The 70,248-nt window shown below is 42.7% G+C and overlaps 2 protein-coding genes across 7 annotated transcripts in view; both read right to left on the minus strand.

Annotated features, from left to right (window-relative positions):
• LOC119567167 (cystatin-A) overlaps window positions 1–9,233 on the minus strand; it is a 9,844-nt gene extending 611 nt beyond the window's left edge. The window contains exons 1-2 of the mRNA XM_037910361.2: window positions 9,080–9,233; window positions 1,501–1,602 (exon numbers count right to left, since the gene is read on the minus strand). Of these exons, the coding sequence (XP_037766289.1) occupies window positions 1,501–1,602; window positions 9,080–9,145 (168 nt within the window). The 5' untranslated portion in view covers window positions 9,146–9,233. The remainder of the gene's footprint in view (window positions 1–1,500; window positions 1,603–9,079) is intronic.
• A 16,195-nt stretch (window positions 9,234–25,428) lies between these two features.
• On the minus strand, window positions 25,429–60,722 carry MIX23 (mitochondrial matrix import factor 23). 6 transcript variants are annotated; one of them, XR_005227009.2, is made up of 6 exons: window positions 60,568–60,722; window positions 56,491–56,616; window positions 54,772–54,918; window positions 30,883–30,942; window positions 27,457–27,613; window positions 25,429–25,721 (listed from the first exon to the last, which is right to left on the minus strand). XR_005227009.2 is itself a non-coding variant. In XM_037910398.2 (5 exons), exons 1-5 carry the CDS (start codon window positions 60,616–60,618, stop codon window positions 25,671–25,673), a joined length of 435 nt encoding a protein of 144 aa, XP_037766326.1. In that variant the 5' UTR covers window positions 60,619–60,721; the 3' UTR covers window positions 25,429–25,670. The 6 variants fall into 6 exon arrangements, 3 of the variants coding, with proteins under 3 accessions (XP_037766326.1, XP_037766343.1, XP_037766335.1); XR_006292127.1 differs by lacking the exon at window positions 60,568–60,722 and adding an exon at window positions 60,200–60,518; XR_006292162.1 differs by lacking the exon at window positions 60,568–60,722 and adding an exon at window positions 60,071–60,190.
• Window positions 60,723–70,248: the final 9,526 nt, after the last annotated feature.

Below are 70,248 nucleotides of genomic sequence, written 5' to 3' on the forward strand. Positions count from 1 at the left end.
TATCCTTCCCACTCAACCCCTTCATCTTCTGCTTTTGCACATAACCTTAGGTATCTGAGTGAAGTAAATGAGAGTTTGCTCTACAAAAAATCTGATTGAAAACGTTTGGGTTTAACTATCAGTTTTTCCTAAGGCAAAGTCTCATTGACTTCACTCAGATCCCATGCCTAGGCCGGCAGTGAAAGAGTTAATCCTATTCACCCGAGGAAGGCCAGAGCTGTAGGCAAAGACACTGGGGGAGGGGGCAAAGAAAGCTGAATGCTGGGGTGAAGCAAGCCAACACCCTCACAGGGGCTGGGTGAAGATTTTTCAGACAAATATTTTATTCACCAAAAAAATGCAGTTTCAAATCTACCAAAACTATTTGTGAGTTTTTGTGAATTTTGACTGTCTCTCAAATCAAAAAATATTTGTTTGGAAATGCTGACAAACTGTTGCAATATTTCCAAATTGATTATTTTTGATTTTTGGGGGGAGAGAGATTTGCAAAATGGCCAGAGGAGGAGATGGTGGTGTCCCACCTTATAACTTTTAGTCCAAGTGGTTGGGGGTACTCAGGTGGGATATGGAAGACCTGGGTTCAATATCATCCTCATTTGAGGTGCAGAAGGGAGTTGATTGGGGTCTCCTGCCTCTCAGTAGAGTGCTCTAACCAGTAGGCTATGAGGTATTCAAGAGGAGGTTTCTCTGTCTCGCTTACTGAAGCTGTTCCACTGTTCCACTCCCAAACAAACACACATACTGTTTTTAAAATTGCTCAGAGGAGTTTGAGGTGTATACCACAGAATCCTCTCAGTAACACTCCCCAAAATCCCCAGGCTGGCCGTGTGCCTACTGGGCTGATCATGGGGAAGAGGATTCTATGTTCTCTCAGGGCCTGGAGATGGCAGGATGAAAAAGCCATTGTTTTGCCCGCCTGCCCAAACAACAGCTAAGGCCAGCTCTAAGGGTGAGAGCTGAGAAAGCAGTTGGAGAGTCTTGAATGGAGATCGCCCTCTTGGCAATCCTAAAATTTTACAATATACAGCTGAAAGAGTTCAGAGTAGCAGCCGTGTTAGTCTGTATCCGCAAAAAGAAAAGGAGGACTTGTGGCACCTTAGAGACTAACAAATTTATTTGAGCATAAGCTTTCGTGAGCTACAGCTCAGCTGTAGCTCACGAAAGCTTATGCTCAAATAAATTTGTTAGTCTCTAAGGTGCCACAAGTCCTCCTTTTCTTTTAGCTGAAAGAGTGGGACTCATGCTTTATAAATACTAAGATCAGATTTAAATGAGATTCACAAAACAAGCTGTTTATCTTTTCTATTTTTGTTGCGAAATCGCATCCAACAGGAGGTAATCCCTACCTTGATTAAAAGTCATATTGGAACCTTTTCCTGCAACGTTTGCTCACTATTTGAACATCTTGCTTTAAGGCACTCAAAATTATACCTATGTTCTTCTTCAATTAGAACACTTATGCAATGATGGAAGAAGTGGGGGATTTTGTTGAGTACTGACCTTAATGAAGTAGTTTGTTCCAGCAACCACCTGAGTTTTATATTTTATGGCTACAAAGACTGGATACGTCTTGTTCTCTTTCTCTTCCAGCTGTGGCTTCACCTGTAGAAAAAAGAAAGAGGGTTAGGTGGTGTAATGGGGTCAGCAAACCCCCTTCTCATTGTATGTCTACGGCCTCAGTTTCTTCTTCTCAGCTTCCCAAAGAATGCACATAGACTGATATGCAGCACCTAACATTTCCCTTCTTTGGGCCTTGCTTATTAACAAACAATTCAACTCAACTCAGATCTTGCAGCCTTATTCCCTAGGCTCCACAGTTCCTTGCAGCCAGGCTTCACACCCCTGTGAAAACTAGGATTGCTGCCTGGCTTTACCTGAAATACCTCTCACCTGAAGCTCCTGTTTTCTGCAAACATCTCCCCCAAAACACCTGTCCATCCACTGACCTCAGAGTCTGTCTGACCCAGCTCCCTCTTAAAGGAGGCACCACCTCCAGTATGCCATCACATGATACTTGGTCACTGTGATACAGAGGCCCATTGCTGCCAACTGGCAAAAGGTTCGCTGTTCTCTACAAGCAACTCCTGTCTAGACCTGACAAACTCACTACACCTAACACACTGCTTTCATGGTATTCACCCATGAAGGTTAGCATGTGAGGTCTCTGCTGAAAACTTGTAACTTATCAAACCCATAATCAGTGTGAGATGTGTGTACGGGTGATATTTAAAGAACAATGTAACTGTATTGAAACTTATGCCTTTATGGCGGTCTTGGAGGGAAAGTGGGTGACTAGGGAATAATATGTCTCGGTGACGGACAATTCAAGCGGGAGGGAGTTGTCACCCACCCTGGGCTAGCCAATTGTGTATTGCATTACTCATTGCCTGCCTTGGCATCAACCCAGAAAAATCAATTGAAAAAACCATCAAAGACAAACTAAGCATTGAAACCACTTGACTGTGAAAAGGAATAATAGGACATGGCATGTTTGCTGAATAAAGACAAAAGACTGATTTGGTATATCACAGGGTGGAGAAAGATGCTCTGTATACATGGACTAAGGAGGCACCTTGATGAGCAGGGGTGCTTCATGAAAGATTGGGTCTTGGCTCCTTGGGGCTAGTAAGTGCAGCAAAAGACTGAACTGTGGGCTAAGAATCTACATGATTAGATAGGAAAGGTAACTTAACTGTAGGCCCTAGTTTGCAGTTAATATGGAACCATCTGTTTCCATTACTCACACTTGTTTCCATTTAATCTTAAATACATTTTCTTTTGTTTTACTGGAAGTGAACTGAAGTGTTGGGTGTGCCACAGCAGCTGTGATCTAAGGTAAACCTGGGGTCCACTGTTCCTTTTGGAGTGGAGGGACTGGAATTTCTGTGGTGCCCAGGGATCAGGGGCTGAATACCACAGGGGGACACTTCAAAGGGACTCGGAGGCTGGGGTGCACCTATGTTCAATCTGCAGGGCAAAGGCAGGGCTCGCACAGCCCAGAGGACAGTGGCTGAGTGGTTGACAGGCTGGTTGTGTTAGGGAGCTAACACCCAGCTGGCAAAGGCAAGACTCCCTTGTGCTGGAGGCAGGTTTGGGTAGACGAGTTTATGCAGGGGAACAACTTTAAACGCCGTGGATTTTTCAAATTTATTCAGTGCCAGTACTTCAAAAATATGATGTAGAACAAGGAGTGTTTCCCCATGATAACATACATCTGAAGGGAAGGGAAGTTTGGGGCTCATCAGTGAATTGACAGTGACATTATCAATGACCTTTTCAAAGGCTAAGTACCCACTATCACAGTTCAGGGCAACTGCACCTGCAGTCCCCCCTTGTGTCCACCAAGCGGAGGCCCCCAGCTTTTCAGGCATCACCTCTCTTGGGCAAAGGTGCATGTCTCTCTCCCTCCTGGCCAGGGAGTTCAGGCTGCACAGCTTCCTAATCTACACGGTGATATCTCCATCAAGCCAGACTGCCTAAACAGGCCAGCGTCTGTGCCGCTTTCTCTCCACAGGCTCTGAACATGGAGTGCCAGCAGTGACAGGTTATCGCACAGATCTTTCCAAGCAAGCACATTTATTCTTAAGGTAAAAGCGTTACACAGGAAACATTAACTCAATAAAAACGTACACATGCTAAAAAATTTACCAGAGGTCACCCAAGCTCCAACCTAGGGCTCTGGTAGGTTAAGTCTTTCCAAGCTTTCCACAAGGATTGGACAGAAGGTGCTGACCATTTGCTGGATCAGAAAAAAGGCCCTAAGTCAGTTTAAACTATTTTTCTAAAAATCCTTTTAACCAGTAAATACAAGTATCTCTCCAGGTGGTGATAATCTGAATTAATTTGCCTCTCCTCCCCACACTCTTCTTAGTTCCTAGAGGGCTATGGTTCCCCTCCCCCATTGAATTATGTACAATCCCTCAATCATACATAAATGTTTGCATTTTTAATTCAACGAACTCCTATAATACTAAATTAATTCAATATGCTTTGTCCAGGATATTGCAGGTGAGTGTCATATCTGTCACAATCAAGTGACTTTTTAAAATTTTCCCTGAGACTATTGTGATTACACTCACTTGATGGGGTCATTGGAGCGAGATCTACAACCTATCCTGAAGGACGACCCATCACTCTCACAGATCTTGGGCGACAGGCCAGTCCTTGCTTACAGACAGCCCCCCGCAACCTGAAGCAAATACTCACCAGCAACCACACACCACACAACAAAACCACTAACCCAGGAACCTATCCTTGCAACAAAGCCTGTTGCCAACTGTGTCCACATATCTATTCAGGGGACACCATCATAGGGCCTAATCACATCAGCCACACTATCAGAGGCTCGTTCACCTGCACATCTACCAATGTGATATATGCCATCATGTGCCAGCAATGCCCCTCTGCCATGTACATTGGTCAAACTGGACAGTCTCTACATAAAAGAATAAATGGACACAAATCAGATGTCAAGAATTATAACATTCAAAAACCAGTTGGAGAACACTTCAGTCTCTCTGGTCACTCGATTACAGACCTAAAAGTGGCAATTCTTCAGCAAAAAAACTTCAAAAACAGCTTCCAACGAGAGACTGCTGAATTGGAATTAATTTGCAAACTGGATATAATTAATTTAGGCTTGAATAGAGACTGGGAGTGGATGGGTCATTACACAAAGTAAAACTATTTCCCCATGTTTCTTCCCTCCTCCACCCCCCACTGTTCCTCAGATGTTTTTGTCAACTACTGGAAATGGCCCACCTTGATTATCACTACAAAAGGTTTCCCCTTCCCCCGCTCCCCCCTGCTCTCCTGCTGGTAATAGCTCACCTTACCTGATCACTCTCGTTACAGTGTGTATGGTAACACTCATTGTTTCATGTTCTCTATGTATATAAATCTCCCCACTGTATTTTCCACTGAATGCATCTGATGAAGTGAGCTGTAGCTCACGAAAGCTTATGCTCAAATAAATTTGTTAGTCTCTAAGTTGCCACAAGTCCTCCTTTTCTTTTTGGAGTGCTCTGGTACATCAGCCCTTCTCAGATTCAGATGTTCTGTGTCTCAGAGGAAAGCATTCAAGAGACTTCAGCTGTGAGGCAGCATGGACTGCAACAGCTAGTGGGTCCCAAAAAGCTCTGACACCCAGCACAAAAGAAATACTAATTTACGAAGGCTGCCAGAAAAGGACAAATACCCTCGGCTCACTCAACAGCTCAGAGTCCTTCTCAGTTTATCCTTTGTGGGACAGTTCAAAAAAAAAAAAAAAAAGTTGGGGTCCTCAGGCCTCACTGTCTGAATATCTTACTCCATCCACGCAGCAGAAGTCATTGGTCAGAGTTCAGTTCTGTGGTACGACTCATTGGGGGCCCCCTTGCCTTGCTCTTTCACACTGATGCAGCATCTTCTGCTTGAGTGTCAACTCTGGAGCAGCTGTTCCAGTGCGTCACAGGCTGCCACTCTCAACCCAAATGCTGCAATCACGACACTCCTCCCAAAATCCCAATACACCCACTCTTGACGAACTATTCTCCCAGCTCCCAGGGAGCCTTTCCTTTCTGCTGCTCTCCGCAGATTCACCACACTACACCCAGGCTTCCCACTTCTTTGGAAGTGTTGAGTTAAGTGTCCCCTCAGCACCAGCTGTCCTTGTCTCAGAAAATAAACTGTCATCCTCCACTCCCACCATTCATGACCTTCCCAACCTCCAAGCACTATTTACCCATCAGTTATTTATTGAAAGGGCCCACCCCTTCAAGGGAGGTCAAGCAGCCAGCTGCCTAGTTCCCAAATGGACAGTTTGAAGCCCTTGGCTCATGCCTATTTAATAAGTAATACATTCCTGAACAAATGTATGGTTGGTTGTTGTTTCTGGACTCAGCTAGGATTAGGGCAGAAATGAAGGTATCACTCAGGGGTCAACAATGCTACAAGAAAACCTCTCCAAAATTGATAGGGCTAGGGCTTCTGGGGCTAGGTTTCACCAGGGATCTTAGGCACCCTGCTGACTAGTGCAATTCTTAGCCCTGAGTTAGGCACCCAGGTTCCCCCTGTATTGTATGGGGAGACTTAATTGCTTAAGAAAGGGATTCCCAGCAGGCAGAGTGGGGAGCCATCTAAGCTGGCCAAAAGTAAAATGGAGAGAAGAGGGGCAAGGCATAGGGCCCAGATCTACAAAGGTACTTATGCACCTGACTGACAGGCCGGAGAGAGGTGCCCATCTCTGCTTGGGATTTGTGCTTTCAGATTGCCAGATGAAAAGTGCCTTGTACCTGCTGAGGAAATCAGGGCTAAAATCCTTTCCTCTCAGAAGAGCTTTTGGCAGAGCATCGTTTCCCTTTGCTGTGATTTTAATGGTCTGCTTTGGAGCCTCTTTTAGGAGCATTTGGACACTACAATGAAATCCAACATAATGACAGCATTGTAGGTGGGGAAACTGAGGCAGAGAGCACTGAAGTGACTTCCCCAAAGTCAGGCCACACAATGAGTCTGTGGCTGACACAGGAATCACATCTGTCTCATGACTACCAGTCCCAGGGCACCAACCACAATCCGTTGTGCTTCATTCATTAGCTAACTGGGAACTTTGACCATTTCTTTAAAAGCATCTAGTCAAAGGCAATTCATGTATTTAAGCCAATCGGCAATGCCATTTTTCTGCTGGCAGCCACTTTCCCTTTCCATAAAAGGATGCATGAAGGGTGGGGTGAGAGCCACCACGAGTCTTCTCGTCAGCAGTCTGGTAGTCAGATGCTTTCTGTTGCTAAGAAATACCGTGGAGTTCCCAGGTGACGCACAAATGCCAAGTACTCTTCAAAATCTACCTCTTCAAGGCACACACAGATCTAAGCACAAGTTAAAAGTTTCACCTTTTAGAAAATAAAGAGCAATGAATAATTGTATTTACATGTTTAAAAGATCACTGAACAGACGAGTGCTTTAAATGAGGGGTTCTCAACCTTTTCCTTTCTCAGGCCCCCCCAGCATGCTATAAAAATTCCACAGCCCACGTTGTGTCACAACTGTTTGTCTGCATATCCAGTAGATTAAGAGCCAGGGCCAGCGGTAGGGGGTGGCAACCAGGCCAATTGCTTGGGACCCCAGGCCGCAGGGGGCCCTGCAAAGCTAAGTTGCCCAGGCTTCGGCTTCAGCCCCGGGTGGCAGGGCTTGGGCTTTGGCTTTCTGCCCTGGGCCCCAGCAAGTCTAATGCCAGCCCTGTCTCTGGTTTATTTAGGCAGACCCCCTGAAGCCTGCTTGCAGCCCCCCAGGTTGAGAACTGCTGCTTTAAATCATTCCAAGTACATGACACTTTCCTGAAAGTAGTTCAGAAATCATACATATCTGCCCTCCAGAGGCGATACTCTGCTCTCACTTAACAGGGGAGTCAATTTAAGAACCTCAATTGACCCGTGTGAATGAAAGCAGAATCTGACTTGAAGATTCACCTTTTGCGCCATATTTGTGTCCACTGAAAACTAAGAATTGTGGCCTCATTTCTGACACATGCTGGGAGCACATTTAAACGTGGATTCTAAGATTTTTTTGGACAGAGACCATCTGTTACGTTTCTACAGTGAGCATACACACAACAGCAGTAGTATTTTGTAGTTCTATAGTGCCTTTCGAGGAAGAATCTCAACGTGCCTTACAAATAGGAATTAACAGTCCCCATGTGAGGAAGGGAAGTGTTATCCTCCGCTGCCCCCCTCCATTTTACAGCTGAGGAAATTGAAGCACAAAGAGGCCAAGTGATTTGACCAGGGTGTCACAGTGAGTCCACAGCAGAGCCAGGCAGGCCCAGGACATTTCCCCCTCACCCCCCAGCCCAAATAACCTTCAAGGGGCTCTAAATCATTGTCAGAAAGGCCAAAGTTATAAATCACAGGAAAATACTGACTTAAACTCTTAAAATCCACGATTTTCCAGGGATCCAACTAGCTTCTGGACTTCTAGAAGGTTATTTGTTTACAGGGCCCCCGAAATACCCACTCTCCTCCTCTGCCCCCCTAGTAATGGGACCCTAGAGCTAGCCCTGGCAATAGGAACAAAAGCCTGACTCCCTGGCCTGCTCTGCATTAGCACATGGGACCTCCGATTCACCGCCGGTGCAGCTCCACGAGCCCAAGTACACAAGAACCACCGTAGGCAGAACAATGATATTTTTACTGCCCTGTCAGCCTGTTCTGTACAGATCAGGGTTTGATGACACAGTTGTAAGGACACTTAAAACCCGTCTACACAGGTGCTTCTACCGCTGCTACTATCCGTGGAACTCTACTGGTGGTTAATTAGGCAGCGTAGGCTCAGCTTCAGGTGCCCGTACTGACCACTAGAGCTTGCTGTCTTTCATATAGTTCTATCTGCAACACAGCCGTCAATGTCTCTAGAGCTCCCAGAAGACTGAAAAGCAGAACAGCAGAAGACTGGAAGAAAGCTAATGTGCTACTATTTAAAAAGGATAAATGGGGTAACCCAGGTAATTATAGGCCTGCCAGTCTGACACTGATCTCGGGTAAGAAATTGGAGCAGCTGATTCAGGTCTTGATTAATAATGAATTAAAGGAAATCACTATACTTAATGCCAGCCAATCAATGGGGATGTATGGAAAATAGATCCTTTCAAACAGATTTGAAATCTTTTTTGATGAGATTATAAATGTGGTTGATAAAAGGCAACACCGTTGATGTAATAGAGTACTGTACGGCATTATACTTGGTGCCGCATGACATTTTGATTAAAAAGCTAGAACAATACAAAAATTAACACAGCCACCTTAAATGGATTAAAAGAATGAAAAAAGTTCTATGCCTATGCTATACAGGAGGTCAGACTACATGGTCCCTTCTGGCATTGGCAGATACGAATCGAAGAATTTCCTGGACTGGAGTCAGTGCAGTCACTTCTTTAGCAATTTTTCCATGCCACATACTACATGCTTCTAATCAATCAAGAGGGCTTCCATTTACAATGCTTCTTGTTAGATTTTAAAGTAAATTTTAGCTTCATTCCATAATCTCTCTGGAATTTGCTTTTGTGCTACTAGTTTCTGTTTTGCATCTTTCATGGGATGCAACTCACCTGGTCAGCAATCTCTTGGATTTCTGGAGTCGCAGGTTTGGCCTCGGTTAAGCCTCCAGGCATCATAGTGGCAAATAACTTCTTAGGATGTTTGGAAACTCTGACAAGCAAAATCTAGAGCAAATGTGACCAAGAATAGTCAGACATCTGATATTATATAGTCACACAGTCATGTGGTTTGTATAGGTGGAGTTTACCATTGTCAGGCTTGTGAGGGGAGAGGAGAGAAGAAAGGAACAAAACAGAATTTAAAAAAATGTAATATTGTCAATAGTAAGAGAGAGAGTACTTTAAATATCATTATGTGTATAGTGGTCCGTGGACACCAGAAAAGCAGAAAACAAATAACTCCCCGACCCCTATTAATTATGGTAGTTGGTGCAGGCTGGTCTGGCAATTTCTTGACTCATCACCAGTTTCAACACCTCTAATTGGGGTGTGACTCTTTGTGCTTCGGGAAGTGATTGTGAACACTGAGCTACACCCAAATATTTCCCAATATTTCCCTTAAAATTACCACACATTCTCCTCTGGTTTCATTGCAGCAATTCTGGTTTATCCCTAAGAGTGCAAAGCTAGCACTCTTTAATTCTTTTATTTCTCTATTGTTTATTAGAAAACTGAAAGGTTTTCTAACTGTTGAAAGGACAGAGATAAGAATGCTGGCACATGCTGCCACCTTAACCCCTTCTTTTCCTTGTGTTTTACCTTTTATTTGAAGAAATATGACCCACCCTCCAAAATGAGCATGCATGTAGATTCTTTATCAAACTTTTTACAAAACCTACGTACATTTAGCAATTAGTCTTGTTTCTAATTTTGCACCAGGAATAAAATTTCCTTTTTCTACATTATTCCTTTAGCATTTGTCTTTAAAAACTGGCAGATAGACCCCAATGAAAGATATGCCTAATCTTTAGAACAATTTCCCTTATTCCTACTTAAAGTAATGTAGTTCTTCACAGCCTTTTGTATTTATTGAAAATTAGCACCTCTTGGCTTAAATTGTATTAGAGACTCTTAATTTTAGTACAGTTTTTGAAGGACAAATAAATTAAAAAGTTTTTAGCAAAACATACAACACACAAAGCACCACTCATGCCTCCACACCCCACCCTGCTCTATTTCCCAAAGCAATTAAGCATACATTCAAGCCAACTTGTAGACTATTTTATAGATAAACCATTGTAAGGATACATTCAAAATAATTCTATATTATTATATAGATAAGTCACTGACACACACGCACGTGTTAATGTTTTTCAGCATTATTTTATACCAAACATGCACGTATACACAGCCTAACTTAAAAGAAATCTAACAATGTAAAATTGGTTAATACACCTGACCGTAGACAAAATGAAGATTTCGTTTGAACTATTTACGTAAAACAGATGATTACTTTTGAGATAAGGATGCTGCTAATCCCCTTCAACACACAACACCAACATCCACCCATCTCTCCTCCTTCCCAAAACAATTAAGCATACATTCAAGCCATCTTGTATAGATAAACTGCTATAAGCATACACTCAAGCTAGTTTTATAGAAAAGGCGCGCACACATTTATACTTGTTTTTCAGCATTCACAGACACACACACACCCCTGTAACTTACAGTGTATGAGTACCTACATGGGGAAGAAAGAGTTGACAATTGGCTCTTCAGCCTACCAGAGAAAAGGATAAAATGATCCAATGGCTGGAAATTGAAACTAGATAAATTCAGACTGGAAATAAGGCATACATTTTTAACAATGAGTAATTTACCGTTACAACAGTTTACCAAGGATCTTGGTGGATTCTCCATCACTGGCAATTTTTAAAATCAAGATTGGATATTTTCCTAAGAGATCTGCTCTAGGAATTATTTTGAGGAAGTTTATGGCCTGTGTTACACAGGAGGCCAGACTAGATTATCACAGTGGTCCCTTCTAGCCTTGGAATTTATGAATTCAAAGGAAATCTAACAGTGTAAACTTGGTTAATGCACCCATTGTAGCTGATCTATAGATTATGTATTAATTAGGCTGTTAAGTGATTTAAAAAAGTCACAATTAATCGCACTGTGAAACAATAGAATACCACTTATTTAAATAGTTTTGGATATTTTCTACATTTTCAGATATACTGATTTCAATTACCACACAGAATACAAAGTGTACAGAGCTCACTTTATATTTAATTTTATTACAAATATTTGCACTGTAAAAAACAAAAGAAATAGTATTTTTCAGTTCAACTAAGTACTGTAGTGCAATCTCTTTATCATGAAAGTTGAACTTACAAGTGTTGAATTATGTACAAAAAAATAACTGCATTCAAAAATAAAACAATGTAAAACTTTAGAGCCTACAAGTCCACTCGGTCCTAGTTCTTGTTCAGCCAATTGCTCAGACAAACAAGTTTGTTTACATTTGCAGGAGATAATGCTGCCCGCTTCTTGTTTACAGTTTCGCCTGAAATTCGCATGGCACTGTTGTGGCCGGCAACGCAAGATATTTATGTGCCAGATGCGCTAGAGATTCATATGCCCCTTCATGCTTCCACCACCATTCCAGAGGACATGTATCCCTGCTGATAACAAGTTCTGGTGGATAACCATCCAAAGCAGTGCGGACCAACACATATTCATTTTCATGCATGCATGTCAAAAGGCTGTAGCTGCAAAAGCCCAGTCACTGATCTCCTCACTTGGCTCCCTAGGACTTTCAGAGGGCATCTCTAGTTCAACCCACGCAGTTGGTCACATGCTGGACCTAATCTTCAGTCGTAAGAACATAAGAACTGCCATACTGGGTCTGACGGTCCATTTAGCCCAGTATCCTGTCTTCCAACAGTGGCCAATGCCAGGTGCCCCAGAGGGAATGAACAGAAAAGTTAATCATCAAGTGATCCATCCCCTGTTGTCCATTCCCAGCTTCTGGCAAACAGAGGCTAGGGACACCATCCCTGCCCATCCTGGCTGATAGCCATTGATGGACCTATCCTCCATGAATTTATCTAGTTCTTTTTTGAACGCTGTTATAGTTTTCACCTTCACGACATCCTCTGGCAAAGAGTTCCACAGGTTGACTGTGCGCTGTGTGAAGAAATACTTCCTTTTGTTTGTTTTAAATCTGCTGCCTATTAATTTCATTTGGTGAACCTAGTTCTTGTGTTATGAGGAGTAAATAACACGTCCTTATTTACTTTCTCCATACCACTCATGATTTTATAGACCTCTATCATATCCCCCCCTTAGTCGGCTCTTTTCTAAGCTGAAAAGTCCCAGTCTTTTTAATCTCTCCTCATAGGGAAGCTGTTCCATCTCCCTAATCATTTCTGTTGCCCTTTTCTGAACCTTTTCCAATTCTAATATAAATTTTTTGAGATGGGGCCACATCTGCATGCAGTATTCAAGATGTGGGCGTACCATGGATTTATATAGAGGCAATATGATATTTTCTGTCTTATTATCTATCCCTTTCTTGATGATTCCCAACATTCTGTTCCCTTTTTTGACTGCCGCTGCACATTGAGTGGATGTTTTCAGAGAACTACCCACAATGACTCCAACATCTCTTTCTTGAGTGGTAACAGCTAATTTAGACCCCATCATTTTATATGTATAGTTGGGTTTATGTTTTTCAATTACTTTGCATTTATCAACATTGAATTTCATCTGCCATTTTGTTGTGCAGTCACCCAGTTTTGTGAGATCCCTTTGTAGCTCTTCACAGTCTGCTTTGGACTTAACTCTCTTGAGTAGTTTTGTATCATCTGCAAATTTGCCACCTCACTGTTTACCCCTTTTTCCTGATCATTTATGAATATGCTGAATAGGACTGGGCCCAGTACAGACCCCTGGTGGACACCACTATTTACCTCTCTCCAGTCGGAAAACTGACCATTTATTCCTACCTTTTGTTTCCTACCTTTTAATCAGTTACTGATCTATGAGAGCACTTTCCCTCTTATTCCATGACAGCTTACTTTGCTTAAGATCCTTTGATGAGGGACCTTGTCAAAGGCTTTCTAAAAGTCCAAGGACACTATATCCAGTGGATTCCCCCTTGTCCACATGCTTCTTGACCACCTCAAAGAATTCTGATAGATTCGTGAGGCATGATTTCCCTTTACAAAAATCATGTTGACTCTTCCCCAACAAATTATGTTCATCTCTGTGTCTTACCATTCTGTTCTTTAGTATATTTTCAACCAGTTTGCCCGATACTGAAGTCAGACTTACTTAGGGTGACCAGATAGCAACTGTGAAAAAATGGGACAGGGGGTGGTGGGTAATAGGCACCTATATAAGAAAATGTCCCAAAAAATGTGACTGTCCCTATAAAAACGGGACATCTGGTCACCCTAGGCTTACTGGCCTGTAATTGCCGGGATCACCTCTGGTGCCCTTTTTAAAAATTGGCATCACATTAGCTATCCTCCAGTCATTTGGTACATCCTGTCCTGAGGTGACATGTACCCAGTCAATATGGGTGTGACATTATGCCCCATATTCTTCAGAGACATATTGTTATGATATGAATATGGCATAACTAAGATATGTTTTATGCAAGTTGGGTCACGTGAGGTATCATTGGGAAGGTTATGATTTACTAGATGTGATTATTCTATTTGAATGTATGTATGTATCATTTCTTGCATCTGAAGAAGTGGTTTTTTACCCATGAAAGCTTATGCCCAAATAAATCTGTTAGTCTTTAAGGTGCCACCGGACTCCTTGTTGTTTTTGTATCATTTCTGTATCCGAAGTTAGGAATATGGACTATGTATCAATTACAAAAGTGCTTGCATCTGGGGAACGTCCACCAGACAATAGGCAATCAGCCTGGATGGACCATTAGGAAGGACAATAGGACTTTGAAGATAGTAATCTCCCACCTTCCTGAGAATCTTCCTGGGATGCTGCTTTAACACTGCAAGGTCATGTGATCATGTCACCTGGTACAGGATACCATCCTGAGCTGCTGGTATTTTTCCACTGGAAGGGGGTGGGCATCAGACTAGGAAACAAAAGGCTCCCAACATATGTAAATCCTATTTAAGGCTGCGGAGTGAGTTAATCTTGGTTCTTCTCCAGTGCCTCCCCACCCAAGAAGGAACACTGCTGAAAACACCTGAAGAAACAAAGGAACTAAGCTGGGGGAGCATTAGGGGGGTAGGGACTGAACCCAGGTGAGAAAGATCTTGCCTGTGAAAGGAATACCTGGAGGTTTAATGATTTAATGATCATTAATGATCTGGAGGATGGCATGGATTACACCCTCAGCAAGTTTGCAGATGATACTAAACTGGGAGGAGTGGTAGATAGGCTGAAGGGTAGCGATAGAATACAGAGGGACCTAGACAAATTAGAGGATTAGGCCAAAAGAAATCTGATGAGGTTCAACAAGGATAAGCGCAGAGTCCTGCACTTAGGACGGAAGAATGCCATGCACTGCTACAGACTAGGGACCAAGTAGTAAGGCAGCAGTTCTGCAGAAAAGGACCTAGGGGTTACAGTGGACGAGAAGCTGGATATGAGTCAACAGTGTGCCCTTGTTGCCAAGAAGGCTAACAGCATTTTGGGCTGTATAGGTAGGAGCACTGCCAGCAGATAGAGGGACGTGATCGTTCCCTCTATTCGACATTGGTGAAGCCTCATCTGGAGTACTGTGTCCAGTTTTGGGCCCCACACTGCAAGAAGGATGTGGAAAAATTGGAAAACGTCCAGCGGAGGGCAACAAAAATGATTAGGGGACTGGAACACATGACTTATGAGGAGAAGCTGAGGGAACTGGGATTGTTTAGTCTGCAGAAGAGAAGAATGAGGGGGGATTTGATAGCTGCTTTCAACTACCTGAAAGGGGGTTCCAAAGAGGATGGATCTAGACTGCTGTCAGTGGTAGCAGATGACAGAACAAGGAGTAATGGTCTCAAATTTTAGTGGGGGAGGTTTAGGTTGGATATTAGGAAAAACTTTTTCACTAGGAGGGTGGTGAAGCACTGGAATGGGTTACCTAGGGAGGTGGTGGAATCTCCTTCCTTAGAAGTTTTTAAGGTTAGGCTTGACAAAGCCCTGGCTGGGATGATTTAGTTGGGGATTGGTCCTGCTTTGAGCAGCGGGTTGGACTAGATGACCTCCTGAGGTCCCTTCCAAACCTGATAGTCTATGATTTAAGCTGCAAGCCATGCAGTTCACCTTCAAGAAACTCTGCAACCTGCTTAAAACAACATTCAGGGTGAAAGTTATTATTTTCAGTCAGTACTCTTTAGTATATTAAGCTTTGTTTGCGTGTTTTGTTTTATTTGCTCAGTAATCTGCTTTGTTCTGTTTGTTGTCCCTTATAATCACTTAAAATCTACCTTTTGTAGTTAATAAACTTGTTTTTTGCTTATTCTAAAACCCAGTTTGGGCTATTCATAACTGGGGGTTGGGGAAGCTGCGCATATCTTCCTCCACATTGAGGGTGGGGGGAGCGAATGTCATGAGCTTACACTGTATAGATCTCTGTACAGCACAAGACAATATAATTTTGGGTTTACACTCCAGAGGGTGTGTGCACCTGAGTGCTGGGAAATCTCCAAGGTGATTCTTCCCACACAGAGCTGATTGCAGATTGTAATTCTACAGCTGGGTGTGTCCCTACCTCTGTGTGCAGCAGGACAGGGTGAGGGAGCCCAGGCTAGTGGAATGGGTGGGCTTAGTGGGACCCCAGTACATCAGGTGGCACCCCAGAAGGGGGGGTCCAACCCATCACAATGGGGATAGTTAAAATTCCCCATTATTACTGAGTTTTTTTATTTTTATACCCCCTCTAATCTCCCTGAGCATTTCACAGTCACCATCCTGGTCAGGTGGTCGGTAGGATATCCCTACTACTATATTCGTATTATTCAAGCATGGAATTACTATCCCTACAGATGCTATGGTACAGTTTGGTTCATTTAAGATTTTTACTTCATTTGACTCTACACTTTCTTTCACATATAGTGCTACTCCCCCACCAGCATGACCTGTTCTGTCCTTCCAATATCATAGAAGATCAGAGTTGGAAGGGACCTCAGGAGGTCATCTAGTCCAACCCCCTGCTCAAAGCAGGACCAATCCCCAATTTTTGCCCCAGATCCCTAAATAGCCCCTTCAAGGATTGAACTCACAACCCTGGGTTTAGCAGGCCAATGCTCAAACCCCTGAGCTATCCCTCCCCCGTTTTGTATCCTGGTGTCACTGTGTCCCATTGATTATCCTCATTCCACCAAGTTTCTGTGATGCCTATTATATCAATGTCCTCATTTAATATGAGTCACTCTAGGGTGGGGTTTTTTTTGTTTTGTTTTGTTTTGATGCTTTAAAATTTGTTTTAATTTTTAGGTATTTTTCCACAGATAATGTTACAATTTCAAGGTCTCATATCATTCAGTCTACCAGAGGTAAAAAACAGTGCTTTATATCTTAGTAAAGGTGGTGGTTGTGATGTTGGCAGGCTTAGGCACAAGCTCATGCCAAGGCTCCAGGCGCCACTGAACACTTACAAGTGTATAGCTGGAAACCAGTCATACTTACCTGTGATTTTACAGACCTTTATCATATCCCCCCTTAGTCATCTCTTTCCTAAGATGAACAGTTCTAATCTTTTTAGTCTCTCCTCATATGTAAGTCACTCCATATCCTTGAGATCTTTGTTGTCCTCCTCTGAATCTTTGCCCGTTCCACCATATCCTTTTTGAGATGGGGCAATCAGAACTGGACACAGTATGCAAGGTATAGGTACAGCATGGATTTTATATAGTGACATTGTGATATTTTCTGTCTATCCCTTTCCTAATAATTCCTAACATTCAGTTAGCCATTTTGTCCACAGCTGGCACACTGAGGTGAAGTTTTCAGAGAACTATCCATGGTGACGCCAAGACCTCTCTTGAGTTGAAATAGCTAATTTAGACTCCATCATTATATATGTGTAGTTCAGATTATGTTTTCCAATGGGCACTACTTTGCACTTATCAATGCTGAATTTCATCTGCCATTTTGTTGCCCAGTCACCCAGTTTTGTGAGATCCCTTTGTAGCTCTTCGCAGTCAGTTTTGGGCTTAGCTATCTTGAACATTTTTGTATTATCTGCAAACTTTGCCACTTCTCTGTTTACTCCCTTTTCCAGATCATTAATAAATACGTTGAACAGCACAGACAAGGATGTCTTCTTGCCATGGGGATTTTCAGCAGTCTGGTGGCCTACATGACAGTGGTCTCCAGGGCTTAGGGATGGTAAGGGAAGGCACCATCACAGAAGGAATCTTCAGCGCAAGGGTGAAGGAGTAGTGATATTTAGCAAGTCTGGGCTGTTTCTGTGGCGTATACTCAGTGTTTTGAGTGTAGGCCAGGTGTAGGTAGCTCCTGTTTGTTATTCCCGACCTAAACTCAGTTTTTGCCCTAGCAAAGAGAAGGTGTTAACATTTGCAAACAGCACATGAGCACTGTGGGCAGAAAGAGTTCTGCAGCATGACATCCCTGACCGGGGCGGTGAACCAGAATCTGGCGCAACAGATGTTGTAACCAACCTGCCAATGCAAAGCATCTGTCTGAGACTGACTAGCTGCCCTGTATCCCAACAATGTCAATAAAAGCTGCATTTCCCCCATCTTTTACTATCCAATCTTTTTTCCCACATTATGGGTCTGTTTTGTCAAAAGCAGGAAAGTGACTGTGATTCCCAACTCAAGCTGAAACACAGAACTAATCCTTTCTTCCCCACCAAGGAAAGCTGTTTGGCACAATAAGATACTAATAGTCAACCTTTCTAAAAAGACTTTGATGGGTTTTGACTAAGTTTGTGTTGCATAACTCAATTTCAGTGGGTTTTGCCTTGCTTTGATTCCTTTCCTTTTTTGTGTTTCAATTAATAAATTGTCATGAGTTTCCTAATGTGTTTGCCATGGTACTAAGAAGGCTGAAATCTCTATATATAACAAACCCTGAGCCTTGTTTAAAACTGTTTAATGCTGGACAGGTTTAGGGTCATGTTAACACCTTTGACTCTTTGGGCTTATTTATTCCACCTAAATGAATACAACAGTCTCTACCTTCCCTGGGGCTGGGGTCACTGCTGTTACATTCCATCCTCCTGCCCCCCAAGTGAGTGGTGCCCCCTCCAGCTCCCAGCAAGACTGATAACAGTCTTCAAATATGTTAAGGGCTGTTATAAAGAGGACGGTGATCAATTGTTCTCCATGTCCACTGAAGGCAGAACAGGAAGTAATGAATTTAATCTGCAGCAGGGGAGATTGAGGTTAGATATATGAAAAAAACTTTCTAAATAGAAAGGTAGTTAAACTCTGGAATAGGCTTCCAAGGGAAGCTGTGGAATCCCCAATCATTGGAGGTTTTCAAAAACAGATCAGACAAGCATTTGTCAGGGATGGTCTAGATTTACTTGGTCTTGCCTCAATGCGGGACTGGACTTGATGACTTCTCGAGATCTCTTCCACCCCTACAAGTCTGTGATTCCACGTAGATTAATCCTACCCTTATATTTGTTTGTAGTACACCATCTGTATTCATGACTTATACACGTGTTACTCAAGCACTCATCACACTTACTCCACAAGAGCTTCCAATCAGCCCTTTTAGAATTCCCAGTAGGAGTTCCTCTAGTCGTGTCTTCAATGTCATCCTTTCCTTGGTTCATACTAAGTACAAGGAAACAACCACTTCCCATTCCCTCTTCCTTGTAAATTTCCCAGCTACATTTACTAGCTATACTTGTTGCAATTCCCAGCTCCAAACAGGAAAAGGAAACAGCAACTGAGTTAAACCTAACTGGTGTTCCATTACTTAGTATTATCAGATGGTGCTCATCAATAAACTTTTCCAAACATTTGCCATTGTGATCAGATTTCCCACTTCCCCATAATTCATTATGGCTATTCAAATCTCCACATATAATACATGGACCCTTTACATCTCTAATTAGCTCTTTTAATTCCAAGATCTCCAAATCTTTACAGGGGTTGTAAACATTATAGATCCTTAAAGAGGTACTTTTATTCTGCTTTGGAATTTCAATAGCACTATACTCAAAACTCAGTTTCTTTACATTCATTTCAATATAACACAGATTTTCCCATATAAATGTACACACTCCCCATTCATATTTCTCTATCATATCTGACTGTACCATATCCTGGAACTTTAAGAGACAGCTATTCCATTAACCATGTTTCATGTATACAGATAACATCAGGTTTGTCCTCCGTTTCAAAAATAGTCTTTTTTAGTTCCTGACCATGGTTTACTGGGCTTTGCACATTCCAACAACAACAACAACAACAAGTTAGTACCATATTAGTTAAACCACAGTACTGTCCTCACTCAAAAATGCATGAATGTGCTCTGTTGCAAAATTACTAGCATGCACATAATTTTCTGCTGCTTTTATTACAATTAGGACTGTCGATTAATCCCAGTTAACTCACACATTAACTCAAAAAAGTTAATCACGATTTAAAAAGTTAATCACACTTTTAATCGCACTGTTAAACAAAAGAATACCAATTGAAATTTCTTAAATATTTGTGGATGTTTTTCTACATTTTCAAATATATGGATTTCAATTACAACACAGAACATATTGTGTGTACAGAAGTGTGCGGTGCTCACATTATTTTTATTACAAATATTTGCAGTGTAAAATGGTAACAAAAGAAATAGTATTTTTCAATTCACCTTATACAAGTACGGTAGTGCAATTTCTTTATCATGAAAGTGCAACTTACAAATGTAGATTTTGTTTGTTTGTTACATAACTGCACTCAAAAACAAAACAATGCACAACTTTAGAGCCAACAAGTCCACTAAGTCCTACTTCTTATTCAGCCAATTGCTCAGACAAACAAGTTTGTTTACATTTATGGGAAATAATACCACCTGCTTATTATTTACAATGTCACCTGAAAGTGAGAACAGGTGTTCACATGGCATTTTTGTAGCTGGCATTGCAAGGTATTTACGTGCCAGATATGCTAAACATTTATATGCCCCTTCATGCTTCGACCACCATTCCAGAGGACATGCTTCCATGCTGATGATGCTCGTTTAAAAAATATATGCACTAATTAAATTTGTGACTGAACTTCTTGGAGGAGAATTGCATGTCTCCTTCTGTTTTACCCACATTCTGCCATATATTTCATGTTATAGCAGTCTTGGATGATGACCCAACACATGTTGTTCATTTTAAGAACACTTTCAGTGCAGATTTGACAAAACACAAAGAAGGTATCAATGTGAGATTTCTAAAGATAGCTACAGCACTCGACCAAAGAATCTGAAGTGTCTTCCAAAATTTGAGGGGGACGAGGTGCAGAACACAGTTTCAGAAGAGTTAAAAGAGCAACACTCCGATGTGGAAACTACAGAATCCGAACCACCAAAAAAGAAAATAAACCTTCTGCTGGTGACATCTGACTCAGATAATGAAAATGAACATGCATTGGTCCACACCGCTTTGGATCGTTATTGAACGGAACCCGTCATCAGCATGGAAACATGTCCTCTGGAATGGTGGTTGAAACATCAAGGGACATATGAATCTTTAGTGCATCTGGCACATAAATATCTTGCGACATCGGCTACAACAGTGCCATGCAAATGCCTGTTTTTACTTTCAGGTGACATTGTAAACAAGAAGTGGGCAGCATTATCTCCTGCAAACGTAAACAAACTTGTTTGAGCGATTGGCTGAACAAGAAGCAGGACTGAGTGGATTTGTAGGCTCTAAAGTTTTACACTGTTTTATTTTTGAGGGCAGTTGGTTTTTGTACATAATTCAACATTTGTAAGTTCAATTTTCATGATAAAGAATTGCACTACAATACTTGTATTAGGTGAATTGAAAAATACTATTTCTTTTGTTTTTACAGTGCAAATATTTGTAATAAAAATAATATAAAGTGAGCACTGTACATATTCTGTGTTGTAACTGAAATCAATATATTTGAAAATGTAGAAAATATCCAAAACTATTGCCTCTGTCTTCACGAACAAGGTCAGCTCCCAGACTACTGCACTGGGCAGCACAGCATGGGGAGGAGGTGACCAGCCCTCTGTGGAGAAAGAAGTGGTTTGGGACTATTTAGAAAAGCTGGACAAGCACAAGTCCATGGGGCCGGATGCGCTGCATCTGAGAGTGCTAAAGGAGTTGGTGGATGTGATTGCAGAGCCATTGGCCATTATCTTTGAAAACTCATGGAGATCCGGGGAAGTCCCGGACGACTGGAAAAAGGCTAATGTAGTGCCCATCTTTAAAAAAGGGAAGAAGGAGGATCCTGGGAACTACAGGCCAGTCAGCCTCACCTCAGTCCCTGGAAAAATCATGGAGCAGGTCCTCAAGGAATCAATTCTGAAGCACTTAGAGGAGAGGAAAGTGATCAGGAACAGTCAGCATGGATTCACCAAGGGCAAGTCATGCCTGACTAATCTAATTGCCTTCTATGACGAGATAACTGGCTCTGTGGATGAGGGGAAAGCGGTGTATGTGTTGTTCCTTGACTTTAGCAAAGGTTTTGACACGGTCTCCCACAGTATTCTTGTCAGCAAGTTAAAGAAGTATGGGCTGGATGAATGGACTATAAGGTGATAGAAAGTTGGCTAGATTGTCATATTCATGATGACGACAGCACTTCCTTTGTCAGCCTTTTTGATTATGATGTCAGAGTTGTTTCTGAGGCTGTTGATGGCATTGTGTTCTGCACGGCTGAGGTTATGGGGCAAGTGATGCTGCTTTTCCACAAACTTCAGCCCGTGCACTCTATGTAGAAGTCCAGTCTGTTGTTTCGCCCTTCAGGAAGAGTCCACCCAGAATCCTTCTTTTTGTAGTCTTGGTAGGAAGGTCTCTGTGGGTTAGTATGTTGTTCAGAGGTGTGCTGGAAATATTCCTTGAGTCAGAGATGTTGAAAATAGGATTCTAGGTCACCACAGAACTGTATCATGTTCGTGGGGGTGGAGGGGCAGAAGGAGAGGCCCCAAGATAGCCCAGCAGAAGAATCTGTCCTAAGAGTATTGTTTGTTTTCTCCTTCCTCACTTGTCTCTTTAAATACTTTTTAGCAGCTTTTAGCTTCTGTGTAAGTCTAGATATCTTGTTGATAATTCTTGTTCTTCGTAGATCTCTAGCCTGTTTAGGTACCATGTATCCTTCATACACTGTACTGTGTTATCATCACAGTCAATACATTTTAGGTCTGCTTTTTCTGCAGTTTTCATATGAATGCTCCCCTCCACATTTACCACATTTTGTTTTACCTCTTCACACATTTGTCACATATCCAAACTTTTGACACTCCTAAAATCTCAAAGGGGGTGGAATACATGGTTTAGACCAAAACAACTGATATCCTAGCTTTATCCTGACATGTAAAGTCCTTGCTTTACATGTTATTTTCACAGCTGTGGATGGTTTGCGCCCCCGCCCCATCTTTACTTCCTTATTCACCTCTCTTTACTTCCTTATTCAGCGATTTGGCACTGGCAATATTGTGGTTTCCCACCCTACTCTTTGTTCCCTTTGTTCCTGCTGCTTCTTCAGATGTGTCTGTTCTTGTCGTCTAATGTGCATCCATTCTTCATTCCTAGCTTCTTCTCCCTCACATTCTACAGTGACTTCTGTGAGATTCATCCTGCTTTTGCCATCTCCAGGGCACAGCCACTCTCCACCCACCTGCCAGCCCAGCCCAGCCCAGCCCAGGGTAAGTCTGCCTGGAAGACCCTCAAGGAGGCAACCAGATAACTTCCTGCGCCCTCCTTTGGGCTTAAAGAGTGATTCAAGCCAATCAGAGAGGCTGAACATCTCGTCCCATCAGGAGTGTGGCAGGGCCCACTCACTCCTGCCTCTGCTTGAGTCCACAAACAGCTCAGAGACCTTTATGCTGGTAAAACACCCAGTGGAATTTGTTTACAATGTTGGTTCCCACCACCCTTGTACACTATACAGCTATACTCCTACAGTCATAGGGAGCCCTCAGCTCCTGAGGCAAGGAAGGAAGAGCAATCCCTCTCACTGTCTGCTTCTCTTCTCCTATTTCCTTCTGTGCCCTTTTGTATCCTCTGCCTAATGGCTTAATTAGCCTTCCAGCTCCCCTCCACCTACCGATTAGGCACAGCTCTTCTTAAAGAGGTCTATTCTGCAGTCTTTAATTGGAGCTGCAGTGACCAGCAGGCTGCTGGCTCAGAGGGTGTTGCCCAGCACTCTGCCACAAAGACCTTCATGGGCCGTGCCTCCGGTAAGCTAGGCTCCACCAGCCCATGCTCTCTGCTGGTCACAGTGAGCTACTTGGGTGGTGGTCCAGTCTGAGGACTGCCTAGGGACCTGGGGACCAAACTTCAATACCCAGATTCAAATCTCCACTACCCTGACTTGTAGCAGGGATTTGAACCCAAGTCTCCCCCAACCGGTGAGTGCTATAGAATCATAGAATATTAGGGTTGGAAGAGACCTCAGGAGGTCATCTAGTCCAATCCCCTGCTCAAAGTAGGACCAACACCAACTAAATCATCCCAGCCAAGGCTCTGTCAAGCCAGGCCTTAAAAACCTTTAAGGAAGGAGATTCCACCACCTCCCTAGGTAACCCATTCCAGTGCTTCACCACCCTCCTAGTGAAATAGTGTTTCCTATATCCAACCTAGACCTCCCCTACTGCAACTTGAGACCATTGCTTCTTGCCACCACTGAGAACAGCCTCGATCCATCCTCTAGGGAACACCCCTTCAGGTAGCTGAATGCTGCTATCAAATCCCCCCCTCACTCTTCTCTTCTGCAGAAAAAATAACCCCAGTTCCCTCAACCTCTTCTTATAAGTCCATATGTGCCCCAGCCCCCTAATCATTTTCTTTGCCCTCCGCTGGACTCTCTCAAATTTGTCCACATCCCTTCTGTAGAGGGGGGACCAAAACTGGACACAATTACTCCAGGTGTGGCCTCACCAGTGTCGAACAGAGGGGATTAATCACTTCCCTTGATCTGCTGGCAATGCTCCTACTAGTGCAGCCCAATAACGAGGGCACACTGCTGACTCATATCCAGTTTCTCGTCCACTGTAATCCCCAGGTTCTTTTCTGCAGAACTGCCACTTAGCCAGTCGGTGCCCAGCCTGTAGCGGTGCATGGGATTCTTCCTTCCTAAGTGTAGGACTCTGCACTTGTCCTTGTTGAACCTCATCAGATTTCTTTTGGCCCAATCCTCCAATTTGTCTAGGTCACTCTGGACCCTATCCCTACCCTCCAGCATATCTACCTCTCCCCCCAGCTTAGTGTCATCTGCGAACTTGCTGAGGGTGAAATTAATCCCATCATCCAGATCATTAATAAAGACATTGAACAAAACCAGCCCCAGGACCAACCCCTGGGGCACTACGCTTGATACCAGCTGCCAACTAGACATTGAACCGTTGATCACTACCCGTTGAGCCACCAGGTTAGAAAGTCACTCTCGCTTTCAATGAATATTTAATTTATAAAAAGTGGAACAGCTCCACCAGGGAAGACGGACACCCACCCCAGAATACCTAATAGCCTCGCTTGTGGGAGTTACATTGTGTGTGAGTTAATGAAAGCCACTCAACGCCCCCTATTCTGAGCTGCTTATATAGGATGCTCATCTTCCAAGAAAAGTTTAGGTACTCAACACTATGTCCAGTTTCACTGATATCACAAATAAGCACATTTAAAGTCTAGAGATGCAGTTCTTCTCTCACCAACTCCTACCGCACTGGTATGCTCATCAAACTGGTTTCAAAGATGCTTCAGAAAGCGAGTTTGGCATTAATACTTTCATCAGTTGTTAAAATTCGTAACACAGTCATCACTGTTAAAATGTCATAGGTGAAAAAGGATTTGGGTGTCTCATTCCTGTCTCCATCACAAAGCCATCATGCAGTCTATGCCAGTTAGCAATGTCTGCTCAAAAAGAAACCCAGAACTGCATTAGGAGATATTATAGATCCATGTTGGAGAGGAGAGGAATGGTATATAGGGGGTCTGCAGGTCAGGACTGAAGTGTACTGGCAAAGCTGTGTCTGTGTATAACCTTACTGAACTATCACCTGTGGTAAATGGTTCAAGACAAAGCCTTTAGCCTCCTACTTTGAGCACTGCTTGAGCACTAAACTCATTCAAACTATAAAAGTTATATTTTTTTGACCATGTCAGGTCACACTTAAAGGTAGACTAGATTTATCCACCATGCTAAAGGTGAAAGCAGTAATACAGGAAGACCTCCCTGGTGCAACAACAGAGGGAGCAATTCTCTATTATCTCTTCCCCTTCTAGGGCTGCTGTGGGTTGGGGAATTCAAGAAAGTGGTAGTATCCCATTCCATCTGAAATTTTTTTTAATAGTTATAAAATGTATTAGTTTTTCACATTTTGTACAAAACAGGAGTTGGTTTCTCTTAATTAGGAGAATCAGCTGAATGTGAGATTTTAACTAGATGAGTCTGAAAACAAAATGAGGCGGGGTTCTCCTGGTTCTGGAACGGTCTCTCACAGCTTGCCCCATGTCTCTTCAGCTTTGCTCTCATGATTGTAGAACAACTTCATGGGAAGCACTCTTGCATCACTGGCTCTTTGGAGGCTTGTAGTGAATTCTGCAGCGCTCATTAAATACCTAGGAGACCAAAATAAAAAGGGAGTCGTACCTTGTAATAAGCATCCTCAACACAACAGAAGCTGGGGCCAGAACTGGCAATTCTCCCTTTCTACAGTGCACATGTCAAAACTATGACTGATGACTGACCTTGCAGCATTAATTATCATTACCACTCTCGCAGATCCCTGGGCCTATTCACCTTCCATGCAGGTCAGTGTTCCAACACTTGCAGCCTGGTGCTAAGAGATGGCATAGCACTAGAGGTGCTCACTTTCAGATGAGACAAAATTTAGATCGTAACCATTTGTGGTCACTCACCTGTGGCACATTTCACAAGAGGAAAAGCACTGGCGTACTACATTCTGTCAGTCTAAATTCACTGTGGCATTTTAACTGGATACAGCTGTTCTTTACTTTCTGGGCTAATCTGTTGTGTTGTATCACTGTGCTGTTCAACAGATGCCATGTTGCACACCAGGGGTGTGGCATTACAGTGGAGGGTGAAATGCAAATGACATTTATGGGTCACACCAGTCTGTAAAAGCTTTGTAGAGTTATTGTATACTGTTTGCAATCAAATCAATGTTTTTGGATCAAAATAATTTTGACTACTTGATAGCAGTCTGCCCCTTCAGCTGCACATACTAGCACTTGCAACACTCACCTTCAGCACCATGCTTGGCTAAAATCTGGTAAATAGAACTAGTAAGCTCAGGTGACCTTCTCCCATTTCTCCTAATTGGAGGACTCAAACCCCATACAACTGGCTCATACAAGAAATTAACCATTGGAGTTCACTAGGAGAAGCAACTATAGAAATCAATTTAAGTTAACTTGAAATAAAACACTCAACTGAAATAACGCTTATGCACCAAAATAACTAGAGAGACAACTTACAACTGGGTTAGTTATTTCGTTACCAGTCTGTGTGCTGACAAGCCCTGAAAAATGGCAAGAGCACCACCTAGAATCAAATTGGGGTGCTGACTCAGTATTGATTCAGACTCAATACCTTTTCCTGCAATAAGATGGTTTATCATGGAGATTTCTTAAGTCATAACCAGACCTGACTCTTACCTTTTAAGATCTAAGGCTGTGTCTACACTGCCACTTTCAGCGCTAAAACTTTAGTCGTTCAGGGGTGTGAAAAAACACCCCCAAGTGACAAAAGGTTTAGCGCTGAAAAGCACCAGTATAGAGAGTGCTTTACTGCCAGGAGCACAAAGCTACCACCCCTCATTCGCGGTGGTTATGTTTTATCGCTGGGAGAGCTGTGCCCTGGCGATACAGCGTGACGACGCTGCCCACGTCACAGCGCTGCCGCTGTGTTGTAACGTGGGCTGTGTAGACATACCCTAAAATAGCGTGAGCTGTAATGCGTGCGTCACACACATTCTTACCACCAACTAGAAGGGTAGGGTATTTAGTGTTCAGCCAATTATGGCTCATTTCATAGAAGTACTTAAACCTGTTTCAGAGTTGTCCCTTTCCACAGTCCCATGCTCTCTGGATTGAGAAGGGAAGGGAAGGGAAAGGAAGGGAAGGAGAGGATCTTTAGGGCCTGCCACCAACCTCAGCAAAAAATTCTAAGTTTGCGAAGTGCACAGCTTCAGATTCTACTTTCAAAGATCTGTTCAATACCCCCTCTGCCTGATAAGAGATTTGAACATGCATCTCCCACCTCTCAGGTGAGTGCTCGCCTCTCCTCCCCTCCCAGTTTGTGTGCAGTTCAGCGTGCTCTGAAAACACCTACCAGATTGGGCCATGCAGGCAAGACAGGCAGGGTAATGCCTAGTTTCACCTGGTTTGAGGATCCTGCTGGGGCTTCAGCATGAGCTAGGCACCTGGGCACCAAGACTGAGGCAGCCGTATACATGCCCAGAGGAAGAAACTTCAAGTCCCTGATGTACCTAACGGCAGAAATGTAGGCTCTGAGTGATTTTTAGGTGACTCCAGGGTTAGGTGGCAGCTTAGCAGGGGTTTTCAGTGGGACCTAAGTTTCTTTGTGAATGTAGCCCTTGATGGCTAGATGGGTGGTATAAACCAGATTCACCTCTACTAGTAGACAATCCCATAAAACAGCACCCTTTTTCTGCTAAGCCACACCTACTTTCCAAGCTCCCCAGAGACACAGTATTCATTTCTTAGTAACTGCCAATTTGAGGTGAATGAGGTAAAGATAATTAGTCCAAAAAGCAGATTTCACTCAATTAAAAATAATCACACTTCTGTGAAAATGCTGTGCCTGCTATTGGTTTCATTACACAAAGTAAAACTATTTCCCCATGTTTATTCCCCCACCCCCACCGTTCCTCAGACGTTCCTTTTAACTCCTGGAAATGGCCCACCTTGATTATCACTACAAAAGGTTTCCCCTTCCCCCGCCCTCCAGCTCTCCTGCTGGTAATAGCTCACCTTACCTGATCACTCTCCTTACAGTGTGTATGGTAACACCCATTGTTTCATGTTCTCTGTGTATATAAATCTCCCCACTGTATTTTCCACTGAATGCATCCGATGAAGTAAGCTGTAGCTCACGTGAGCTTATGCTCAAATAAATTGGTTAGTCTCTAAGGTGCCACAAGTACTCCTTTTCTTTTTGCGAATACAGACTAACATGGCTGCTACTCTGAAACTATTGGTTTCAGAGTTAGCTTCCCACTGATATGGATGGGAGCAATTCATACCTCCCTCAAAGATACTATTTCAGGCTGTCACCTAACTGAGGCACAGATCAATGTATTGGGTAGAACTGTTTGAAATACTTTGAATGCAGTTTGTCAAATGCAATTTAAAAAAAAAAAATTAAAGTGGTCAATAAAAAAAAAGTTATCCAAATGGCTTACTTACCAAGAGCCTGCTTTGCAGGAAACAAAAATTCAATGACCATTTTGGTAATGTTTTTTGGACAAAACATGAAACACTTCTGAAAAAATATTTTGAAGTGAAAACAATTTCACTTTTAACAAAACAAACAAACCCTATTTTGCAGCCAGCTCTGGTACTGGTTAGCGTTAATTTGCATTTTGAAGTTTATTTTTCTGCCATAAGGGCTACATACTTTTTAAAAAAATGACAGTTTCAGTTCTGGTACACAATTTAACAGCCACTTACAAAACTGGGCAATTAGGCAGCCATTTGTAATGCTGCATAACTGCATAATAGATTAACAGTCTCTAATTCAACCAATGGGTTCAAAGCATTTTACAAGACTATAGTATTCTGATGTTCCAGAGAGACTAAAGAAGAAGGAAATTAGATTTACTTGGGGCTTGGCTACACTTGCGAGTTACCGTGCAATAAAGGAGCCCCGGGCGCACTAGCTCACTATCCGTCCACACTGGCAAGTCACGCAGAGAGCTCTGACTCCGTGGCTACAGCGCTGCTGGTACTCCACCTCAGCGAGTGGAAAAACGTTTGCTGTGCCCTCGCTGGAGCGCCGCGGCGCCAGTGTGAATGAGGTGTTGCATTACTGCGCTCTGATCAGCCTCCGGAAACATCCCATAATCCCCTTAAGTCAAGTGGCCACTCTTGTCATTGTTTTTGAATCGCTGCAGGAATGCGGATATGCCCTTTGAAAGCTCCATTTCTAACAGCTGGCTGCTTACCTGCTCCGAGACAAAGCAAGCCATTAGTGTGGAGTGCTGTGTGTGAAGGGGGGTCTGCTGCTGTCTCATCTTACAAGACAGCATGCTGACATGCTCTCAGTCCCCGAAAAACCCATCTCTCTCCCCCCACATACACACAACACACTCCCTGTCACACTCCACCCCCCCCATTTGAAAAGCACACTGCAATCACTTGCATGCTGGGATAGCTGCCCATAATGCACCGCTCCCAATGCCGCTGCAAGTGCCGCAAATGTGGCCATGCCAGTGTGCTTGAAGCTGTCAGTGTGGACAGACTGCAGCGCTTTCCCTACTGCGCTCTCTGAAGGCTGGCTTAACTCAAAGTGCTCTACATCTGCAAGTGTAGCCATGCCCTCAGTCATACAGCAAGACACTGGCAGAAGTGGGGATAAAATCCCAGAGTCCCAGTTTCTTATTCCCTACTCTCATCTGCACCAAACAAGAGAAAAATCCATATATTTTTTTTTTTTGGTATCTTGTGCTGTGCATCCCTCTTTTTTACCTCTTGGGAGTTTCAGAATTTAAAAATGAGATACAACTCTTACTGGTCAGAGCTTACTTAGACAGGATGCGTGGGACTTGACTCCACAGTACCAGAACAGACAGCATAATACAGCCTGGCCTGATATCAGTATTAGTGTCTCGAGAATCAATCCCCTTTCTGTAGGGAATACTGGAATGAGATATGGATTACTGGACAAAGAAAGCTTTCTACCCTATTTGAAACTAGAAGAGGATCTTAGGAGTCATATTTCAGAGTAACAGCCGTGTTAGTCTGTATTCGCAAAAAGAAAAGGAGTACTTGTGGCACCTTAGAGACTAACCAATTTATTTGAGCATAAGCTTTCGCGAGCTACAGCTCACTTCATAGAAGTGAGATGCCCAGAAGTTCTAGTACTTGGCTTTAAAATGATCTTGGTGCTAGATTACCCACCCCAGAAATTGAAGGACTATTTTCCACAAAACTGGTATAGTACGGGCAGCAGAACTTCCCTCCTACACAGTGCCTCACCGCACAAGGGTGCCTCCATCCTGACACGCACAAGCTCCTTCCAGAGGTAGAAGGGAGTTCAGTCTTCCTGGCCCACTCAGTCCTAGGTATCTCCAACTGAGACGGCTCACAAGAACGCCAAATAATGCCAGATGTGATGGTGTTTGTGAAACAGATACTTATCCCCCAAGAGCTACACTGAGGTACACTAACTCACCTCACAGAAACCACTAAACATAGGGAAACAACTTTTAGTCACTACAAACCTGAATCAGACTAGAATAGGTGACCTGCAGGTGAAATACTTCAAAGCCCATCTCTCTCACGCACACCTTTCAGCCTGTTTTTATCTTTCCTTCGCAGTTTCGTTGAAGGGTTCTTTATCTGTAAACTAATGACTTCAGAGGGGGGAGGTGAAAGTGGGGATTTGGAGCCAGTTCCCTAGAACTGCCTACTTTTTTCCTCCCCTCACCCCCTCCATAACACTCCGATGCACTATGGTCATGCATCAGTTTAAACAGATAACATCACAAACTTAATAAAACAACGACTTCTGTACCTTCCAGCTTCTGTCGTTTACTACTTCTTCCACATTCAACTCAGACTGCATCAACTTCAACTGCAAGAAGTATGAGAGAAGACAGACAGCATTCAGAGTCAGATATTAAGAACAGGCCCCCACAGTCTTGGCAATTCACATAATGTGATCCTAAAAACCCCTCAATGCCAACTGGTAAAGGGTTCACTGCTCTGTAACAGTAACTCCTGACAAACTCAGTACACCTAGCACACTGCTTTCTATCTATAAAAAATGTCACATGAGGTCTTCAATAAAAGCTGGGGTCATGCTGGTCATGAGTATCAGCATGAGATGTATGTACAAATACTGTGTGTGTACGTACCCACATCCACAAACCTACCTATAAATACACACAACGAGACATTTTAAGTGTCTTCCTAAACATGTCAGAATCAAGGCAAGGTTGACGAACAGGTTTCTACCAGACAAGGGATGCATATTTAACTGTCTGCCTCTCGGTACAAGCGTACAGGAAGCCAACACAATGGAAGCCCTGTTTTCATATGAAGTCCACACCAAGGAATACCCTGGGGGTCATCCTGACTCTGGGGACAAAATATGCATTTTGAGGGATACAAAGAGAAGGCAAAAAGACAGCTCTTTATCCTGTATCTGAAGCACTGCAAAGGACATTCAGGCAAGATAAGATGCCTTTTAGGCAGATGGTTATGCTGTTTAAGTTTAGTCACTAGAAAGTACGTACAGATTTTTTTTATACGTAACCTTCCTCTTTCCATTATCTCTTAATCCTTGACAATAAATTTGATTGTTTTCACAATAAATATCTCAGTGCTGTGATGTGATATATGGGAACTGATCCTCAGATGACTCGAACAAACTGGTATTGTGATAAATGAAAGGGGGAGGGGGGTAGCTCCCTTTTATGGACGCTCAGCCAGCCAGTAGCAGTTCTCTAATTGCTCTACCTGTAAAGGGTTAAAAAGTCTCACTGCTCTGCATAGGTAAAAGGAAGTGAGTGGGCACCTGGCCAAAAGCGCCAATGGGAAGGCTAGAACTTTTTAAAATGGAAACAAGACTCCCCTTTTGTCTGTCAGTTGTTGTTCTTGGGGAAAGGCAGACAGGGAACAGTTATGCTATGAGACGCTTGGACCAGGTATGAAAAATCATCCATATCATACCTAGAAACTAATCATTTAAACCCGCAGGTATGTAAGTAGATCAGGAAATGTCTAAGACGACGCAATTAGGATTCTCTCTTTTATTTCTTTATGGCTTGTGGATTCCTCTGTGCTAACCCCAGGTGCTTTTATTTTGCTTGTAACCTTTAAGCTGGACCTCAAAAGAGCTATTCTTGATGCTTAATCCTTGTAGTTGTTTGTTTTTTTAAATCTAGCAAAAGCCTCAGTTCCCAGATGTATTTTTTTTTAAAAAAAAGAAAAAAATGTTTACCTTTTTTAAGAACAGAATTAGATTTGTGTGTCTTAAGAGGTTTGTGCACATGTTGTTTAATTAGCTGCTGGAAACAACCGACTTCCCTTTCTCCTCTCCTCCCCCTCCCTCCCCCCGTTCTTCCCCAGAGGAGGGATGAAAGGGTTTGAGGGTACCCCACAGGAAGGAATTCCCAAGTGCATCTTCCTGGGTTCTCAAAGGGGTTTTGCACGTGGGTGATGGAAGCATCTACCAATCCAAGGTCAGAGAAAAGCTGTAACCTTGGAAGTTTAATACACGCCTGGAGTGGCAAGTATTAACTTTTAGAATCCTTGTGGGCCCCCACCTTCTGCACTCGAAGTGCCAGAGTGGGGAATCAGCCTTGACATGGTGTGTACACTGTCCCTTGGGGAAAGCAAACCTGGTATTCCTGTAAGTAGCCAGAGACAGGGGCTGGATATCACAGGGGAATGCTTCAGAGGAGCTCAGGGACTGAGATGCACCCATTGTTAGCCTGCAAAGCAATGAGGGCTAGCATTGCCCTGAGGAGATTGTTTGGGTGGCTACTAGGCTGGTGTTCTCAGGGACCTGACACCGAGTTAAGCACCAGCATCTCTCTGTCTGTCTCTCTCTCTCTCTGGATGCAGTGAGGTAACAAGGTGACTCTCAGTCCTGGGCACCCCAAGTCACACATACCAGCACTGAAGAAGAGCAGCTCCGTGTAGCTCGAAACAGAAGTTGATCCAATAAAACATATTAGTGCACCCACCTTGTCTCCAATAGATTCTAGTAAATTCAAACCTCAAATTCTACTTTTTTTTTTTTAAATCAGTTTTTACCACCCTGGAGCAAAGTAAAGTTGCACAGGCCATGTTAATTCTGGCGTTTCCTAACTTTACAAGATCAAGCACTCCAACCGTAATATTCTTTAATTGTGTGTAATTTCTAGACAGTTTAGAAGGATTTTCTTTTTTCTAGTGTGTGGCACCATACTGACTCCTCCACATGTCAACCTAGGTCCTATAGAGCCATAGCACAGAGCATAGCCACTCAAGCTAAAGGAGTGACTCTAACAGCATTAATATTAGTAGGCCAGCCACAAGAGGCAGAGGAAAACACTTTGCCACTGGCTTATACATCTGTTTTCTACACAGTGGAATCTTGGGGATCAGGATACCTGGCTCTGGAAAGGAGTTTGCTCTTGCAGTTAGACCGCACAGATTTGGTGCACTTACTCTGAAAGGCAGTGTGACTAAATTAATGTGTCTTGGGTCTGCGCAATTAGAGATGCTGTTCTACCCCCAGCTCTGCCAGAAGTGACCTTGGGCAACAACTCGGTTGCTTCCCTTGTAAAACGGGAGGGAAGACTCCCTTACAGGACAGAGGTATGATGCCTTACTCAATAAAAAGGGTCAAAGAATACACAATTAATACCACTTAGAGTTGGGACTAGAACACATGCTTTACCCCAGTGATCAAAGGCAGAATTCAAAACTTAAGTGTTACAAAGAAAAATGACATTGAAATGAGCGTGGGGCCTTGCTTCACTCAGCCAACAAGCTCAGCACAGTTAAAGGCATGCACAAACTTGGATTTTCGAAAGCTTATGACTTGGCCCTACCAGGTTTTATTTTCATGGGGACAGTAAAAGACCCTCTCTGACCCCAACAATGGGATTCCCTGCTAAATTTTGAGTCCCTGTCTCAAAATTATAGAGGGCACTCTAGCTCTTTGAGGAAATGGTAGAAAAAATTAGCAGCAAAGCTCTTTATTCTTCCCTAACCTTATCTGTAGAAGTAGCTAAGTAATTTTGCTGAAACTTTCTGAAAGAAAATTCAGCCCCATACATTTCAAAGTTTGGCAAAATTATATGCTACTAAAACTTCTAGAATAAAGAGGTATAACTACATGTATTATCAGCTCTACCTATAACAGAGATTAGAGGACTGCTTTCTGAATTGGACACTGGCTTTAGGAGTCAGACCCAAAGAGTAATGCTGTGTAAATGGTGAAATGGAGCTGCAAGTAGCAGCATTCCAAAGACACACTTAAAAGACATGCAGTTGAAACTGCCTTATATCAAGTGAAAAGTAGTATCTTGGCAGTGAACATTTATTCTCTAGATTTGAACTACATGCTACAAACACTCCAGGCAGCTTGAGCCAAGATTTGTCCTGGCGAGATAATAACCAAGTGTCCTCAACATCCAGACTACATACATTTGTTTCTTTTGATAATGAATGTGATTTGAGGAAAACCCATAGGTGAATGAATAGACTGGCTGAAATGCAAATCACAGATCTCTGTAAAAAAATTAGCATGCCAGTGTAAAAACCTGTTAACGTTATGAAAAATTTATGTGCGGGTCAGCCATACGGTTTTGGATCTCAAACACTTCAAGCTGATGTTGTAGCTACTGGTCAACATTTTCAAAAATGGGTCCCTGAAGCTGGGCTTTACATCTTAATTTAGATACCAAGAGACCTGCCTTTTTAAACTGCTAAGCATTTCAGTGGGAGATACAACTCAGCAATTTTAAAAATCAGATCTCTTGCTTGAGTCTAAGGATTTAAAGGTAGAGATTTTCTAAGGCACAAATGGCAGTTAAAGTGCCAAACTCCCACTGAAAAGTCACTGGTAGGGGACTTTGGCACCAAGCTGCCATTTGTGCCTTAGAAAAAGCTCTCCTGAAGAGCCTAAACTTAAACTCTGGTTTTTCACGAATCTTACCCATAATCTTTAAGGAGAGATGATATTACAACCATTATGTCCAAGGATCAAACAGATTCCCTTTTTAAGTACTTAACTCAAATCCCAAGGTGGCTGTTCATGAACACATGAACATATTTAATACAGTAGAACCTCAGAGTTATGAACACCAGAGTTACAAACTGACCGTTCAATCCCACACGTCATTTGGAACCGGAAGTACGCACCCAGGCAGCAGCAAAGACCAAAAGAAGCAAATACAGCACAGTACGGTGTTAGACATACACTACTACAGAAATAAAGAAAAAGTTTAAAAAAAGATTTCACAAGATAAAGGAAACTGTTTCTGTGCTTGTTTCATTTAAATTAAGATGGTTAAAAGCAGCATTTTTCTTCTGCATAGTAAAGTTTCAAAGTTGTATTAAGTCAATGTTCAGTTGTAAACTTTTGAAAGAACCACCATATCATTTTGTTCAGAGTTATGAACAACCTCCATTCCCCAGGTGCTCATATTGGATGTTCTTCTAAAAGGTACACACTAGGAATTATGTTGGGGAGGTTCTGTGGCCTGTATCATACGGGAGGGAGTGGGTCAAACTAGATGATCTGACCTCAATCTGTGAAAAGCCTTTGGAAGTAGGATGTACAAATACAGGTATTCTTGAATGCTGGTGTGACTGCCAGCTGAACAGGAGGTTTAGGTTGGATATTAGGAAAAACTTTTTCACTAGGAGGGTGGTGAAGCACTCGAATGGGTTACTAGGCAGGTGGTGGAATCTCCATCCTTAGAGGTTTTTAAGGTCAGGCTTGACAAAGCCCTGGCTGGGATAATTTAGTTGGGGATTGGTCCTGCTTTGAGCAGGGGGTTGGACTAGATGACCTCCTGAGTCCCTTCCAACCCTGATATTCTATGATTATATTCTATGATTCTATGAACTTTCACATTACTCAAAAAAATTCCAGACTGTTCAAGATATAACAAATTATCTAGAATTAACAGCATGGCGGACTGATAAGGATTAAAGTCTTCACAAAACACCCATTCAGAAAATTTTTACCATTTCAAAAGTTCAAAGTATAAATCTTCTATGTAAGGAGGATTAAGTTGCACTTCCAGGGAATAACTGCTGTCCAAGCTGCTTTAACAAGTCAACATCCATGCTGACAGGCTCAATGATTTCAGATCTAGATGGAAAACTTCTCCTTGATCTTGGATAGTAGATCACGAAGGACATTTAACAGAGATTCCAATACTAGAGCCAAAACTTAAAATTGAGATGCCCAAGTTGGCATAAATCAGTAAGACTGGAGCTCTGTTGGTCTAGTCTTACTGAGGATCTCGGGAATAAGAGCCACTAGGGGAAAAGCACATTGACTGACCCCACGCCAGAGAAGTGCCACCCACCAGAATCCAGATCCCTGCTTCCTCTGGAACACAATTTCAGATACTCTGAGACAGATACAGCAATTTCCTGCAATATCCTGTAAAAACCATACTGAATTAAGTTTAAGCATCTTAGTTCATTGTATTTAAAATGCAAATGTTTGTGTATTATTACGGAATTGTACATAACGTCTCTAAAGAGGAGACCTCACTAATGGAAATCTTGGGAAGTGTTAAGAGCTACAAAAGACTATTTGAAACAACGTGCTAGACAAAGTTAAGTGGGATTCCTAGGAAATACCTGGGAGGTGGGGAAGGCAACTTCTCACCTCTGGACCCATCCTTTTGAAGCTGCATCCTGAGGGGAAAGCTGGTCTGCTGATCACCTACAGACCAGAGGCCCAAACTGGATAAAAGAGTGACCCTCAGATTCAGTGGGTGCTTGTTCTGAGCCAAGGTGATAATGAACTTGTAACCATAGGAAAACCCCTTTGGTTTGAAGTACTGTTCACCAGCCAGAGCCCTTGTTGGAGTCAAAGGGTGGTCTCTGGTAAGCTTATAAACAAGCATGTAGGTTTTGTTTTGTTGGTTTTAATTGTTTTCTCTGTAATAATTTTACCTTAAGAATAAATGTACTTGCTTAGAAGGAGCTGTGTGATATCTATGGCAAGTTGATTACCTTTCAAATGCTATGAAAAGCTAAGCACAGATGTAGACCTGGAGAGGCAGTCTGTCTATGCTGGGGAATTCACTGTGTAGGCAGGGAGCCATACAGCCTGGAAATACTCTGGTTGGGAGGGAGAGAGACATATCTTTGCCCAAAAGAGGTGAAGGCTGGGGAGATGGAACCCTAAGAGTGGGTGCCCTTGCTAGATCACAGAAAGGGAACAGAGGTGCACAGTTGCCTAGAACTGACACACTGCATTCTTGTTTGTGATAAAAAGGTAAGCGTTCCTCACACCTCTTGCAGAAGGGATAAATCACAAACCTTGTCGAGACAAGATGTAATACTAGAGTAACCTAATTTGATCTCATTAACACACCTTCTGATACTTGGCAAGATAAAACAATTGCACTTTTGAATGTGCTAAAAGGGTAGAGTTAAAACTTGGGCTCTCCCTTATAAGATGTTTGTGAGATCAAGTTATCTAGCTCCATCTAACATCACACTTTTAAATTAAGGCTATTGATTAATCGCAGGGAACTCAGGCGATTAACTCAAAAAAAATTAATCACAATTAATCGCAGTTTTAATCGCAGTGTTAAACAATAGAATACCAATTGAAATGTATTAAATATTTTTGGATGTTTTTCTACATTTTCAAATATATTGATTTTAATTTAACACAGAATACAAAGGTTTCAGAGTAGCAGCCGTGTTAGTCTGTATTCGCAAAAAAAAAGGAGTACTTGTGGCACTTTAGAGACTAACCAATTTATTTGAGCATAAGCTTTCGTGAGCTACAGCTCACTTCATCGGATGCATTCAGCGGAAAATACAGTGGGGAGATTTATACACATAGAGAACGTGAAACAATGGGTGTTACCATACACACTGTAACGAGAGTGATCACTTAAGGTGAGCTATTACCAGCAGGAGAGCGGGGGTGGGGGGGCCTTTTGTAGTGATAATCAAGGTGGGCCATTTTCAGCAGTTGACAAGAACGTCTGAGGAACGGTGGGGGTGGGGGAATAAACATGGGGAAATAGTTTTACTTTGTGTAATGAAACCAATAGCAGGCACAGCATTTTCACTGAAGTGTGATTATTTTTAATTGAGTGAAAGCTGCTTTTTGGACAAATTATCTTTACCTCTGTAATGGAGTGACCAAAGATATTGAAGTATTCTCCTACGGGTTTATGAATGTTATAATTCTTGACATCTGATTTGTGTCCATTTATTCTTTTACGTAGAGACTGTCCAGTTTGATCAATGTACATGGCAGAGGGGCATTGCTGGCACATGATGGCATATATCACATTGGTAGATGTGCAGGTGAACGAGCCTCCGATAGGGTGGCCGATGTGATTAGGCCCTATGATCATGTCCCCTGAATAGATATGTGGACACAGTTGGCAACGGGCTTTGTTGCAAGGATAGGTTCCTGGGTTAGTGGTTCTGTTGTGTGGTGTGTGGATCCTGGTGAGTATTTGCTTCAGGTTGGGGGGCTGTCTGTAAGCAAGGACTGGCCTGTCTCCCAAGATCTGTGAGAGTGATGGGTCGTCCTTCAGGATGGCTTGTAGATCCTTGATGACGCGTTGGAGAGGTTTTAGTTGTGGGCTGAAGGTGACGGCTAGTGGCGTTCTGTTATTTTCTTTGTTGGGCCTGTCCTGTAGCAGGTGACTTCTCGGTACTCTTCTGACTCAGTCAATCTGTTTCTTCACTTCAGCAGGTGGGTATTGTAATTGTAAGAATGCTTGATAGAGATCTTGTAGGTGTTTGTCTCTGTCTGAGGGATTGGAGCAAATGCAGTTGTACCTTAGAACTTGGCTGCAGACAATGGATCGTGTGGTATGGTCTGGATGAAAGCTGGAGGCATGTAGGTAAGTATAGTGGTCAGTAGGTTTCCAGTATAGGGTGGTGTTTATGTGACCATTGCTTATTAGCACTGTAGTGTCCAGCAGGTGGATCTCTTGTGTGGACCGGTCCAGGCTGAGGTTGATGGTGGGATGGAAATTGTTGAAATCATGGTGGAATTCCTTAAGGGCTTTTTTTCCATGGGTCCAGATGATGAAGATGTCATCAATGTAGTGCAAGTAGAGTAGCGGAATTAGGGGACGAGAGCTGAGGAAGCGTTGTTCTAAGTCAGCCATAAAAATGTTGGCATACTGTGGGGCCATGCGGGTACCCATAGCAGTGCCGCTGATCTGAAGGTATACATTGTCCCCAAATGTGTAATAGTTATGGGTGAGGACAAAGTCACAAAGTTCAGCCACCAGGTTTGCCGTGACATTATCGGGGATAGTGTTCCTGACAGCTTGTAGTCCATCTTTGTGTGGAATGTTGGTGTAGAGGGCTTCTACATCCATAGTAGCCACGATGGTGTTTTCAGGAAGATCACCGATGGATTGTAGTTTCCTCAGGAAGTCAATGGTGTCTCAAAGATAGCTGGCAGTGCTGGTAGCGTAGGGCCTGCGGAGGGAGTCTACATAGCCAGACAATCCTGCTGTCAGGGTGCCAATGCCTGAGATGATGGGGTGCCCAGGATTTCCAGGTTTATGGATCTTGGGTAGCAGATAGAATACCCCAAGTCGGAGTTCCAGGGGTGCGTCTGTGCAGATTTGTTCTTGTGCTTTTTCAGGGAGTTTCTTGAGCAAATTCTGTAGTTTCTTTTGGTAACCCGCAGTGGGATCAGAGGGTAATGGCTTGTAGAAAGTGGTGTTGGAGAGCTGCCTAGCAGCCTCTTGTTCATATTCCGACCTATTCATGATGACAACAGCACCTCCTTTGTCAGCCTTTTTGATTATGATGTCAGAGTTGTTTCTGAGGCTGTGGATGGCATTGTGTTCTGCACGGCTGAGGTTATGGGGCAAGTGACGCTGCTTTTCCACAACTTCAGCCCGTGCACTCTAGGTAGAAGTCCAGTCTGTTGTTTCGCCCTTCAGGAAGAGTCCATCCAGAATCCTTCTTTTTGCAGTCTTGGTAGGAAGGTCTCTGTGGGTTAGTATGTTGTTCAGAGGTGTGCTGGAAATATTCCTTGAGTCAGAGACGTCGAAAATAGGATTTTAGGTCACCACAGAACTGTATCATGTTCGTGGGGGTGGAGGGGCAGAAGGAGAGGCGCCGAGATAGCCCAGCAGAAGAATCTGTCCTAAGAGTATAGCTGGATAGATTAACAATATTGTTGGGTGGGTTAAGGGAACCACTGTTGTGGCCCCTTGTGGCATTTAGTAGTTTAGATAGTTTAGTCTCTCCAACGAGAGACTGCTGAATTGGAATGAATTTGCAAACTGGATATAATTAACTTAGGCTTGAATAGAGACTGGGAGTGGATGGGTCATTACACAAAGTAAAACTATTCCCCCCCCCACCGCGTTCCTCAGACGTTCTTGTCAACTGCTGGAAATATCTCACCTTGATTATCACTACAAAAGGTTTCCCCCCACCCCCGCTCTCCTGCTGGTAATAGCTCACCTTAAGTGATCACTCTCGTTACAGTGTATATGGTAACACCCATTGTTTCATATTCTCTATGTATATGAATCTCCCCACTGTATTTTCCACTGAATGCCTCCGATGAAGTGAGCTGTAGCTCACGAAAACTTATGCTCAAATAAATTTGTTAGTCTCTAAGGTGCCACAAGTCCTCCTTTTCTTTTTACAGAACACAAAGTGTACAGTACTCACTTTACATTAGTTTATTACAAGTATTTGCACTGTGAAAATGACAAGAAAGAGTATTTTGCAATTCACTTCATACAAGTACTGTAGTGCAATATCTTTATCATGAAAGAGCAACTTACAAATGTAGATTTTTTTCTGTTAAATAACTGCACTGCAAAACAAAACTATGTAAAACTTTGGAGCCTACAATTCCACTCAGACCTAAGACAAACAAGTTTGTTTACATTTACAGGAGATCATGCTGCCTGCTTCTTGTTTACAATGTCACCTGAAAGTGACATATATTTCATGTTATAGTAGTCTTGGATGATGACCCACCCATGTGGTTTGTTTTAAGAACACTTTTGCTGCAGATTTGACAAAATGCAAAGAAGGCACCAATGTGAGATTTCTCAAGATAGATACAGCACTCAACCCAAGGTTTAAGAATCTGAAGTGCCTTCCAAAATCTGATCAGGATGGGGTGTGGAAGAATGCTTTCAGAAGTCTTAAAAAATCAACGCTCCGATGCAGAAACTACAGAATCCAAACCACCAAACAAACAAAAAACAACCTTCTGCTGGTGGCATATGACTCGGATGATGAAAATGAACATGCGTCGGTCGGGATTGCTCTGGATTGTTATCGAGCAGAACCCTTCATCAGCATGGGTGCATATCCTCTGGAATGGTGGTTGAAGCATGAAGGGGCATATGAACCTTTAGCGCATCTGGCACGTAAATATCTTGCGATGCCAGATACAACAGTGCCATGCGAACACCTGTTCTTACTTTCAGGTAACATTGTAAACAAGAAGCAGGCAGCATTATCTCCCGTAAATGTAAACAAACTTGTTTGTCTTAGTTCTGAGTGGAATTGTAGGCTCCAAAGTTTTACATTGTTTTGTTTTTGAATGCAGGGGTTTTTTGTACATAGTATTTTTCTGTAGAATTCTCTTGTTTTTTAAAGTGCAAATATTTGTAATAAAAAATAAAAATAAAGCGAGCACTGTACACTTTGTATTCTGTTTGCAATTGAAATCAATATATTTGAAAATGTAGAAAAACATCCAAAATATTTAATAAATTTCAATTGGTATTCTATTGTTTAACTGAGATTAATCACGCAATTAATTTTTTTAATCGCTTGACAGCCCTATTTGAAATACTAACCTAGGCAAGGCCACAGAGTTTTTGAGGGACTATTCAGGCTGTGCATTGTATTTTTCAGAAGGAAATGAGTGACAAATTTGCACTTTCATTCCCTTTGATACCATTGGGCTCAAACTTAAGGCTGTGAGTACAAATGTACAGCCACAAATGACAATGCTAACTCGAAAATTGAGGGAATTTTCTAAAGTATGAATTCATACAGGCAATCATCTCAAGGAACTACGGTTAAGAGAGTTAAGACAGTTAAACATTTTATTCAATGAGGTACACACCTGTAGTCTTTATCAGTAAAGAGTTTCCAGGTTTGTGTTTACAGTTTGAGTACCTATAACTATCTATTACTATCCTCTATCTACACCATACTGTACACCTGCAAAGCTTGATAAACTACTGAGTAACCTTATCTGTGAAACAGGACTTGTCTATGTGATTTAGTTTACAGCAAGCCAGGCTGTAAATCTACAGTGCACTAGCCTGTCGTGCACTAAATCACCAACCATATAGACCAGAGGACACATTCAGTTGAAAGAAAATTCCAAGGGACGCACCTCAAAAAGAGTTATACTTTTAAGGTGTCCTTATACTGGAGAATAAATGCTACTCATAATGATACAGCCCAGTTATACCCGTATATCTGGACATCATAGATAACAACAGATTTCTTCACTAAATGGTCACTGAACCAACAAAAAGTCATTCAATTTTAGACTTGGTTTTGTTAAGTAGTGAGGATATTATATAGGAGCTGGTCATAGGAAATAACCTTGGATTGAGTGATCACAAACTGGTTCAGTTTAAATTAAGTGGAATGATAATCTAAACAAGGTTGGCTACTAGGATTTTTGGTTTCAAAAGGGTAATTAAGGGAATTAATTCAAGAAGTCAATGGGACTGAAGTGCTCACGGACTAGCACTCAGAACACTTGGAATTTCTTTAAGTCAAAGGTACAAAATCTATCTGGGAATTTACAAACCCATGTAAGGGAATACACTTGTAGGAAAGAGCTCCACACCTAATTTGAATTACCACCGCAGAAAGAATATTAGGAATAAACACAGAACATACAGGGAAAGGAAAAAGGGAGCAATCAAAGACAACTATATGCCTTGGAGGTCAGAAAAATGTAGGAATAAATTTAGAATTGTTAAAATCAAGCTGAGCTAGACCTTGCAAAGGAAATTAACAGTAAGAGGTTTGTAGTAGGGATGTAAACAGGGTTTATAAATAGTAACTGTGTAACCTATTAAAATTCTATCCATTAAATGGTTAACCATTAAGGAGTTCACGTAAGAGGGGAACTACGGGTGCGGGGGGTGCTGCACATTTTACGTGGGGTTCCGCTGCCCTATGCGGCAGTGGAGTTTAATCGTTAACCAAAACTAGTAAGACCGATGCTTATTGGTTAACCGGTTAAACATTTATATCTCTAGTTTGTAGTTATATAATAAAAAGAGAAAATGAAGGATGAGGAAGGGCCACTATGCAGTGTGGCTGGGGTAGAGATAAAAGATAATCTAAGTATTGCCCTAAAACTAAATGAATACTTTGCCTCAATTTTCAATAAAGGTGAAAGTACAGAACACAGACATGAAGGCAGGATGGCTGATGGAAATGCGTAGAGAAGCAAAGATTACCACATGGCAGGCGAAAGACTTAGATCTTAATTTGCTCAAATTGGGAGGGTGAATAATTTCCATCCCTGAATACTGAAAGAACTGGCAGATGAGACTGCTGGTCCAATACCCAGGATTTTTAATAAATCTGTCAATTTAGGTTCAGTACTGTATAAGCAGAGAATTGCCAACCTATATTTCAGAAAGGGGAAAAAAGTTATCCAGGCAACTACAGACCTCTTAGCCTGACCTTAATAGTATGTACGGTTTCAGAATAAATTCCGAAGGAAAGGATTACTAAATGCATCACAGTATATGGAAAAAGGGCTGTAATGCAACATGGAATTACTGAAGGTAGCACATGGCAGACTATCCCAGTATCTTACTTTGAGAAGATTACTGATGTTTTAGATAAGGGAAATGTAGTAGATCTAAGATAGTTGGACTTTAAGAAAGTATTTGATGTTGTGTCATATGGGAAATAAATTAAAATAAAGATGAGCAAGAGCACAATAAGAAACTTGCAAAAGGGCAAAAGACAGCAGGCTGTGCTGACAAGCAAACTATCAAGGCTGGAGGGAGATTATTAGTGGAGTTCTGCAAGAATTAGTTTTGGGAGCAAACTCATTTAATATTTTTATTAATGTTGTTGGAACAAAAAGTAGGAGTGTCCTAATGACCTCTGCCGATAACACCAAATGAAGGCAGTGTCAATACAGTGGGGAATTGGAATATTATACAAGAATCGGATGACCCTGAGGTCTGAAGTAATCGAATTGGGATGAAATTCAATAGTGGAAAGTGTAGAGCCACTCACTTAGGAACTAACAATAAGAATTTCTGCTACAGGCTGTGAGCTCATCAGCTGAAAGCAACAGAGGATACAAGAAAGCTAAGTGTGTTACTGATACAGGATGACTGAGTCACCAAGTTGATGCAACTGTGAAAAAGGCAAATATGATCTTAGGATGTATGAGGTAATGTATTTCCAGAGAGAAGTATTGGTCCCACTGTACAAGGCACTGTTAAGACTCCATTTGGAATACTGTGTACAGTTCTGCTCATGCACTTTCAAGGAGGGGGAATTCAAAATAGCACAGCTCCAGTGCAGAGTTTACCCCTGGGGGAATTCTGCACCAAAAAATTAAAAATTCTGCACACAAGATTTTTAAATTCTGCATATTTTGTGTCAAAAATGTGGGTTTTTTTAAAAATGCAGAATGATCCACAATTACAGACCATCAGTCATAATTGAGAACAACATTGCAGGATGTGCAAAATAATTTGTCCCCATCCGCATGCAGTTTTTTGTAGGGAATTCTCGAGCGTGAGAAACTGGTGTAACCATTTTTGATGCAGGATGTGAAGGCCATTCACATCCCTTTGCCTTTGGTAACTTCATCTGGACCTGGCTGGGTACTTTGGGAAGTACTTGGTTCTGATTGTCTTGACATGTTTTATTTGCCCTCAAAGTCTTTTTTTTAAATGGGTAAGTAAAATAAATCCTGAGCTGTAATCTAAATCACATTGTGCCACTTTGGCACAGGAAAAAAAAAAAGTGAGAAAGCACATATATCTTCCTAGCTGAGGATTCCCTATCATTTATAATAAGGCTCCTTTACATTCTGGCAACGTAAAGGAGCCTTAAAACATTTACAGGTTTCACACTCCTCGGGACTGAGTGAGAATGGGGACAGTTAACTAACAATAGGAACATTAACAATGTTACTAGCAGGCAGGCTGCTACATTTCTGCCTCAGAGAATGAGATTAACTATCAATAGCAACATTAACAATGGTGTTTGGGGTTTTTTGTTTTTTTTTTACATCAAGCACAGTGTTTTATTTCAAACATTGAAACAGTTTTGTAGGAATGCACAGAGCAGACTCTTAGGCCCTATCTAAACTGGAAAGTTTCTGTGCACTAAACTCCTGAGGTGTACACACTACCAAGCCACTTAGTGAGCAGTTTCAGCGCACTTGCAGCGCTATTAAAAAAAACCAAAGACCTCGACGAGAGGCGTAGAGCTTTCTGCGCTGGGGCTACAGCACTGTGGTGCCAGTGTACACACCATGGCAATTACAGAGCTCTCTGGCCATCAGTTTGAACTCTACTGCCCTGCTCTTGGCTTACCAACCGTCAGCCCCACCCCATACGTTCCTTTGCAAATTTGAAAGTGCCCTTCTTCTTTGCTCGGTGATGTGTGCAGTGGTCTCAGTGCATCTTTCTAGGTGGACATGCCTGCTCCACGCACCAGGCGATCCCCCGCTTGGAGCAATGCCAAGCTGCTGGACCTCATCGGCATTTGAGGAGAGGAAGCTGTGCAGTCCAGCTGTGCTCCAGCCATAGGAATTATGTTACCTATGGACAGATTAGATGATGCATGATAGAAAGGGGCCATGACCAGGACACCATTGCTGCACACGGGCTAGCCGCATAGGTGCCAGGGCGGAAGCCACAGGCTTGGAGAAGACCCTCCCTTGATTCCCTGCTCACCCTCAGCTATGAGATATCTTCCAGAATGATCACCTCCTGTGGAAAGTATGGAGACAGAAATTATGAAGGACTAAGGAGGACTTTCTGCATGAGGTTATAATGTACTTGGCCACCAAGAAACAGGAATTGAAGGAGTGGTAGGACAGCGAGAAAAGGACTGAAAGGAGAATGCGGCAAACAAGAAAGAAGCCACAGAGCGGCTCCTAACAGTTATGGAGTGCCAAGTGGACACGCTCCAGGCGATACTAGCTCTTTCAAACTGAGCAGCTCCGCACTCGCCCTCCCCTGCAGCCGCTGTCACAAAACTCTTTCCCATGCACCCCCCCCCCCCACACACACACACACTGTCCCCCTGGCTCCACTCTCTACCCACAGCATTCCACTCCTCCCTCCTCACAGTCCAGCAGTGTGGGCTCCTACTACCCACTGCACTCAACACCCATCCATCTGCAGTTTGGCCCTGCTGAAGTACAGCACTGGGTGCATTGTACTCCAAAGGAGAAGATTGGGTATGATCCCTGGACATACACAAATCTGTAGCTGTCCTGGGACCCCTCCTCCTCTTGAGAGCTTCTCTTCCCCCATACCTCCTTCCCCTCCCTGCTGACTTTTTTGTTTGACTCCTCCTCCAGTTGTTGTCTTTTAATAAAAGAATTGTTTGTTTGAAAGCAATCTTTATTCTATTAAGTGAAAGCAAAAATAGCACTGCAAAGCAACATACAATAATGTTAAGGCCCCTTCTTGCATCACATGCACCAAGCACCTCCTAGTATTACAAGCACTGCAATCCTGAGCATAGCAACAAATATTAGAGACTTTCAGCTTCAAATTGCTGCCTCAAGGCATCCCTGATCCTTATGGCCCCGTACTGTGCCCCTCTAATAGCCCTGGTCTCTGGCTGTTCACACTCAGCCTCTAGGCACTGAGGCTCTGTGGTCCAGCCCTGAGTGAAGCTTTCACCCTTCCCTTCACAAACATTATGGAGCGTACAGTACGCGGCTATAAGCATAGAAATATTGTCATCAGCCATGTCCAGCTTCCCATAGAAGCAGCGCCAGTGAGCATTTAAACGGCCAAATGCACACTCCACAGTCATTTTGCACTTGCTCAGCCCGTTATTGAACTGCTCCTTGCTGCTGTCAAGTTGCCCCATGTATGGCTTCATGAGCCATGGCATTAAGAAGTAGACAGGGTCTCCCAGGATCACAATGGGCATTTTGAGTTCCCCTACAGTGATCTTCTGGTCCGGGAAGAAAGTCCCTGCTTGCAGCTTCTTCAACAGGCCAGTGTTCTGAAAGATGCATGCGTCATGCACCTTTCCGGACCAGCCTGCGTTAATGTCCGTGAAATGCCCACAGTGATCCACAAGCGCCTGGAGAAACATTGAGAAATACCCCTTGCGATTAATGTACTTGGTGGCTAGGTGGTCTGGTGGCAAAATTGGAATGTGCATGCCATCTATCACCCCTCCGCAGTTAGGGAAGCCCATTTGTGCAAAGCCATCTACAATCTCATGCACGTTGCCCAGAGTCACGGTCTTTGGAAACAGGATGCGATTAATGGCCCTGCACACTTCCATCAACACGACTCCAACAGTCGACTTTCCCACTCTGAACTGGTTAGCAACCGATCAGTTGCACTGTGGAAGCTGGCTACTCCAGACTGCTATAGCCATGCGCTTCTCCAGTGACAGGGTGGCTCTCATTCTTGTGTCCTTGTGCTGCAGGGCTGGGGTGAGCTCATCACACAGTCCCATGAATGTGGCTTTCTTCATGCGAAAATTCTGCAGCCACTGCTCGTCATCCCAGACATGCATCACGATTCGATCCCACCACTCAGTGCTTGTTTCCCAAGCCCAAAAGCGGCATTCCACTGTGGTCAGCAGGCAGATTGACTTAGATGATTGAGGGGGTGAGGGGAATGAAGGGCCTATTTTATGAGAGGAGACTGGAAGAGCTTGGCTTGCTCAACCTAGACAAACAAAAGCTGAGAGGGGCTACGATTGCTCTGTATAAATATACCAAGGAGGATGAAGAGCTATTAAAGCTAAAGGACAAAGTTGGCACAAGAACAAATGGGTATAAATTGGTCATACAAAAATTTAGGCTGGAAATTAGATTGTTTCTAACCATCAGAGGAGTGAGGTTCTGGAACAGCCTCCCAGTGGATGTTGTGGGGGAAAACAACTTAATTAGTTTTAAGATAGGGCTTGATAAATTTGAGTGAGATTAGATAATAGATTTGCGTGTGGTGGTGTGGAACTGGGCTCAGCAGCCCTGGATGTCTCTTCAGGTTCATGTCTTATGTTTCTAAGATCTCATGCTTCAGGGCTTCATCCAGTCCACTGAAGGGATCTGGAAGGGAATTTTTTCTCCCCAATGTATTCTGGGAGATTTGGGTGTTCTTCCTATAAAGCATCAGAGATGACCATGTCTGATAATACTGGAAGGGGTAAGCCAGGGAATCCTCTCTCTCAGGTACTTGGCCAGTGGGTCTTGCTCACATGCTCAGGGTTCTAATTGATTACCATATTCAGGGCCAGGACGAGTGAGCTTGTTTTTTTTCCCCCACCTTCCTCTGCAGCATGGGACATGGATCATGTGCTAGGATCATCTGGTATTTCTCACTTAATTACTTTGCACTGCAGAGGCCTTGGGCATTGGTGCACCTTGGTCCTTCATGTTCTCTGCCTGTGGCACACAATAGTTTAGTCTTCTGAGGCTCGTACTACACTTTGATCTATTCTGGTTGTTGGGCTTAATATGGAGGTTGCTGGATGATGTTTAGTGGACTGTGACATACAGGCAATCAGACTAGATGATCTGGTGGTTCCTTCTGGCCTTAAACTCTGACGGTATGCTGGAGTTAAGGCTGCATGGCAGTTTATCAAGCCTTGCATGTTAATGTGGAAGGAGGATAGTAGTAAGTAAAAGATGGTTGTAGAAAGCAACAGCGGGATTGTAGACCCTGACTGTGTATATGCTAGATTTTCAGAATTTGAGGAAATGCTACTCAAGTAAAACAGAACATTAACTTTAAATGAAGTTTTTCCTATATGAATTCCCTTATGTTACTCAAAAACTACGTAAACTGGAGATAAGTAAAAAGCAAACAGTGCCTTACATTTTTTGCAGTAGTGAACATAGCCGCTATACTGAGCATTTGACAATGGAAAAGCATCAACATTAAATACAACCATTGTAATCTGGCAGAGTTGCTCTTTTGAACAAAGTGCTACCTAGCAAAGAAAGTCATTATAGTTAATTCTGTGTTTTCAAAATTGATGACACTCAAATCAGCTATTGATTAAAATCTTTTCATAGAAATTCCAAAATGAAAAATATAGGAAAGTGATATTTGTATACCCCACAGATACACAATAATCAACACTGGAAATACAGTGTACAGTCTGTATGTACTCTTTGCAAAAGGTGTTTAAGAAACAGTGAAAAATCAGGGACCCAACTTCAAACCCATCTGTTTTTATTCCCAAAATATTTTAAGATGCTTATTTCCCTACAAATTCTAACTGCAAACAAAATGGAAGGGACTCTCCTACACTCTCCCTCCCGGCCCCCGCGAGTAAATCATTTACCATTCTTTTTTCTTGTTAAACACAATTCTCTCACACAACCTTAACTATGGCTTCACTACAACTCCACCATAATAATAACCAGACATTCGGTGAAACAAAGGCAACCATTATAAAAGGAAAAATCTTTAAATAATGTATTATTAACTGTGGACCTCATTGCCATGAGATATCAAAAGCTAACTAAAGATAATGTTAAACAGTAACTACTAAAGCTAGACTTGTTTAAAGTCAACAAGTTTGGAGGAAGTGCATCCAAGTGTCTTAGAAGAGCTATCCAATGAGTTCTTTGGACTACTAATTATTGAAAATCAACATTTTTGAAACACTGGGGAAGTTCCATAAAACTGAAAGAAAGCTAATGTGTTAATATTTTAAAAGAGTACTTGGGATGACCTGGGTAATTTTAATCCTGACAGCTTGACATCGACCCCAGGCAAAATAATGGAATGTCTGACGTGGGACTCAGTTTATAATTAATGCCAATCAATATGGGTTTATGGAAAAGTGACTATTAATCTAATTTGATATCTTTTTATTATAAGATTACAAGTATGGATGATAATGGTGTTGATGTAATAGACTTCTGTAAGGCATTTGACTTGGTGCTACAAGACAGTTTGATTAAGAAACTAGAAAGCTACAAAATCAACATAATATACATTAAATGGATTAAAACCTGAATAATTGATAAGTTTCAAAACATAATTATAAACAGATTCATGCACATACATTTTGAGTGGGGTCCCGCAGGGACTGGTTCTTGGTCCTAAACTTTTAACATTTTTAGCAAATGACCAGGAAGAAAACAAAATCTATATGATGATGTGCAGAGGACACAACAATTGGGGCAATGGTAAATAGGACCACAGGTCACAGACACAGAACAATCAGCACCACTTAGTAATCTGGGCACAATCAAACAAAATGTGTTTCAGTAGGTCCAAATGTGAAGTTATATATCTAGGAACAAAGACTGCTAGCAATACTTACAGGATGGAGAACTCTTAACATGGGAAACAGTGTCTCTGAGAAGGATTTGGAGGTCATGGTGGATAACCAGAAGAACATAAACTGCAGTTTGCCACTATGGCTAAGAGGGTGAATGTAATCCTTGGACGTATAAAACAGAGGAATCTTGAGAAGTAGGGAGATTACATTATCTCTGTTATTTTGCATTGATGCAACTGCTAATGGAATAGTGTGTCCACACTTCAAGAAGAATTTTGAAAACTTGGAGACGATTGAGAAAAGAGACATGAGAACGATCTAAGGATTGAAAAACATGTCTCAGGGAGCTCAATCTATTTAGCTTATCAAAGAGAAAGTTAAGGAATAACTTGATCAATCTACAAGTAGCTACATGGTAAACATAAATTTGATAAGAGGGCTCTTCAATCTAGCAGACAAAGATAAAACAAGATCCAGTGGTTAGAAATTGAAGCTAGATAAATTCAGATTTGGAATAAAGCACACACTTTTAAGACAACTAAGCACTGGAACAACTTAACAAGGGCTGTGGTGGATTCCCCATTACTGGAAGTGTTTTAAATCAGTATTATTTAAATCAGCAGGACTTAGTTCAAGGAAGTTCTATGACCTGTGTTATGCAGACTATGTGACCACAAGGGTCCCCCCGGTCTTAAAAAAAAGCTTATATAAGTGGACTGCCCTGAGCTCATTTATGGTATGCCTACACAGCGGGGGAAAAAACCAAACCCACAGCAGCAAGTCTTGGAGACTGGATCAACTAACTCGAGCACACAGGGCTAAAAATAGCAGTGTATACATTTGGGCTCAAGCTGGAACCCAGGCTGTGAATCCCGCCGAGGGGGGAGGGTCTCGGAACCCAGGCTCCAGCCTGAGCCCGAACATCTATGATTCTATTTTTAGCCCTGCAGTGTGAGCCCACATCAGTTGACCCAGGTTCTGAAACTGGATAACACAGGGGTGAGGGGTTGTTTTTGTTTTTTTGCTGTGTTGATGTACCCTTAGTGTGCTGCGCCAAGAGCCAGCTTCAAAACCTAATAATTCAGAACTTATTTGACTTTCATTCTTTTCTAAAGAGTACAATGCATGGCAGGTTGAACCAACAAAACAGCATTCATGCGGGAACTTCCTAAAAGGGAGGAAGAAAGTCTGAAGCAAAATTTTATGTATAAGCAGTATTTCAAAATTCAGCTTGGTTCAAAACTGGCCCCATTGGGGCCTAGACTAGACTTTTGTGGTGCAAATTTGGGATGATTTGGTCAAAGCGTTTCTAACATATGTATACCCCTAAAAGCTGCTTTTAACATTTATCAATTCCTATAACTTTGTTCCCCCCCACAGCCAGGGAAAACGTTATGGCTGTGTCTTAATGAGGATCGCGATTCAACGATAACTTCTTTGAAATACTGGTTTTCAAAACTGGTTATCATATTCGCATTCTGGTTTTCCAGATGGGTACACCAGGTTCTGGCAAGCATCTTTTGGTAACAGAGTATCTGCCTTAGAGAGACAAAGGTTTACAGACAATTCACCCCTCTTCAAGCTATTGTTTACTAGGAAACACCTTTGTCAATGGCACATTGAGTAACATTTGGTTGCTTGGGAAACAGATTCTGGCCCTTTAACCCACGGACCATGAATTCAAATCCTCTCCTCAGAAGATTTGTGAGTGTGACAATTAGCACTTCCCTTCTTGCTGTCTGGGGCCACAATGGAACTTCTTTTGGAAGTATGAGTGGTGTATGAATTTTGAGGAAGTGCAACACCACAGAAGTGTATCTCCAGCACTATCTACACATCAGCCCAAGTCCTGCCCTAGAATAGTTTGGCAGATTGTGGCAGTACTGTGCTGGGATATGAAAGCCAGTATGGCTAATATAGGAGGAACTTGCTGTCACGTTGACAAGCACACGAGTGAGATCAATGTAAGAGTCTGGCTAAGACAAATCAGTTATGGGCCAAACAAGGCTCAGTGAACTCCTGCCAGGCACCACTGCGAACAACAGATCCAGCCTGCATCAGGAACTAATAGGTACACTCAATGCATGCCACACGCACACTGTGCTGAAAACAGAGTAGGGAAATGAGAAAGGTATGCTCTCATGCAGGGCACAGGCACATAGCACTGAGATGGGCCAAGTGGGGAAGAGAACACCCATTGAGATCAACAGGGCACTTCATTCCTCTGTAAACCTCATATGCTGTAGAGACATATGCAAAATCCCCCCCATGCTAGTCTCTGAAATGGAGTAGGGACTCTGGGGGTCCCCTTTCCTTCCCTATGCTACCTCCAAGTTGGTGTATGTGTTCCTCACAGTTGATCAACTACAACATTTTCTCACTGTGGCCCCTCCAGTACTACTGGTTGTATAAGGTGCCTGAAGGAAGGCACAGCTGGTACCTGAGAGGTGGTGACATGTGGCCCCAAAGCCTTCCCATCATGACCCCACCACTACCCTACCTCCTCACAAAACAAGGAACATTAATAAAAACTTGGTTAAAGGGGAGTTGCAATTGCCTGGCAGTGCCCCAGACCCTTCAAACTGACACCTCCAAAATTCAGGAAGTGTTATTTTGTTTGGAGTACATTAGAAAAGAAGGAATTGTACAGTTATAGTAATGCTTTCCATACCACACACCACCTTAACTCTACCCCTTGGGTGATAGCAATAGGAATATAACATTACTTTACCCAGTCTAATGAAAACTGCCAATTTCTCACACCTCACACAAACCCCAATATCAGCACTCCTGTTTATACACTTCCATCCTCACTGTATTTTTGCAGCACCATTGACTCAGGGACCTAGACGTAGGTTGGCAGACCTCACTAGGAACAATAGTTTGAGCTCTTGTTAACAAACTGAGTGAGGGGTTGGTAGGGCCACCTCTCTGAAGCACCCCTTGTGGCAAAGATCAAGGGGGCAGAGTTGAGGTTCTGGAATGTTAACTAAATTGTGTATTGCCATATTCGCTAGTGTTTGCATTGTGTTTATTTCTCTGATTCTCCAAGATCTTCATTTTCAGCAGGCACAAGTTTTGAAAGGTTATGAGTAGGACCCTACCAAATTCACGGCCATGAAAAATGCGTCACAGACCGTGAAATCTGGTCTCCCCATGTGAAATCTAGTCTTTTGTGTACTTTTACCCTATACTATACAGATTTCAAAGGAGGAAGACTTCATTTCTCAAACTGGGGGTCCAGACCCAAAAGGGAGTTGCAGATGGGTGGCAAGGTTTTGGTTTTTTTGTTTGTTTCTTGTTGTTGTTGTTTTTTTGGGGGGAGGGGTGTCACAGTATTTCCACCCTTACTTCTACGCTAACTTCAAAGCTGGGCAGTTGGAGAGTGGCAGCTGTTGGCCAGGCACCCAGCTCTGAAGGGGGGCAATACCATACCACTGTTACTTCTGCGCTGCTACCTTCAGAGCTGGGTGGCCGGAGAGTGGTGGCTGATGACCGAGAGCCCAGCTCTCAGCGCAGCACAGAAGTAAGGGTGACAATACCATACCACGCCATCCTTACTTCTGCGCTGCTGCTGCTGGTGGCGGCTCTGCCTTCAGAGCTGGACTCCCAGCCAGCAGCCACCGCTCTCCAGCATCCAGCTCTGAAGGCAGTACTATCACCAGCAGCAGCGCAGAAGTAAGGGTAGCAGTACCGCAACCCCCACTACAATAACCTTGTGACACCCCCCGCTGCCAACTCCTTTTTGGGTAAGGATCCCTACAATTACAACACCATGAAATGTCAGATTTAAATAGCTGAAATGATGAAATTTATGATTTTTAAAATCCTGTGACTGAAATTGACCAAAACGGACCATGAATTTGGTAGGGCCCCAGTTATGAGGCCCTGTCAGGACATCTTTAACAAAGGTTTGCTTCTCTTTCCTTTTTTGAGTGACATTCACTACCTGTTAATGACTGTTATTTGGTTAAGACCGTAGTCTATGATTTGGTGAATGAATTGTGTTTATTTTACGTGTTGTCATAACAGATTATAGATTAAAAGTGTGCACAGTTCTGTCTTGTGGACTGAAGGGAGTCCTCTCACCAACCAAGCCAACAAGTAGCCAAATTTGAGTTGTACGAGCTAAAATTCGGTACAGGATGACAGATCTTCACAATGGAAATAATCAGTTAGCTGAAACACCAACCCTCCCTTTCTCCCTGAATGAATTCCAGGAAGTACCACCACTCACCTTTGTCTGCTCTTGCCTGAGCTGCTTTAATAATGCTATGTCATCCTGGGCCTTCTCCCTCTTTTCTCGAAGAGTTTTTACTACATTGGAAGTCTGAGCAATACAGCTTTTGATTATTTTCTCTCTGCTGGCATGAGCCTCCATCAGCTAATTGGAGAAGAAAAAAATAATCAGATTATCTAGCTCAATGGCCTATGGGAAGAAAAAGCCGCTAAATTACAAAAACAAGTTTAAAAACAAAACAAAACATGCTGTGTTGCGTCTCACAGTACAGCTACAATAGCAGCTCTCCTTGTTGGTAGAGCAGTCTTGCCACAACTGCTCTCCTATACTTCTGCTTATGTGACAGGTCCCCATTTCCGTACATCACAAGGAGAGAACACCCCTTCCTTCTCTCAGAAGTGGATCCCACTCCCCACAAACTGACAGCTGTACACAAGATCTTATTTCCAATTCTAAGGTAGGTGGGGGAATCGAATAGCAATAGTATAACTATATTGGTCTTTCTATGCTGGCGCCGTGCTATCAGGGGCTCACATTGCAGGGTACACAGCAACCTATGGAGCAGGTGCTAGAAGAGCACAACACTAGCAGGGAAAGACACAATAAAGATACTAAAGTGAGTCCAACTGCTTTTCTTTTCTTTTTTTTTTTAAAGAAAACATCTCACGGATATAATATTCCCGCTCAGTACCAACAACTGAAATTCCTCAATGCTTACAGGAAGTGACTAAAACAAAGTAGATTGATGGTGGAACAAGAGACAGTGGGCTACACCATTACACAGAGCCGACAGGTCAAATCTTTCATAGGCGCTGCTTCTCCTTGATGCACCCTATTGCTTTGTTGTTTCCTTAGGTCCGGTCTATGCTACAAATTTACATTGGTATACATCCACACCCGACTGATGTAGTTATACTGAACTAACCCCCAGTGTAGACAGCTCTATGTCGACCGGTAGAACTTCTCCTGTCAACAAGGTTACTGCCTCTCATGGAGGTGGATTAACTATGCTGACAGCAGAAGCTCTCCCATTGGCACAGCAGAGTCTTCACTAAAGTACTACAGTGTTGCTAATTGTACATGTACACAAGCCTTTACTTCGTGCTAAGCCTGATTCCCACCCACATCCTACCACCGTATAGGCTCTAACTGCTCCAGGGAGGAGTTTCTATGATATAAAGGTTTCAAATCTGGTGGCTGCTGTTATAATCTTTAGAATCAGTTGTCTGTGATCCCATAAGAATCAGTTTTGACTCTTTAATCTATATCCTGGCAAGCAATGTTGTTCAGAATACCAAGTAACTGAATTTAACAAATAGTATCAGACAGAGGAAAAGGTGAAGACCTTAACTTTATAGAAGTAGACTGCTTTGAAAGTACTGCGGAAATGTGTTAGCCCTGCTATTTAGATGGAGTAATGGATGAGCTGTCTAACACATACTACGGTCAGCAGAATATCCTGCAAGAATGCTAGAGTGGAGCAAAAAAACAACAAACTCTGCACATGGGTTCCTGACGTAAAGCAGCCATTACGTGTGTGGGGACTAGCTATATAAAAAGTCAAGTAGGCCAGTTGTGGATGCATATTGGAGTGTCTGCTGTGCTAGCAATTTGTAACAAGCCGGGGAACGGGTGATTTTGTGTTTCTGGACACTACATTTAATAAAGCATCAGGAATTGGTTAAAAAAAAGCTATAATGGAATAGGTACACTTACAGACTGGTAGAGCTCTTTACAGGTTTGGTTAGCATCGACTTTCCCTGCAAAGGAAGCTGTTGGAAGTGTAGTGTTTAATTCATGGACTATTCTGTCATCAATTGTCCGCATCACCCTGAGCAAATCCTGCATGTAAAAATAAAAATCCTTGCTTATACTTGAATGACAGGGAAATTAGAGGTTTCAGAGTAGCAGCCGTGTTAGAGAGGAACTGTACAATTAAGCAATTTTTAAGTTGAATAGCTGTGTTACCTGGAGAACATAGCAAAAAAACCAAAAAAGTGCCATCCATGAAACAGTCTTTGCTGAATTTTTTGAGGATGAATATTGTTTTGGGTCCTTGTGGCACCTTAGAGACTAACAAATTTATTTGGGCATAAGCTTTCATGGGCTAAAACCCACTTCATCAGATGCATGGAGTGGAAAATACCGTAGGCAGGTATGCAAATGAAAAGATGGGAGTTGCCTTACCGAGTTGGGGGTGGGGTGTCAGTGCTAATAAAGCCAATTCAATTAGGGTGGATGTGGCCCATTTTCAACAGTTGACAAGAGGGGGTGAATATTAACAGAGGGAAAATTACTTTTTGTAGTGCTAACGAGGCCAATTCAATCATGGTAGATGTGGCCCATTTCCAACAGACAAGAAGGGGTGAACATCAGAGGTAAAATTATTTTTTGTAGCGAAACAGAATCATAGAATATCAGGGTTGGAAGGCACCTCAGGAGGTCATCTAGTCCAACCCCCTGCTCAAAGCAGGACCAATCCCCAACTAAATCATCCCAGCCAGGGCTTTGTCAAGCCTGACCTTAAAAATATCTAAGGAAGGAGATTCCACCACCTCCCTAGGTAACCCATTCCGGTGCTTCACCACCCTCCTAGTGAAAAAGTTTTTCCTAATATCTAACCTAAACCTCCCCCACTGCAACTTGAGACCATTACTCCTTGTTCTGTCATCAGCTACCACTGAGAACAGTCTAGATCCATCCTCTTTGGAACCCCCTTTCAGGTAGTTGAAAGCAGCTATCCAATCCCCCCTCATTCTTCTCTTCTCCCAGTCTTTATTCAGGCCTAATTTGATGGAGTCAAGTTTGCAAATTAATTCCAGTTCTGCAGTTTCCCACTGAAGTTTGTTTTTGAGGTTTTTTTGGGGAGCGTGCGGCGTGAGTAGGGACGTGATTCGGAGCAAAGGCGCAAGTTAGCCTGCGTGTAGGTTAACAATTTGCTGCTGGTGGCAGTTATTGGCATCTAGGCATTCTCTTTTGCTACTATGTCACGATTTGCTGCCTCTGCCTTTCCTCAACTGCCACTTTTAAGTCTGTTATTGAGTGTCCAGGGAGATTGCCTTTGAGTATTTTCACTTTGTTCTCTAGGCTGCCCAGCTCCACTCCCCTGCTCTGCAGGTATCTTGCATTAGACCCTCATTCCCCTCAGTGTGTGCGCTAGAGAAGTACTCGTAGCTGGTTTCAGCAGCGTCTCATCTTTCCAGAATCAGCTATTGTGCTGTCCCTGAGGCAGCTCAGGGTGGCTGGCCAACACTTCTGGTTTTCCTACTCAGTGGCTGCAAGCTGAATATCCATCTATGGCTTTCAAAGCCCAGCTGCCTAGCTCCATAGAACAATGTATGCTGAAATCCAACTAACTCCCCCTTTTGAGAAAAGCTGAAGAGCAAGAGACAGCTACAAAAAAGTCACAGAAAGCTCTTTGGGGCAGGGGCCATCTTGTTCTGTATTTGCACTGTACCTAGCAAAATGGGGTCCTGGTCCATGACTAGAGCTCTTAAACACTATGGTAATGCGAATAAGTAAACACAATTTGGGGCATCTAAGTGCAGCAGAATGGCAAATCCCACAGCAAAAAAACCCACTGAATTCTGTAGCATCTTAGAAAAACTGCAAATTCCATAGCCACAGAATCATGCAGAACTTAGCCCCTGGACTTTTCCTGGTGTAAGTCAGTCACATTTTGTATTTTATATTAATTATTCTAAATGTAAATAACCCACATAAAATCTAACATGGAAGTACTGTGATGTGCTGCTAATATTTTAAGAGTGATTCTTTTAACCTAGGATACACCTGTTGCACATGCAACAGACCAGATAAGTGAGACACTGAGGAATCTATTCCTTTGTTTTCTCTATTTAAATAAAACAAAACACTCTCATAATTGCAACCAAAGAAGAAAGCAGTGCCATGGACAATCATATTAGATATATTTGCTGGAAATGTTTGCTGTTTGTTCTTTTTCTGGAAAATATACAGAGCATTTTGAGAATAGAGGCAGCACAATAGCATAATTTGAAGGAGAGATAAATATGTTGTAGTCTAGAGAAGTTCTTCCACTAGGAAATACTTTGAGATCACATGCGAGCCTACTGTTTCTTCAAGACAGATATCTATGTGCTTTAGCAACATCAAAGATACAGTTGCCTGAATTCTTTCCTTTTTTATTGTAATACTGTTGTATCAGTGCACTTCTATCATACCTGCCAACCCCTGAAATCTAAAAATTGGATCACATTTAACTTCTCAAATATCCAATTATAACAAGTGAAATTGACACAGGGAAGGGGGAATTATGAATATTTTGCTTAAAACTATGGAGAGTTTGCATACAAAATCTAGTTCCAGGCATGTGAATATGAATGCCAAACCAGACTTTAAGGGCATATTACCTAGCAAGCACACAAGATATAAAAATATAAAGCCAGATAAACAACTATCTGTGCACTGACAGCAAGCATCAGACAAACAAGGAAAGAAGGGGTCTTGGCCTTTTGGGTCAATTGCACAGAAGTTAAATGAACTGATGGGCAGATAGGACACGTCTACCCTTACCCACCCACTCCCTGCTGCTGCGATTGATGAGAACCAGGGGTCAATACAGCAGGTCTAGTGAAGACCTGCTAAATCAACAGCAGATCGCTCTCCCATCGACTCCAGTACTCCATGGGAACAAGAAGCGGAAGTTAAGTCAACGAGAGAGTGTCTCCCATCGACCCAGCACTGTGTAGACACGACAGTAAGCTTCATTATTCACGTAGCTGAAGTTGCATAACTTCGGTCAACTTATCGCCGAAGTGAAGACACGGCCTTAGAGAGACAAGGTGGGTGAGGTAATATCTCTTCTAATATCTTCAGGTCTCAGAGCTCTGTGTGGCTTAAAAGTTTGTCTCTCTTACCAACAGAAGTTGGTCCAATACCTCATCCACCTTGTCACTGTAATATCCTGGGACTGACAGGGCTACAACTACTGTGGATACATCAGACAGTACACAGTTCCATATCTTCTGGGGGCTGCCCAAAGCTCAGATACCATCTCAGGAGTGGTCTACACTTAAGAGTTTTGCTGGGACATTAAAGTTGGTTAGGTGGAGGGGAAGCAGGGTTTGCAACATTTCTAGACCAGGAAGTCCCTTAAGACAGATACCTTTATGCTGGCGAAAAAGTGCTTTGGGCAGCATTGTTTATTTTGCACAGGAGACTGGTATACGCTGTACTAGCAAAAATGACCTTTTTGCTGGTATACATTGCCGCTACACTAGGAGGGATAGGTGAAGACAATGGCCCAAGCACCCACCTGGTGCCTCAGACGCCTTCCTTTAGAATCTTCCCCCACGACCAGTTTCTGCAATTTTCACCACCCCCGAGTCCTCCCCCACAAGCAGAAGGCCCCGATCCCCACTGGACACTTATCTCCCGGCCGCACCCCAACTTCGGGAAACACCCCTTGCTCCCAGTGGGGGAGAGGCACCTTGTCCCCCACGCTGCAGGGGAGGGGCGCCCGCCTGCCTTGTTTCCCCTCCTCCGCGCGGGGCGGCGGGAGCTCGTGCCCCACTGTCAGTCAGGGTCCTGGGAGGGCCCCGCCGCTCCCTCGGCCCGCGCGGACGGAGGCCGGTGGGGGGCGGGGAAGAGGCCATTTGCCCCCCGGCTCCGCGTGGGGCAGAGCCGGCTGCTCCAACCCGCTCCCGTCACCTCCCGGCTGGAGGCAGGAACCGCTGCGGCCACCCCCAGGGCCCGGCTGACACCAGGCGCAGCGCCCGGCCACGGAGGGGCCCCAGCGGGCCCTGCTGGTACCTGGAACTCGGCAAAGTCCTCGCAGGTCCGGACTCCGCTGGGCGCCGCCATATTGGAGAGGCCGCGGAGCCCGACGCCGGCCAATCAGCGGGCAGCGGGGGTGACGCGTGGAGCGTCTGACGGGATTGGCTAGCAGCGCTCGAGGCCGCTCTTTGCAGAGCGCGCGGAGTGGTGCGAGCAGGGACGTGACTCGGGAGGAGCAAGGGCGCGAGTTCGCCTGAGTGGAGCGTAGCCGCAGCGGCGAGCTGCTCCCGCCACAGTTTGCTGCTGGCGGCAGTTGTTGGCATCTAGGCATTCGCTTTTGCTGCTATGTCACGATTTGCTGCCTCTGCCTTGCCTCAGCTGATGGCCTGTGGGTAGCCAGTTGTGAGAGGTGGGGACATCCCCATCGCATCTTCTACCATTGTGAAACCTCGCCTTTAAATCTGGACACAAATAGTGGTAGTTTTGTAATTTGAAAAAATCACTCTACAGAGTTAAACCTGAGGGTTGTTGTACGTACAACCCTGAATGAAGGAGTGATCGCTTTTGTGACATTCTATACCTTGGGGGAGCGTCCTGGAACCGCCATATTCCTCATTTTCATATAATCATGATCTTACATATAAAGCATGCCTTGTAAGGTATCAGGGGAAAGGTTATTATCTGCTGAAAGTCATTTCTCTATCTATAGATGTGTATCATTAATGCATATGAAGTTATGAGAATTGTGTTGTACGGTTGTCAACATGCTGCAAGTTGGGGGACCAGCCAGATATTAGCTCCCCAGTAAAGAAAGTAACCAACACCTAGGCGGGGTGTCAATCAACCAACCAACAACCACTGTCCAGCAAAGGAACTACAATACAATGGCTCACCTGCATGAAGCCACACCAGGGGAATTGCTCAACTTTGCCTGGATACTTAGCCATGCACCCAGAAATGCCTGGACTTGTTTTCCAAGCACATGGACTAAGGATATAAAACAGAGTGGCCACATGCTTGGCCTTCTCCTGACCCCACCTATGCTACAAGCAGCTAAGACACTGAGAAGAAGACACAACACCAACAGAAGTGATTGGCCCAGATTTCAAGGATGGAATCTGTATACTAAAGGACTGCAATATCCAGTGGGGTGAGAAAAAACTGCTTAATCTAGTTGTTGCCCGGTCTATATGGTTGAGAGCTCAGACTGCATGGTTATATTTTATTTCTTTTGGTAACTAACTCTGACTTTTTGCCTATCACTTAAAATCTACCTTTTATAGTCAATAAATTTGTGTAATTGTTTATCTTTACCAGTGACTTTGGATGAAGTGTGGGCAAATCTGCTCAGGTTTGCAAAGGCTGGTGTATGTCCACTTTCCATTGATGAAGTGATGAACCAATTAATAAATCTGCATTGCTTGTCTTGCAGTGCAAGATGGTATATTCCTGAGATACAGTGCTGGGAGAGCTGGGGGGGATTTGGCTCAGGTGCCTCAGGTGCCTGTTTGATTCATGAATGGCTCTGGGAGCATTAATACAATCTAGCTGGGTGTGGGGCTTCACATGCTGTTATGCTGAGAGATAACAGTGCCTGGAGGCATTTGCTGCTGGGCACTAGTGAGCCATTGTGAGAGAAAGCCCAGGCTGGAGAGAGTTAAGGGGGCACAGCAGTCCCACAGTCCCACGCTGCAACCCGGAGATCCCGTCACATCTTTATTAGTCTTTTTCCTTTGTAAATTGCAGTTTCTGTAGTAAACAAACATATAATGCACATAAAACATTGAAAATAGCATAAAGCATTGTAAACAGTATTTGGAATACTTATGAATACCATTTACTCAGAGACTGTTAGGCAGAAAATCTACCACTGTTCTTTATACAGACTCCACCCCACCCCTGCTTTGTTACTGCTACACATATTGTACAAGTTCCCAACACAAAATTTGCACTTTTGTACTTTGGCACGCATATATGAATATATTGCTCTCTAAACTTATTTCAGAGAGATTTTCTCAGGCCTTTTCCTCGTTGCTAAAACAGACATGCCTTATTCTCACCATGTTTTTTTCCCCTCAGAATAGCTCCTGCACGTTAGTTACCCTGATGTTAAAAAAAAAAAAAAAAATCACCTTTTTTAGCAGTGAGGAAAAGGTCTCAGGGCTAGATTCTCAAAGGGACATAGGTATTGTGGTGCCAAGCGTCACAATGCCTAACTTTCAGGGACCTAGAAAATCAGTGGAACACCACTGCAATTTGCAAAGGCTAAATTAGGCACCTAGGCTTAGGCTCCCTATGCAATGAATGGGAATAGATAGGCACTTTAGAATGGGATTAACAAAAACCAGCATACTAGCCTAAACTAACCAATGGGAAATGCTGATATGAGGGGTATGTCATAAACCCTTCCCCCTCACAGAATTGGCAACCTAAATCTGAGCTGCCTAGGAGTGCTTATCTCCACTAACAATTCACAACTAGGAACCCCTCTCCTGGAGTCAGGCAGCTTAAGAGGCCTAAATTTACACTTGTGAGAATAAGTGAGGCCACAGGAAGACGTGATGGTGTGGTGTCCACCTTATAACTTATAGTCCAATGATTAGAGCCTTAACCTAGGATGTGGGAGACCCCTGTTCAAATTCTTTCTCCCCCTCTACCAGAATGGGGGAATGAACCCTGGTCTCCCAAATCCCAGGTGAGTGCTCTAACCACTGCACTAAAAATTATAAGGTAGGCAATAACACTGCCACCGCTACCACCTCTTCTGGTCAGATTTTGAATGGGAACTGATCCATTCAGCAGGCAGCCCCTGAGCATACCTGCCAGATTAGGCCTTGCATGCAAGATAGGCATTTGTCCACCTGTCTTCCCTCGATTGTTAATCACACTGGGGCTTAGGTGGGAGATAGGCATCCAGATGCTTAGAGTGAGGCAGCAGTGCACATGTTCAGAGGCAGCAATTTAGGCACCTAGGGAACTTTTGTACTGAAAATGTAGGCACTGAGTTTAGGCACCTACAGGATTCACAGGGAGTTTTGTGAATTCCAGTGGAGCTTAAAACTGGGATTTAGGTACCTCAATCTGTAGGTGCCTATGTACCTGTGAATCTAGTCCAAGTCTCTATAATGTGGCCCTAATATGTAGTGTACGTACCGGGCTTCTTCAGATCTTGATAAGAATGTCAGTGACCTCCTTTTATTCAAAACACTTCTCGTATTGTCAGCAAACCCATCCCTCACAGCGGATGTGCATGCGCTTTCACTGATATCACATGACTTATATATTGATATATATTGATATATTGATAAAATTTCCCCCCCTGAGGCCTGACTGGCAGAGCTATCAGGTCAGTAAATGGGATGTGACAGTCCAGGTGGCTTGCCTACAGTGAAATTGGTTAGTCTCTAAGGTGCCACAAGTCCTCCTTTTCTTTTTAATGAAAGCTTTAGAAACAAATACAGAGCATGTCTAGTAACTGCAACACCCTATTTCTGGATGTTTCTGGATCAGGTGATTAGCCCCGCACTTTGCACATCTCAATGTTTTAAGTGAGCTGAAAATAATTTTATTACAGCCTATCATTCTATATATTCTACATATAATTCTATAATATTGAATATATCCTATTCTATATATTGCAGTCATGGACTAATTCTTATTTCCATCATAATGTAGAAAGGTGTAAGAGACAATGCTGTGTTTGTAAATTAAATTTTCCTGGGAGCACATAGTTAGTAAACGATAAGGTTCACATCATGTGTGGTTAGCAAGCAAGTATAAGCTGAGATTCGAGGAATCTTTACAGTTTGAAGCTCCAAAAATGTGGATCAGTTGATTCATTCTAATGGGACAAGAGTGCCACCACTCTATATCCATTGTTCATAGAAGGGATCATTGTACAAGTTGGCCAACAACCTCAGTGGGCCCAGCAGGATCTACCATGATACTATCAGGCCTTCATTCTCTTCATCATGAAAAATGCCTTGATAAGTACAGGGCACAGAGAAGGAGTGAGATCACCTTAAATGTGTTGACTGAAATAAACCAAGCTTCTGATGTTTGTAGCCAGACCAAAGGCAAAATGGAAAAACTCAGTCTGCAAAGTTCTTACGGTATTAACTGCTGCAGATTAGTTATCAGATAAGAAATGGACTTTATCAAGATTTGTAAAACTGACTAATGTAAACAAAATATTTTGGGAAAACTGCTCTCAGAAACAGAATCATTAACAAGGAATGTAAATTGCTTTATGCTAACTAATAGAAAATAGATGCATTCAGCTCACAAGCAAAATGTATGAATCAAATCATGAAATTTGGTTGTTGTAGCTATAAATGTGTTTTAAAAGGAGATGTTATGTAACCAGAATAAGACAGTCACTAGTAATGGATAAGTATAGTACATTATATTTAGAATTCTTTACATTCATGCTGAAACTATACTATAATTAGGTGCTGTACTTTTTTTTGCATAACTCTTGCTCTGTATACTGCAGGAGAGTACAATGCTTGAGAAATACACTCAACCCTCCTGCCTTTAGGTATTCTGCTGTGCTTGGCTGCTATAGATCTTCCATCTTGCAAATATGAATGAATCCAGATAAAGTCTATAAGGCTTATAGTAAAAAGAAAAGGAGTACTTGTGGCACCTTAGAGACTAACCAATTTATTTGAGCATGAGCTTTCGTGAGCTACAGCTCACTTCATCGGATGCATACTGTGGAAACTGCAGAAGACATTATATACACAGAGACCATGAAACAATACCTCCTCCCACCCCACTCTCCTGCTGGTAATAGCTTATCTAAAGTGATCATCAAGTTGGGCCATTTCCAGCACAAATCCAGGTTTTCTCACCCTCCGCCCCCCCCCCCCCCACACACACAAACTCACTCTCCTGCTGGTAATAGCCCATCCAAAGTGACCACTCTCTTTACAATGTGTATGATAATCAAGGTGGGCCATTTCCAGCACAAATCCAGGTTTTCTCACCCCCCCCCCTCCAAAAACCACACACACAAACTCACTCTCCTGCTGGTAATAGCTTATCCAAAGTGACCACTCTCCTTACAATGTGTATGATAATCAAGGTGGGCCATTTCCAGCACAAATCCAGGTTTTCTCACCCCCCCACCCCCATACACACACAAACTCACTCTCCTGCTGGTAATAGCTCATCCAAACTGACCACTCTCCCTACAATGTGCATGATAATCAAGGTGGGCCATTTCCAGCACAAATCCAGGTTTTCTCAAACCGCCCCCCTCCACCACACACACAAACTCACTCTCCTGCTGGCAATAGCTCATCCAAACTGACCACTCTCCCTACAATGTGCATGATAATCAAGGTGGGTCATTTCCAGCATAAATCCAAGTTTAACCAGAACGTCGGGGGGGGGGATGTAGGAAAAAACAAGGGGAAATAGGCTACCTTGCATAATGAATTAGCCACTCCCAGTCTCTATTTAAGCCTAAATTAATAGTATCCAATTTGCAAATGAATTCCAATTCAGCAGTTTCTCGCTGGAGTCTGGATTTGAAGTTTTAAGCCAATATCATATACAATATTATATACAATATCACATATGTTTTTGTATATCTATTAATTTGATTTATGTTAAGCTCTTCCAAAATGCTTTTGCTTACATTAAATTGTGTAACCAAAGGAAGATGTGAAGTATTGTCATCTCAGTGTTAGTTATAAAAATATTCCAAAGATCAAGGACAATACAAACAATATTGCTGATGCTTAGCTAACACGCCCTCTGTACCAAGCTATAACTGGTGAAGGATGTCTCTAAGGTTTTGCTGGCTTCTAGAATATGGTCAAAAACAGGATAATAAACTAGTTACAAACTTTGTCCTATGTACTGCAGGGACTGTGCAAGCCTAGCAAAAAGTCCTCAAAATATGTCAAAGGTAATAGATAAGAAGGATAAGGAATAATACAAAGAAATGGTGAAACCCTCAACACTAGTATATATGGAGGCAGAGTGAAGCTCAGATTGAGTCAAATGGCCAGCTGCACAACTGTCTCCCAGATCAGTGGTAACATATTGTTCTTCCTTTCTCCTTGCTGTTTTAATCTTTGACTAATAATCTTTGATTAATAAAGTTGATTAGGCCTATTTATTTGACAATTCTTGTTATCAAATTAAATCAAACCTGTATCAAATTTGAACCATAAACCATGTATTGACATGTCATGTCAAAATTGATACCTGTAAAATGCTGTAAAGGCTTTTCTGCTCAGGCAACACTCAGGAGAGTTAAGATGAGTGCTCCATTGCTTTCTTCCTTCTCTTTGGATCTAAAAAAAAATCAAATGTGGGTTACACTTGGACTGTACAAAAATGTTCAAGACAGGTCAAAAGCTTGATGATTTACAGTGTTTTGGGAAAGGATTCCTGCAATCTTCTATGATCAAAACTAAGTCACTTACTTCTGAATGAGAGCATCCACATGGGCTTCAGGAGTTGTAACTTATGTGCATTAACTTAACGCCTTTCCTGTGCCTATGTAGACAAGCCCTTAATAAGTAAAGGGGAGGGAATAAAGGACATTGATGGGGGTGGGGGTGGGCTGCAGAGATTCAAATGCAAATAACTCTGATGGCAAAGGAACAGTGTTACTGACACAATCAGTGTCAGATTTGTCGAGCCATGAACAATTATGATGCATTTAACATCTGAGTCAGCATTACAGTCTGTGTCCTCAATGCTGAGAAAATGTACGTTGTTACCATGGTGTAGGGTCACCAGATGTCCCGATTTTATAGGAAGAGTTCCGATATTCCAGGCTTTGTCTTATATAGACACCTATTACCCCCTATCCCCTGTCCTGATTTTTCACACTTGCTATTTGGTCACCCTACCATGGAGTCACTTAACATGCATTAGCTCTCCCACTGTAAAACCACAGTGGGGACAAGGCACTTTGGTTTCACCAAAAGGCAAACTAGGTGAGATCAGCACTGTTAGAGAGCTTATTCCTTCACTCTCCCACTTCCCTGGTCTGTCTCGCTTGAACAGAGAGCAACAATACCCGAAGTCGGAAGATGCAAACAATTGGATGTGTATTGGGGTGAACTTCCAGCAAGCTTAAATCCAAGTTCCTTTTTCCTTATTTTTGAATCCCAACTTACTTCCTGTTTGCCCCTAATTTATATAGTAATATTCTTAGCTATACCTTAGCCGCTCATTCTACTGAAATTTAACTAAGCAATCCTAACATATTGTAACACGATTAGCTAACCAATTATATCCCACCACCTTAATTAGTTTACACCCAGCAAAATTAATTATACAGCAGACAGAAACAATCACAGAACCAGACAGAGACCATGCAAATAAACAATAGCAAAGTGGGAACTATAATGACAAAACAATACAGAAGTGAGGATTGAGGATCACAACTACATCTATAAAGACATAAGGGTTTCCCAGCTGTGTCTATTGATAAGTGAGTTCTTACCAGACAGAAAACTATCAACCTAAATTTCCTTTTACATCTTCTAGGCTCTTCCCTTTCTCTGGAGGTGATAGATCCGATCACCTTCCTAACAGCCCCATATTGACTAGTTTGGAATGTGAGGATGTGACCTTCCTCTTGTCTCGCTTCCCAGCTTATGGTTGCCTCTGCTGCTTAGCCAAAGGCATTGGCCTAAGAACAGGGCCTCAGACTGTCACAGTGAGAGAAGGCCCTTACACAGATATTTTCTTCTATACCTCTATTACTAGCTAAATGATAAACATATACCTACATTCTTAAAGTATAGGCCTTTACAGGCAGGCCTGAATATCTGTATCATAACAAGCACTGTGGCCATCCCTCTCCCTTCCTCCCCTCCCCCCCGCCCCGACCAGTGCAAAGGAGCAACAGAATAATTCGTTTTAAAAAAACTTTGATTTTGGCTGTACAAAACAGTAAACTTATCAGAATGAAGAACATCACTTAACTGTATTATATCACAACATGTATCACACATAAAAGGCTATAAAATTAAAATATGCAATTAGAAATATAAACAATTCAGTAGATAAAAAACAAGAACTATGTATCTAACCAATGAAGTAACAGAAAAATAAACTGTGTGCTTCAGCGTTTGCATGATGGGGGATTACAGAAATAAGGATTTTAAATAAAATGTAAATTAAAAAGGGAGGGAATCTTGTTACTTGAAGTTTAAAATGGTATTAAATGTTTCAGGAATGTACAACCATTTTAGGTATATGGAAAAAGGTAACAGCAGAAGTATGAAGCTAGTGCATCCTAAAGGCTCAAACAAAAAGGCAAATAAAACAAAACAAAATTGTATTTATTTAGTATTTTAATTTAATGACGTTCAGGTACATGATTCATCATTTTTGAATTCTAGTGGTGGTCAATCTATCTTGGGGTTGTACATCTATGATTAGTAAATATTACAGTAGAAGTTTACCTTTGAAAACTATTTCATACAAGAAAGGCTCTTTAGGATCAGATTGCTAAAGGTATTTAGGTCACTGGCGGGATTTTCAAAATCATCTAGGTGCTTTCAACCTTTAAAAATGTGGCCTTTAGTGAATATTTGAGAATCAAGTTCTATACACAAGTGGCAACATGAAAAAGCACTAGCATGGTACACAGAAGGGCAAAATAACACTTGACAAAGGAAATCCCATTGGCAGATCAAAGGAAACTGAAGAAGTTTTGACACCAACCCAGGAAATCAGTTAGCCTTGAAATCATATGATCCAAAAGAACCAAGCTTGTATTATAAAAAAAAATTAAATGTAGATTACAAAATTGCAATAAGAACAGGAAGTTTCATACTAGAAACATTGTGAGATGTGATTGCTGAAGCTACTAGCAACTATTAATATTTTCAATATTTATCTGCTGCTAAAATAGAAATAGCTGTTAGAAGCTTCAGCAGTCACATCTCAGTGTTTTTAGTATAACATCCTATTTTTATTGTGATTTTGTAACGTACAGTTTTTAATTCCAAATGTTTATTCCGTTTTCTTTTCATCTCTCTGCACAATGTCAGCGAAGGTAAATGATGAAACGCTAACAGTAATAAAAATAACATTTTAAAAAGTAAATAATTTAAAGGCATGAAATTGTATTTTCAGTGCATTACAAGAACAAGGCAGTCCAATTCAGGCAATCAGAAGAGCAAGTAAGCTAAATTTGTGAACTAGGTGTTTTCATGCTGATATATACACTGAAAGGGAGTCTTTTAAACTCTAAAACTAGAGCCCTGCATGGATACAAAAATGTGGATCCACATCCGATCCACATCCGACAGAACCAACCTGTGATCCGACCCACGATCCGCTAGCCATCTTTTACCTGTATCTGCACCCACAGCAGCAAGCCTTCTCACAAGAGCTAGCAAGATGGGTGGGTGGGGAAGCGGAGATGAGCGAGCGGGGGGCAGGGTCTCAAGCAGAAAGGGCAGCATGGGGGCTGGGGGGAAGGGGTGGGGTCTCAAGGAGAAGGGGCAGCATGGGGTGGGGGAAAGGCACAGCACATCGCATGCTGCTCCCGGGGACTTGCAAGCGATGGCAGCAGCATGTGCATAACAGCTGGGCAGAGGGGTGGGGTGCTGGAGCCACGCCCATTACAATCCCAGTGGCTGGGGGCGGGCCCTGCTGCCCAGGAGCCAGCGGGGCTGGGAGTGCAGCTGGTGCTGCCAAGCTGGGCCATGGAGGGGATGCAGGCGCTGCCTG

Source organism: Chelonia mydas, chromosome 1 (assembly GCF_015237465.2).
Source record: "Chelonia mydas isolate rCheMyd1 chromosome 1, rCheMyd1.pri.v2, whole genome shotgun sequence".
NCBI lineage: Eukaryota > Metazoa > Chordata > Testudines > Cheloniidae > Chelonia > Chelonia mydas.

What these genes read in the sequence shown, in the direction of transcription:
- MIX23 (XM_037910398.2), bottom strand. Translation starts at nt 60,618, where the DNA reads ATGGCGGCGCCCAGCGGAGTCCGGACCTGCGAGGACTTTGCCGAGTTC. An exon ending in GTAAAGAGCTCTACCAGTCT is followed by an intron (nt 54,919 to 56,490) that starts GTAAGTGTACCT and finishes TTCTCCAATTAG; the next exon opens with CTGATGGAGGCTCATGCCAG. An exon ending in TAAACGACAGAAGCTGGAAG is followed by an intron (nt 25,722 to 30,882) that starts GTACAGAAGTCG and finishes TTGGTCTCCTAG; the next exon opens with GTATTTAATGAGCGCTGCAG.